We start from the raw sequence: 65,199 nt of genomic DNA on the forward strand, positions 1-65,199 counted from the left end.
GCCAGCGGGTCCATGACGGCAGGGATGGAGACGGTGGACATGTTCTTCAAGAGCACCTGGTGGGGTTGAAGAGACAGTTAATGATGGCTGGCGTCGTCCCAATGCACAGAATCAAAGTTATCGATGTCAACTCTCACTTCAGTGCAGCAAGTTGCATAGCGCAATAGGCCTTGGACGAAAACCATCTACATGAGACACTATCAGAGTTAAACTAAGTTCAGTCTGGCTATGCAACGCGCCAGCAAGCAGAACAAGACACACACCTGGTCATGAAAGTAGGGTGAGGATGCAGCTAGCACGCAGCGGTGGCCGTTGAACACCTTCCCCTGGACCTGGATGGAGAGGTCACAGAGCTGGCCCTCCTCACGCTGCCGGTTCAGGCTGTCCAGTACAGACGCCTGGGAGTTTGGGAAGCACACCTGAACCACCGAGCCAGAGGGAGCACCTAAGCTGCTGCTGCTACAGCCCTGCCCCATTGACAGAGAATGCATCTAGGCTTTTGAAGAGATGGAAAGTTAAGTTTGTGACAGAATAAATCAGAGGACACATTATATGAATGAAAAAAATAAAAAAATAAAAATATGAAGTGGTGGATGAATGGTGTATATCCTTTCATTTACCTACAAGTAGGCAACAGTTTTCCTGAGATGAACCCTTTATTAGTGCCTATTAATACCTACCACAAAAAATTGTACAACCACATTCCCGAAACAGTAATATTAAATTGCTCTAGGTGGCCACTCAACCAATCAAGACTCCTTTAATGTAAGCTAAGCTTTACAAATCATAACCGATTCTTTATTATAATTGACTCAAATTTCTCTGAATGACAGACACCACCTTTTTGTTGGGGAAATGTTACAGCCTACAGATTGGTTCTATAAATCAAAGAAACTGTCAGTAACCAATTAATAAACGTAGTCTCTATTCTGTCACAAGCATAGCAAAATAACAGATTGCAATGCAATTAGTTAGCTAGGTTAGCACAGGCTTGCATTCAATTTAGCGTTCAGGAATTGTGTACAGGGGCCGTGCATTATCATGCTGAAACATGAGGTGATAGCAGATGAATGGCAAGACAATGGGCCTCAGGATTTGATGCATTCAAATTGCCATCAATAAAATGCTATTATGTTTGTTGTCCATAGTTTATGCCTGCCCATACCATAACCCCACCACCACGCACTCTGTTCACAACATTGACATCAGCAAACCACTTGCCCACATTACCTGGCCGGTTGGATGTACTGCCAAATTCTCTAAAATGATGTTGGAGGTGACTTATGATAGAGAAATGAAAATTAAATTCCCTGGCAACAGCTCTGGTGGACATTCCTGCAGTCAACATGCCAATTGCATGCTGCCTCAAAACGAGATATCTGTGGCATTGAGTTGTGTGACAAAACTACATATTTTAGAGGGGCCTTTTATTGTACCCAGCACAAGGTGCACCTGTGTAATGATCATGCTGTTTAGTCAGCTTCTTGAGATGCCAAACCTGTCAGGTGGATGGATTATCTTGGCGAAGGAGAAATGCTCACTAACAGGGATGTAAACAAATTTGTACACAAACATTTGAGAGAAATAAGCTTTTTTGTGCATATGGAACATTTCTAGGATCTTTTATTTCAGCTCATGAAACATGGGACCTACACTTTACATGTTGCGTTTGTATTTTTGTTGTGTATATAATGGGATGCACATATCTCTGCGCTAGGCGGGAAGGCAGGCGACAAGCTTAGGTCTGCATATTAAACCCATAGAAACGCATTGGGCTTATTCTGAATGTATTTAGGGGCATCGCCTCTTCCTCTCTGATTAAATTGTATTTCAGCTTAACCTCTGCAACAGATCTGGAATACAACATTATCAGACCAAATAACCTCTCTCTTTAGCAGGGGCGATTTTAGCATGTACATCTTGGTGGGGCAAACAATCGTAAAAAATAAGATTAAAAATATGCATGACAGCAAACCCACAACACAACACTAAACAATACATTCATTACACTATAACAGTGACAAACTGTGCCCACATAAAGCTGTACCAACAGCAGAGCTTTCTTTTCAGCACCATGGAGTGAATCCTTACCACTGCTACACCTGGCTATCAGTGGAGCCTTGTCTGACAGCGAAACAGTTCTTCAGCCTCATTGAAAAACATAGCTGATATGGCTGACTTGCTTAAAATGTGGTTTTGACTGTCAATTGAGATGTACAAACTATGGCATAAGGGAACAACGAGCGGATAAGAGGCAATCCATAATTTAGCTTAAGACATTAATGAGCGAGCTAGGACTGATGTAGTCAATAACTAAATGTATTTCTTCAGCATTTTTGAAATGTAAAGCGACAGAATTCAGAACACGGGCCGTTCTTACAGTGTTCTCCCTGTACACAAAGTCAGAACCGTAGGATAAATAAAGGGGGCATATAAGCAGACAATGAAAGCTCTTACAATATTCGATGATTACATTTCTCTAAAACAGGCTATAGGCTACATGTACACCACCAAGTCAGAACAGTAGGCTAAGTTGAGGGAGGAAAGGGACCCAATTATTAGGGTGAGGCACATGGGATACTAACAGCTTACTACACAACATACACTTAGTATTACTTTCTTAGTTATAGTATACATATCTCCCTGGCATATTACATCATGTATGCAAAGGATACAATACACTTTTGGACTCACCTTGTTGTGCTGTGCTCACTTGAACAGGAAGGTGGCACGGCGGTCCTTCTTGTGGGCTCTAGAAAGAGGCCCGAAATCCCGACTTAGAATTCAGAGTCCGTATTTTCCCAGTCGAGTTTTATCTGAGTTTCCAGTTGTTTTGAACGTGGCAGAAGTCATGCTGGATTGGCAGCAACGTAGTGACCCCTACGCTCCGTATTTTCTGCTGGCTGCCCCACCACCACACAAAGCACTCAGCTAGGCTGAAACACCTGCATTTTGAAGCTGCCTTACTCAAGAAAGCAAAAAAGAGACCATGTTTACAGCTTTATTAACAAAAATACTTAAACAAAACATCAGTCAGTTGATTTACAACAACTGTAAATTGACTGTTGTCAACAATGACATTTCCCCCACAGGATGCAACCTCAACTAGCCGGTGCCCCCCGCACATTCCCCAGAGGCAGACAGCTTCCCGGAGACCCTGAACTGTCACTTTAGCCTCCCTACTGTCACTTTATTTTACTTCTGCTCTTTTTTTTCTCAACACATTTTTGTTGTTGTTTTATTTTTACTTTTTTTGTTTAAAATAAATGCACTGTTGGTTAAGGGCTGTAAGTAAGCATTTCACTGTAATGTCTGCACTCGGCGCATGTGACCAATACAATTTGATTTGATTTGATTTACTTCCGGTTAGCTGATGCTGTGCCAATAACACAATCCTTCACCTGCAACAGAATAAATAAACAGTTATAAAAATGCCATTGTTATTCAGATATTTAAACAAAATATGCACAGCATATGAACATGTTCCTGAGTGAATTGTATGTGGTGTTAAAAAAATTAAATAGTGTGAGGCCACTCTGACCTTTCTGGCAAACCACAGAGAGTTCAGGGTCTCCGGGAAGCTGTCTGCCTCTGGGGAAATGTTGACAAACATCAAGCTAGAAGAGCAGAGACAAAATGTTACATACTTTGATCCGCTAATCACAACCCCAAGCTTAAAATAACAGTCCATTAACAAGACTAATCTGCTCACAAATTCCATTTAAACTCATAACCCAACTTCAACTTACGTCTTGCTGTTTCCTCCGAGGCAGCTTTGGAGAAGGTAAGTCAGCTGTGAGTTTCTGTACGGGATAAAGCTCTCCTGGAATACAGACAAAGAGTGGGAGGGTAAGTGAACGCAATCAAGCTATAACTTACAAAGCACCCGTAACGCCATAAACAAGCCACCAGCCTAGAGGCATTGCTCTGTAAACATGTACCTTATTGGCCAGGGCGGCAATAACAATCCCAAGGTTGGTCAACGAGCCGTTGATGGCTGTCATCTCCTTGAAGCGGTCCCCTTGGGATTGGCTCTTCTGCACCCGCTCGCTGCCAGCCAGGTCCACCAAACACAGAGAGGCTGCAGACAGACACAGAAACAGTCAGGATTCTCATACCAGAATGCAGGTCAGACAACAGGATTATTATTTGTTCTCATTTAACATCTCAGCCTTTGTGTAGTTGCAGATGTACAAAACGCTGACATTTGCACTTGACATCTCTCCCAGAGTTCTCGCCCTCAATGTCAAGCTGGAACACCGAGTGCGAGCGGGAGGAGTGGTGGTTCATGTTGGTCCGGGCTGTGGATCGGTTCTGGTTGGCCAGTGCGATCAGTTTGCAGACCTGGATGGACATTTGGTAAAAATGGACACATTAGATTAGCCTATAGAATAGGGGATACTTTATTGCAGAGGGATTTGAACCACCACTACAGGTTTATCAGACAACTGCTCTACCTCCCTGTGTTTGACATGTAGGACAATTCAGGTCCTAATTGGGCAACAAAAATAAATAAAAGAGGCTACTTCGCATCATTCCTTTACCGTAGCACTATTGAGGTAATTATTATGCATTTACTGGTATGCATTTGTACATACCTATACTTTAATTCTACACAATTCGCTATGTCAATGGATAAGTGCCATCCAAATTACTTAAAGGTCGACTCAGCGAAACGATGTTGCCTCAAGCAGCACCGCAGATATTGCAATGAGCGAGATGCACAACTTTGCTTTCACACAGTATCTGTGTATGTGCACGGGTTCGCTTCACGCTTTTACGACGTGGTAGCCACGGGACCAAAACAGCGAATCGTCACTCTTAGTTGCGGAAATTTACCTACTAGGCAGTTTACTTTCTGCATCTACGTCATATCGCTGAGTCTACCTTTAAATCTAAAATGTACAAATAAAATGAAAGTCTAACAGTCAAATTTAGGATAAAATGAGTGTGGAGCCCACCTCATCCTCAGAGTTGACCTTCTGGTAGGTCAGATTGGTGACAGTGATCTCGTTTTTGGTGCTTTTGCAAATCTCATGCTCCGGTCTCTTGTTGGCCTTGCCAGTGTAGAGGAGATCACGCAGAGTTTCGTTGTAGATCTCAACGAAACTGGCAGTAAATGTAAACTGGGGGGGGAAAATTGCCGAAATCCAGTCATAAAAAGGTTGATGTTGCAAGTACCATGCATTTACGCCAGCTTTAACTCATTCCACTTAAATAACAAATGGGAAATATACAGTATAATCGGATCTGAAAACCAGAAATACATAGATACAGTAAATGTCAAATAAACTAGTTCAAATTCCCTGTTCACTCTAATAGAAATGTTCAGCTACCACTCATACTGATGAAAACCAATGGCGTCATCAGTACCTGCCATCCCTGCTCCCGCAGTTTCTTGGAGGCCTAGAAGATGTGCTGCACGGCCCGGGGTATGACCCCACGCATGTCCTCCATCTCACCACCCTCCATGGTGTAGGTTTTGCCACTGCCTGTCTGGCCGTAAGCAAAGCAGCAGACGTTGTAGCCGTCCAGGGCTGACTGCACCAGGAGGGAGATCTCCTCAAACACATCCTTCTGTGGGATGGAGGGCCCAAACACCCGGTCAAAGCTGAAGTTGTAGCTCTTTTGGGTGTCTCCGGAGCGCCCTGTGTGAGACTACGTGGGAATGGGGAAGTGATTATTTTTTTGCCGTCTTTGACACTTAAGATTAGAGGACCACACTGAAAAACATACAATTACCTAAACAATGACCCATTTCAAGATTGTGCTTCAGGTGTGTGATTGTTACCTCTTCAGTCTTGGCCAGTGTGAGAGCCTTGTTGTCGTGGGCCAGGAGCTGAATATGGTCACTCTGTCCGCCGGTCTGCAGGGGGCGCACTCTGCAGAAAACTCTGATGTTTCCCTATAGAAATAAGAGAGCGAGCGGTAAGTCTTGTTAGTTTGAGAAGAACATTGCAACTTTTTGTTCCTCTGTCATGAGCTGCAATGGACAGGGGCCTATCTAACGAGAACATACAGTATGTTTGAAGCAGAAATATAAGAAAGAAAAAACTAATTCAATAGGCTCTAGATAATTTAATTTTATGCAATACAATCATATCTTCAGGGAATTGAGCATTCCCCCTACTGAAAGGCCCCCCTTGCCTTGAGCTCTTGGATTGCGTTGTGGAGCCCCCTGCGTTCCATCTCTCTACAGTGAATCTCGTCTGTGTGGCGGGCCACAGTCTCCTCCAAGTTGCGGACCGCGTCCTGGGTCTCCATCAGGGTGGTCATGCAACAGGAGAAACAGGAGCCCTGCATAGAGAGCTGGGTCTGGTAGAAAGAGATATGTCAGACACTGATGCACTTAAAACCAAAATCTTGGCCTGCAATGGGGGCTGGTGACGAGCCGTAATGGCAGTGGGTTTGAATGAGGCTGGACCAAAGGGCTATGCCAGACTTCCTTAGATATTACTGACCAAGGAGCAGAGGCACGTTAGAAAACCAGCCTGCCTCATTCAATACAGCTATACACCATTCATCTCATGCCACAGCAGTCAAGGTGATCCATTGTCACAATGAGTAAGCCTGTCTGCCATTTCACTTGTGGGAGAACATGTTCTACCTTCACACTGTGAAGCTCAGCCTCCAAACTCTCCCTCAAGCCCAGAATAACTTTGTGCTCGTCGGGGAGGTTGCATAAGGTCTTCTCCGGGGAGGCCTTCTCACTGGACACAATGGCCAGCTGCTCTTTGACACCAGACAGGGCAGCCAGCTCCAGCTCATACTGGCTGCAACACAGTAAAACTGGGTAAGATTGGCAAACACCAGAAGGACCAAAAGTTATTATTTCAGTACTACTGGCTAAACGCATGCATAAAGTTATGACTAGTTTAGGACTCAAGAAAGGCAAGAAATCATGTAAGCTATTGTAGTGTACGTTATTCGCAGGTGTTACCGTCAATGAAGGAGTCTGCCTAGGCGGAATCGGGTTCAAAGGCCTTTATTCAAACCACGAGGTTCCAGCGTAAGTACAGACACATAATGTCTGGAGAACCAGACCCAATTAAATCCTGCTGAATTCTAACTCTTCGTCATTGCTCCCCCCTTTATATAGCCCAAGAGTTGACTGGCTCCCTCTACTGTTCAATTCCCCGTACTCACTTCCTGTCTGTCATATGTGACGTCACGCTAAAACCCTCCCTCTGGATAACAATAATCAACCTTCCATTTCTTCATGAAAAAACATTTAACAAAGACATAATTCTAATACACTACATATTCCCCCCTTCGAGACAAAACTAAAAAGTCTCGACAACAATAGAATTATGACTAGTAACAATTTATCTTATTGAGTATCTTTAACCTTAAACCAAAAACATTCTTCTCTAGAGTGTAAATACCTTTCTATGAAATAACTGTTTATGAAGTGTGAATACATTACTATGACATATGAAGAAATCTGTATGGAGTGTAAGAGCGAAAAACTGTCCGGCAGCCATCTTTTCAGATATCCATCCATCAATCAAGACAGTAAAATTCTCTCACGGTTCCTCTGCCCCAGGCAACCACCGTCGGTACTCCAGATAACCTCATAAACCATGTAAATACATTTGAAACTATAATACAATTAACTACACATGTAAGCCCCTGTAAACAAAATCCTATCCAGAAATATCCATTTGTACGGCTGGTCAACCCATCGAATCGTACAATGAATCTCTCCCTTCCTAACCCTTCTGTCCCTAAACCCCATCTAAATAAACAAAAGCATCTAAGATCCTCATCTGCATTCAATAACATCAAACATCATTCTACTAAAATCAATACCTAAGAATATGACACAATTATGTACTACACATGTCTATATTTCATTGCAAACACTGGAATGTAGTCCACTACACTTCATCTCCTTGTAGTGTCCTCTTCCAATGGAGTTGTTGATGATGGAATCAGCCACACCCTCCTTTTTCATCTCCTCCAGTCATATTGTCTTTGTTTGAGTATTTGAATCTCCACATGTCATCCAAATGCTTCTGGAAGAAAAAGAAAAAGACCAAACAGTATCTTTTCCAAAAACACTTTCAAATCAAACATCAATATCCACTAAGACTATAAAACTGATATATAAATGATGCATGAATCACCTAAACCCATTGCCCCCTTGATTCATAAATCATACTAAAAATCACACTAATATTGAAAAAAAATAATTGAAAAATGATCAAATAATTAAAAAGGATATTTATCCATCAGTAGTCCCTCTAGATCCCCTTGTCCATCTTCGTCCAGATCAGGAACAATCAACAACGGCATCTGAGTGTTGTCTCCAGGCATCACAACACCGACCCATCTTAATATCATAGCTTTTGCAAAAGTCAGTAACAAAGTACAAAAGCAAAACATGACACACAACGCTATCAGAGCTGCGACTAAAATCTGCACCATCACTGCCCCTATTGGACCTAACTGATCTTGCAACCAAGACTTCGCTGACCATCCAGCTTTCTCAGATCTTCCAAATGCATCCCTGATATTCTTCAAGGCATCGATAACACTCGTGATATTATCTGTACTATCTGGGATGAAAGTATAACAATCATCCCCCGTCAGATTCATAGCCAAACATAAGCCACCTTGTCTTGCCAAAATATAATCAAGAGCCATGTCATGCTTCAACAACGTCAGTCTGTGACTTCTTTGAGTATTTGACAGAAGGTGAAACCCTCTTATTGTTTCATTCGCAAAACCCTGCAAAGTATATGTAATATTATCAATATGATCTGCTAGAAATGTTACACCATACCATGGAAAAAGACCAAGTCCCCACTTTTCTCCCAGACTTATTCTCCAATGGTAGGCTTCAAGATTAGTAAATTTAGCCATGTCTCTTTTAACCCTATTTTCACCAGTAGTTTCTGATTGATTTGTGGTCGGTGCTACTCCTCTTTTAATTGAAAAAACCTCATATGGAAGCTTCAACGTTGACATGTAACAACATCCTTGCCATCCATAGGGTAAGAATATATATGCTTTATCACCACAAACCCACCAAATATCTCTAAAATTCCCAATAGTTACATTCATAGTGAAAAATTGATCTGTCACCAACAAAGTCCTTCCGTTCTTACTACCTGGTGCATAAAAAGTTACATTATATTGGTCTTTCATCTTGGGCATACTACTCAAAGTCATCATATTATCATCACAATCTGATAACCCCATGAACATACCATTTACCTCATCTGTATTATTAGAACAAACACAACTTTCAGCCCTCACTGCTCTCACCTCAAATGCTTCAGGAAGCGCTGTCACCTCACTTTCTTTATCCTTCAACATATTCACATAGGGAAATTCAATTAACCAAGAACACTTCTTTCTAGGCTGAAACAAATGTATTGACAACGACATGTTTTTATCTTTCAATGCCCGTTGATGATACAACATCCATATCAACGCATAGGCCTGACACCCACCCGACAACGGTTGCGCAATCGTCTGTAAAATTGAACCCCACGTCTCTGGTGCTGGAATTCTCAACAGACATGGACCCTCAAGATTCCTAACTGATCTTACAGCATGAGTTAACTGCTGGAACCAAAGATTTCTCCCTGCCCATTGATCTTTAATTTTCAAAACAGCCGAATCAAAACCATATGCTTTCCATTTAGCATCTCTTTTCCTTACCGAGCGGTATTGATCCGATGTATCTTCTGATGTTAAGTTGACCCCAAAGAACTTCTCCTGTATTTTCATTATATTATCCTGTACTATTTCAGATGAACCTAGATTGTTTTCTACCACTATTTGTTGAGTAATTTCTGTTACATCGTTTACTTTTTGAACAGTTGTTGTTGTTGTCGGTATCATACCTCCTACATTTGTTATTGCCGTCGTACCCTTAAATTTTTCCACAGTTACCATTAATGTCTTTTGTTCTAACATTGATGCTGACACTATTGGATCCCTTGTAATCGAATGCGATATATTTATGGCTTTACCCACTGTCAATGTTGAAAGAGTTAAATTGCTTCCCATTGTTGTTCTAACAGACTGACGTGTTGGTGTTATTGTTGTTACTTCATTCCTAGTTTTCGTAACGTTTTGGTCTGACTTTTCTCCTAACTGGTCTAGGCCTATTTTGTCCAACCGAATCACTAGCTTCTCCTTTAACAGAGTTGCCCTTGGTGATATTTGATGCTTCACATCTCGCTGGAATATTCCCTGTTGCTTCTGGGACGTATTGGAAATCAATTTCCCCAAATCCTCCTTCCTTTCCACCCCCTGCATAGTCATCTCTGGCATCATCAGAAATGTCACCATTATCAACGTTAACCCCAACATTGACAACCTCTCCCTCTTCCTGTTCTCCCCTATCTCCATCCTCTCTCTCTCCGCGTGGCCCCTCTTCTGGAGGTGCTTTAACACAATGTGACAAATGATACCACGTAGGAGATCCCTTAACCTGGACAGCTGTTCCAGTACTACGAACCACTTCAAATGGTCCTTCACGACGTTCGTGATACCACTTCCTTCTGAATACCTTTACGAATACTTTGTCTCCCGGTTGTACTGTATTCCTCCTATCCTCCTCAAGCTCCTTCTGCACCTCTTCTTGTCTTTGCCTGTCAGAAACATATGTGGACAACTTTTTATGAAAATTGGCCATATATGTAACGTACGCTCTCATTTCATCTTCCAACAGGGCCAAACTTGGACCCTTTCCACTTGTTCGTAAACAAGGCGTTGGCATCCTTCTTCCTGTTACCAACTCATGGGGTGTCATACGTAAATCACGTAACTCACTTGAGCGACACACCATGAGTGCTAAAGGAAGCGCCGCTATCCAGTTTAAACCTGTATGTTGACAAATCTTCACAATGCGATTTTTCAAGACACCGTTCATTCTTTCACACATCCCCTGACTTTGTGGGTGATAAACTGCTCCAAGACGTTGCTTAATTCCCAATTTTTGCAACATCAATTTTACTGATTTATCCACAAATTCTCTTCCATTGTCTGAGGATATTCGATCGGGTAATCCCCACCTGCTTATGACTTCTCTACATAAGAACTTGGCAACCGACTGAGCATCCTTACGCTTGGTTGGACAAGCTTCCGTCCATCGTGAAAATCTATCTACAACCACCAACATGTATCTTTTCCCCCCAACTGGTTGTATCATATCAACAAAGTCAATGACCAACTCACGCATAGGACCCCTTGGTGTAGGAATGTAACCTGGATGAACAGGTATCCCTCTTCGAACATTATTTTTAAGACAGATAGTGCACCGTCCTATCAAATAATCAATTTGTTCAAACAAATATGGAGCCCAAAAACCATATTCCTTTGTGATCTTTCTGTGAACCTCCCCTCTCGCAACATGAGCTAAGCCATGTGCTTCTTGAATCATCAGACCTAAGAGGTCTAGAGGCGCTACTATCAACCCCTCATGGTTTCTCCACAGACCAGTAGCATCTTTGACCGCTCCTCGGTCTAGCCATAGCTGTTTGTCGATCATAGAAGCGGCTTCTTGCATCAAAATTACATCTCGAAGCGTAATTTTGTCTTCCAAGTCCACTACATGAGTGACCAGCAAAACTTTCCCCAATTTATCCGCTCCTGCGACGGCTTTTGCAGCTTCATCAGCAGCTTTGTTCCCTTGTGTCACTCTTGACATATCTGTCTTGTGAGCTGCACACTTAGCTATCGCTATCTCTGTAGGCTTCATCATAGCATGCAACAATCTCATGATTTGTGCATGATGTTGTATCGGAGAACCATCCGATTTCTTGAACCCTCGACCCTTCCATACCGCCCCAAACAAATGACATACACTATGTGCATATGCTGAATCAGTGTATATGGTTACTCGCTTACCTTCCGCTAACAAACATGCTTCTGTTAGCCCCACAAGTTCAGCAAGTTGTGCAGACGCAGGCTGTGGTATTACTTCAGCCTTTTCAACCACAAATCCCGTCCCTCTGCCTCTAACTACTGCATAACCAGCACATAACTTATCTCCTACCCGATAGCAAGACCCATCCGTCCAATACTCCAGGTCTGCTTCACGTAATGGAAAGGCTTGTAAATCTGATCGAAGCCTCGAATATCTCTCTGCTTCTTGGACACAATCATGTGGCTCACCATCCTCGGAAGTTGGTAAACTCTCGGCTGGATTTACTGTATCACATCTCACAAGAGTGACATCCTCCTGCTCTAAGAGTCTATGATAGTCTCTGAGCCTAGGCATTGTCAATGTATACTTCCCATAGTTCAAAAGATTTCTGAGACTATGATGAGTAAGAATTGTTACGGGGTAGCCCATCGTGACCGATGATGCTTTGTCATACATGGAATATACCCCCACCATTGCTCTGTAGCACAGTGGTAACCCTAGTTCTACCTCTGAATAAGCAGTAGAGTAGTAAGAAATAGGCTGAGGATTCGTCCCCATGCCTGTCGGTTGACAAAGAACCGCGCATGCATATCTACCTCCAGTAGAAGTAGACACATATAGCAAAAAGTTCCTTGAATAATCTGGTAGTGCAAGTGCAGGTGCCTCCTGCAACCTCTGTTTGATAGTTTCAAATGCCACATGACCTTCCAGTGTCCAGGAAAGATTGCTATGAAGTTGACCACTCTCAGTACCCCTCACCATAGCCCTCAACGGTGCCATCAAACTAGTATAACCCTCTACCCAAGCTGAGGAATAACCAGCAATACCCAGAAATGTCATCATTTCTCTGACTGTTCTAGGTTTTGGAGCCTTACGAATAGTTTCCACCTGCTTGTCTGAAATGTTTCTGTGGCCATGAGTTATGTTCTGACCTAAATATACAACCTTCTCCTGACAATATTGCAGCTTTTTCTGTGACACCTTGTGCCCCTTTTCTGCCAATACCTGTAGTAATTTAATTGAATCCCTATGACATGTTTCCTTATTTTGTGAGCAAAGCATTATATCATCCACGTACTGAATGACAGTGCTCTGCAATATCTGATCTATCCCTACCAAATCTTCCTTCAGTACTTTATTGAAGATATGCGGCGAATGCCGGTACCCCTGTGGCATTCTATTGTACTCATAGAACTGTCCCTTATATGTGAACCCAAATAAATCCTGACTCTCTACACTAAGTGGAACACTGAAAAATGCTCCACATAAGTCCAGTACTGTAAAATGTGTCGCATCCGGAGGAACTTGAGCTAACAAGGTATGAGGATCTGGCACGTCTGCTGGAAAGTCAATCACTATTTCATTTACTGCTCTCAAATCATGAGCTACCCGATAACTTCCATCTGGTTTCTTTACAGGCCACAAAGGTGTGTTACTCCGAGGGTGTTTTGTTGTCTTTAAAACCCCTACTGTCGAAAGTCCATTAATTTGCGGTTCAATCCCTTTGATTGCTTCCTCTGTCAATGGATATTGATTTTTCCATGGAGGTTTGGCTCCTGGTCGAAGTTCAACCTTCACAGGTTGGGCTGATTTCACAAGTCCAATATCAGTACTATGTTGAGACCACAATCCTTCTGGAACTTGTTGCAACATCTCCTCTTTCATAGGGTCTGAATCAATCTTCATATTGCAAATAGATTCATGTGTCATTCCTACAGCCTGTGGCTCCCCTTGTCCTTGAGCCGAAATCATTATTTTGAGAAATCGTTGATCTTCACTTCTCCAGATCGCCAAATTTTCTTTCGTTGGTCTGAAAGTAAGTCTCTCTGCTTCTGTCATCATTTCTCCCATTTGCTTTTGCTCATAGCCTTCTGAAACCAACAAGGTAACATGTGGCACACTCTTCTCAATATCAAATTCTTTATTCAGATAATCATCTGTGTTTATCTTCATAGCTGCTCCTTGTGGTCCTAAAATAATGCAACTTGAGCTAAGTTGAACATTCTTCGGTTGATGACTCAACCATTCCTCTGATTGTGGTTGAGCCGCCTTCTTGAAATACTTAAGCGTACAATGGAATGGATATTCCGGAAGCTTTGCATCCGGCATATTTGCAACAATAAATCTTTCCCATATCTTAGCCTGTTTCATAAAATCTTCACTGAGATTTCCAATCCAGAATACTGAAGACGAATCCATCTCCGTCATCATCGACAATTGGTAAACCTTTTCCTTTGGCATTTCTATCAGACAGCCGTCTGATGTACATCTGATTGTACAGTTCAACTTACACAAGGCATCTCTTCCCAATAATGCCACAGGTGTATGTTCTGATACCAGTATGGGTATTGTAATTTTCTGATCTTTATAGCAGAGCTCAATTGGTTCCGTAAGCGGAATCAGCTGTTTTACTCCCTCAAATCCGATTGTCCTAACGAGTTGATTGGACATAGGGAGATGTGTAGCATCTTCAGGTCGAACACAGGTGAACGCAGCTCCGCTATCCGCCATTACTTCCAATGATCTGTTGTTTATTTTCACCTCAATTGTTGGATCTCTTTCCGATCCTGACGCTACCAGCTGACACCCCCCTTTCGGATCATCTAGGCACCTCTAGAATCCTTGCTCCGGACCCCTGTAGGGGTTCACCGGTCCTCCAAATGCTCTTGCCTGCCCCCGGTATCCTCCTCTAAAATTCCCTCTATCTCCTCCTGACGAATTGCACTCACGGGCCCAGTGACCAACATGTCCACAAGTAAAACATGCTTCTGAACGTAGCTGGAAGGATGGCTTAGATCTTCCTCTTCCTCCGAAGTCTTCTCGTCCTCTTCCTCTCCAATTCTGTGTCTGTCCAGACATTGGCTGTGGGTATGAGTTAACTGGTGCCGCCATTGGTGGCTGGTACAATTGCGGTTGGAACTGTTCTGGTGGAAGCTGTGGCAGTGCTTGTTGGTTCGGTGCACACGGACTCTGCATAACCAAAGCTTGTTTCTTATCTTTTTTATTCTCTCCCAGTTGTATTAGATTAAGTTTCCGGAGAGTTTCTTCGTCCTGCTCTTTCTGGTTGATTTCCTTCTTCCTGTACAGATCCACTTGATGAGCTATGTGATCGGTATAGACCCCTTTGGTCATGCTTCCAAGTCCAACCACTTCTGCTAGTTTGCTTCTTACTGGTGCGGGCAGTCCCATTTGCAGTTTAGCCCTCAAAATTGACTGCTCAATTTGACTCACATCTGGATCATTTCCAGTAATATTTCTCCACACTTGATGAACTCTTGACACATAGGCTCTCGGATTTTCTTGTTGTCCTAGTGGGTCAATCAGAATATTATCAGGATGCACATTCGTTGGAAATGTATCTTTCAATGCTCTCCACAGACGATTCCTACTTGCAGCCAGCAATTCAGGATCGTTCACTGCCGTCCCAACATATCTCATGAGTCCAGCCCTCTGGAAGACTTCTTCCATATCTGGAATCCCAATGAGATTAGCCAACAGTCTCTTAACATCTCCTATAGCAGACTGTGTTCCCACCGTAATTTCTTCCAATTTCGAAATCCAAGGATAGGCCCCATTCTGAAGAATAGGCAACTTCTCAAGTATGTTTTGACCTCGAATGATAACTGGTGCCATTTTGCTTGTGGTATCCTTCCTTGGCCTTAATGCATATTTGGTCTCATCTTTTTCAGATTCTCTTCTCAACTGTCTCTCCTTCCGTATGGTCAGCGTCTGGAGTTCTTCCTGTAGCTCTCTTACTTCTCCTGCAGTCCTTGCACTCTTCAGTTGTGATAAGCATTGATCTATATCTTCTTCCATATCTTCTGCAACAGTCTTTGCAGGATAAACTCCTTTCGAATACGCAGCACCTTCAGTCCTCTCTTTATCGCTGTCTTCATCTTTGCTTCCCTCAGCACTCGAATCTATTGTATCCTTCTTCTTCGAATCTTCCTCAGCACTGTAATATCTTGTATCCTTCTTCTTCAAACCTTCCTTAGCACCGTCATATCTTGTATCCTTCTTCTTCAAACCTTCCTTACCCCTTCTCTCCGTTCTGGCCAACCTCCGTTTGATGACCGGATCATACCCACCCATGATCCCCTCTAAATCACTCTGATCATCATCGTCCTCCTCCAGTTCCATCCTACTTAACCTCATACCACCCTTAGTTTTCGGACTTCTCGTTTTCTTCCCACCTTTAGTTCTTGGATGCGTCTTTATGGTCGTTTCTGCTTGTCCTCTCTCTATAATTTGTTCATCCTCATCTCTGATGTAATAATCCCCCTGATGGCGGATTACTGGAAGTTGAGGATAAGCATCCCTAAGCTCAACTTCCTTCTCATACGGTGGGGGTCTTCTCGCCGAATCCGTATGTGAGAAAGGTATTCCGACCTCTACCCTCAGTTTCTCTGTCGACGTCTCTTCCTTTAGCTTCTTCTCCATACCTTTGCTTCCCTTGTCTTTGGTATCTTTCCTCAGTTTTTGTCCTTCATCTTCAAACAATTTAAGAACACCCAGCTCCCTTTGTCTCTTCTCTTTCCGTCGTTCCTTTTGTTTTCCCTTCTTCTGATCTGCCTTGTAAATTGACAGAAGTACTTTCATGATGTTGATAACATCCGGATTAAAAGTCCCTTCCTCTGGCCAGGGTTGTTCAATGTCAGGCCAACGTTTGTTCCATTTGCCGGATAATTTTGCAATACCCTTAACTAAAGGATTACTATGTTCGACTATATTAACTGGTGTAATAACTTTCATAGCCTTGCTATCCTTTCTCCCCATTGTAAGTCCTCTTTTATCTTTCTTTATTTTGAACTACTTATTTTAGCCTATGGCTTCCCCCCCCTTTAATTATTAATATAATCCAAACAACCCAAGATTTTTATTTTTATTTTTTAATTTTTTTTGAAATATGAAAATCAAAAAAAATTAAAAGAATTGAATATTTAAAAAAATACGAATATTTGAAAAATATGAATATTTAAAAATATGAATATTCAAATTTTTTATGAATAATCAAAAAACTATGAATATTTAAATAAAAATTTTATGAATATTAAAAATTATGAATACTTAAAAAATTATGAATATTTAAATTTAATCAAACAAAAATGTATCTTAAAAAAATTCAAAGATCCCCAACAAAAATCATTTAATTAAAATTAAACTTAACAACCCTGAACAATTATGAATTAAGACCAATCTTTACCTTTACACCTATTTTACCAATTAATCTATTAATGACCCACTTACCTTAACCCCTCCGGAAAGTGAATACCAGTAGTCAACTCCACAGCAATCCAAATAACATGGAACTTCAATCTACAACATTATCATCCCAATAAATTCCATTGTTTAATATGCACCCAAGTATTTTAATATCACAGAATAAAACAACATGCACCCAAGTATTTTAATATCACAGAATAAAAGACTTCCAATCTACTAACATACCACACCAAAAAAAGTCCATTGTTTAATATGAAGCCAAATATTTTAATATCACAGAATAATGTCAGGACCTGCTTTCCAATCAAATCCCCCAGTCAGGCCCAATAATGCACAGAGACCCAAAACTGTAACTTTTATTCACTGATCGGTCCGTTGCCAAGCATCTAAGAGAGTATCATTGCATCCAACATCCTGTGGAAAGATTTTGTAGACAAAAAAGTACTAGCCTGATTTTGGATGATCCTCTGCCTGCGTCACACCTTGTCACGTCACGTCACGCCGCGCACGTTAGCCTCTCTCTCCTTTGCTCCGTTCTATAGCCTCACATAGCCAGGAAAGAAAACAATACAGCCAAGCATTTAAAGTTTACACTTAACCAAGATATTCCCCACTCATATTTGCTACCAAACGGAACCCAGGAAGAAATAAATTTCTCAAAACATTTTAAAACCTGACCCCAAGAATAAATAAATCGCTCCAAACCTTTTAATTTAATTTTAATCCGTCATTCAAATCAATGCATTATACTTCGTCAACATATATTCAATTTATAAATTTACTACATCTCTACAAAGAGTTTAACATTCACATAACAGTTACTTTAACGATTTTAAAAGAGTCATGTTCCCCCCTCCTTTTCCCCTGAAAAGAAACCCCAAACAATCATATGACCTTACGCCACCATTTTGTTCCGTCGCCTCAGCACGACCGCATGTCGTAGCTCTCGCCCGGTAAAATCACACGCATGCGCACATCAATCACAACCACATTTTCACCTCCACGAAACGGATACCAGTCCAGCTGTACCTTTCGTTCCCCTCCTAGTCAAACATTTAACAGCGCTCACAAAACATACAACCTGACTTACAGACAGTGACAAATTTAAGAGACTGTAATCCATCCAATGGAATCTCTAAGGATATTCGTTAGCATGTAGCACGCAACACAATTAGCCTTAACAGTTAGCATTAGCTTAGCCTAAGGTACCCCGTGGCACAAAACCCAGTCAGCCTTTAGCCTTAAGTATTAACATTAGCCTTTAGCCTTTAGCATTAGCCACAATGTACCACGTGACCCGAACCATACAATCAAACCTTAACCACGAGGCACCACGTGGCCTGAAACAATCCAGCATTAACACCAACCTCCAGCCAACTGCAGCCTACCAGCTATACAAATGAACACCCCGCATTGCACCTTTAATTGATTACTGTTTCCTTTGCTCTAAATTTATTCTGCCGTGGGTATGACTATTTCAGTGAGCGATCCCCCCCAATGCAACTATCCCGTCGAACAGAGGTTGAGTAAGCAATCCCCAAGAAGTTTTCAACCAACCCTCAGTCCCAGACTGAACCTGAACACTCATACTGCATGTCCAGGATTTTGGCCCACCCTGATGGTCGCCCCGTTCCCAACGAGGTCTTATCTAATCCTGCAATGCTCTAACATTATATACGTATTTCAACCTTATTCTCTACCAATCCATGGTCCTAAACATGCTATTATTCCCCGTTTACTCATCAACCCAATTTAGAATATTTGTTATCAAACTCCTAATCAACAGTAACACCATACAACAACGACCCAAGCACTTTTAACTGTACACCGTCAAAGCCCTCTCCCCAATCCACGAAATTCCTAGTGCCCAAAGTTTGTGAATAATCTCACCTTTAGCCGGCTTAGACAGTAGTCAAATCGCGAATCCAGGAAAGGGACCAACAACGATGCAATCAATATCCCAGACGAGCCCCCATTTGTAGTGTACGTTATTCGCAGGTGTTACCGTCAATGAAGGAGTCTGCCTAGGCGGAATCGGGTTCAAAGGCCTTTATTCAAACCACGAGGTTCCAGCGTAAGTACAGACACATAATGTCTGGAGAACCAGACCCAATTAAATCCTGCTGAATTCTAACTCTTCGTCATTGCTCCCCCCTTTATATAGCCCAAGAGTTGACTGGCTCCCTCTAGTGTTCAATCCCCGTACTCACTTCCTGTCTGTCATATGTGACGTCACGCTAAAACCCTCCCTCTGGATAACAATAATCAACCTTCCATTTCTTCATGAAAAAACATTTAACAAAGACATAATTCTAATACACTACACTATAGGCCCACTTGTTTTGCTAAATCAATGATTTCCTTTGACGTTCCTTATGCAAAATAAGTCACTCTTTCCTGTGGTTACAATGCCCTTTCCCATGACTCTACACCTATTTTCACATAATGGTCAACCCTATGCATGTTCCTTGGCACTCTGCCTGAGCTGTGTGTGGAGTTCTTGTAGGTCTGAAGTCATCTGTGCTTCCTTCTGTCTGCTTGTAGCTACAGACTCCTTCAGACTCTCGTTCTCCTGGGCCAACGTTTTGACTTTGCTCTGGTAGTTGGAAATCTTGCCCTCCATGTCGGTAACTTTTCCCTTCACGTCCCATGCAGGCCGTCGTGAACGCCCAACTGCTGCTGTTGGTGCTAGGGAAACACATTCAACACCCTCATGTCTTAAGATATGGAAGATAATCTTTATGGATACAATATACAGAAAATGTGATTAAGGAAGGACCATGTGAAAAAAAGGGTACCTACCTGCTTTAGTGAGAGAGGCAATGGGCGGCTTCTGAAAACCTATTCGGGGTAAAAAAAAAGTCAGACAACATTGTGAAGAAATATTATAAAACAAGACAGTAGACTTACAAGGCTAGCTATTAATATCACATATATATACACACATTTCTCATGACACAGCATCTCACCTCTAGAGGGACCAGCCGCTATAGTGTCTGCTCCTGTAGGCCGAATCAGTTTGGCTGCTAAGAGAGAGATATAAAAAATATTTAAACACATACTGGTAATACAGAAAGACAGTGCTAAAACTATTAAAAACAAGAGGTGATGACATTGCCCAACCAGTCGTTGAAGTGTTTGAGGACACTCACCAACAGCTCGCTTGGGTGGAAGCCTTCTCATCTTTTTCTAAAGGAGAAAAACACATTTACTACTGGCAATTAAGGACATATTGGAAACAGAAGAACACATCTAACTTGTGTTTGTGGTGCATTTCTAAAGGAATTGAACATGTTCATCAGTGTCTGTATTAGTTTTGCAAAAGGTTTTTACACACCCAAGCAGGTTGATGGTCTGAGCGGGAGATTATACTCTCACTGCTGCTGTTGCTAGTGGAGAGGACTTTACCAGACATGAGTGGTAGTCGGGAGGTGTTCTGCAGAGGTTAGTGAAGGAAAAATCATCTAACGTTACAAAGTGATAAGACAGTGTGCAAAGCTGTCATCAAGGCAAAGGGTGGCTATTTGAAGAATCTCAAATATAAAATATATTTTGATTGGTTTAACACTTTTTGGGTTACTACATGATTCCATGTGTTATTTCATAGTTTTGATGTATTACCTATTATTATACAATGTAAAAAAAAATAGTTGAAGAAAAACCCTTGAATGAGTAGGTGTGTCAACTTTTGACTGATAACGTTAGTGTAACTGCCTGTCGCCAGTTTATTTCATGTATTAGCACTTTTTATTATTTAATTTCTTCTGAATTGTACGTTTACAGCAAGACGGAACTAATTATTGGTTCCGCCCGAGTGTTGTCACCCGAGCGCCTTTTAGCGACGCACCAAGGAAACTTTACCGCAAAAAGCGAATTATTTCCACTGTTATCGTGTTTAAGTGCATACTTACAAAGAAAGTATACAGAAGAAGATAAAGGACATTTAAAAGGATGTTTAGCACCTCTGTGTGATAAGCAGCAATGAGGTTTGTTGACTATTCATTTTGCTATGAGGGTGTTTGTGTTTACGTGCGTCATTTTTTGGTGTAAAATATACATAAAGTGTCTAGCTGTATGAGCTTGATTATAACGCCAGATGTGTGAGACATGCATATGGCATTATTTTGTTAATGTATTTTTTCTTTCTTTAAACCAGTTCTCACGGGTTGACCAGCATTAAAGCCCTGTATTCAAATCAAGACCTCTTGCCTCATACCTGTCACTGGAGGAGCTACAGTTAGTGTATATCGAAGTCCCACTCACCTCCTTATTCATATTGCTTAAATGTGTACCTGAAACAGAGGGAGCACCATGTAACGTTAACCACAAATAAATCAATGGGATGACATAGGGCTAGCTATAAATAGTTTCCAATCGCGTTATAGGAAACACAATCCCGCCTTCTTTTTGCCTTACTACCCAATCAAATGGTCTCATTTCAACTGATGACGAAGATCGAGCAGGTGTTTTAAATTATGTTGCTTTGTGTGCCTGAGTGGCTTGCAAACCTGTCCTTGCTTATCAACAAGCAAAGCAGACTCACTTGTTTTTATTGTTATTTTATTTAATCCCATGGTTGATATGGGCTGACCCAGCAAGGGTGGCACCACCTTCTAGTCTTTTTTTATCACAAACTTCCATCCTTAACACTCACAGACATGCATTATACACACACAAACACACGGTAACACACACATTGCTGCTTGAGCTAACCCTGGCAACGCGCTGCCAGCAGCCAATCACTAACCCTTGACCGGATCCAACTCCCCCACCATCTGCGGTGAGAGAGCGAGGGAGCGAGCCAGGTAGTGAGCTCCGTATGTTGAGTGTGTTCTCCTCTTCTCTCGGTTTCTGTCAGAGAGCAGCCAGCACTCCTCTCTCTACTTCTACAGCCACAGTGAGTACCCACCTCCGTCTCCCCTCCACCCTGCCTCACCTAGTCCCCTACTTCCTCCCCATATGCCATGATCCATCCCTACTGCTTAGCAGCAACGCCCTGCAGCCGTAGCCAATGGCCAGTCCTGTGGTTGTGTTTACTTGCACTCTGAACTGTTTGATGCCTGGTTTGGATGTGCAGTTGAGTAGCTTTTTAAATGACTTGTCTGTGCAGAGATACTGTAAGGCAGAGGTTCCCAAACCTTTTTGATCTAAATTGTTTTATTTATCAACGGCCAATGTTTACTTGTTTAATTGGGGCTATGACAGTCTATTACTAATCAGTCTGACAGTACTTTTGACAGTATTTCAAGCTGAAGGAAGTATCGTTTGAAATGACTGAAATGCATCCGAAAGGTATTGGGAAGTTCAGAAGATCATCAAGCAATAATTTTGTATGATTTTCTGTGTAGAATTGATGATGTTTTTTTCCCTCAGTCTGATTTAGAGCCTGGTGCCGTCCTCTCTATTCTAATGAGTCCTGCGTGGCTTGTGGGCATTATAAAGGGAAACATAAGACACACATCCACACATGTGGAGTCTTATCTTTCAGTGATGGGGTCATAATATGTTGTAGCTTAAACCATTCAAAAGATAAAGCCACATTTGTAGGAAGAAAACAGAAACCACTCTGTTTAATACAACCGCATCTAGCGGCTACCAGAGGTTAGCACGACCCCATGTTCAAATCAGGCGACCCCACCGCAACCCCTAGTTTGGGAAACGCTGCTGTAAGCCCTGTTATAAGCTGCAAAGAAAATGTATAAAATGTCTTTAAATGTGCAGGATGCTTGGATGTAGTGTTTTACTGAAGACTTTATTTAGATTTAAGCTCAGACTATAAATTGCAGAACATTATGAAGATGATCAAATCTGTGACCTATTGATGGTTCAATAGAGTTATATTGACTGCAAATACCCAATCTGAAAGTCAAATAATATGATCTGATGCACCCCCACTAATGGTCCAAGGGAGTGATCTGGAGTACGCCGCTGTTCTCTGGTGGTGGAATTTCATCCATGAATGATGATCATCCAAAAGTTGATAAATCATTGTCTTGGGTTAACTTCCAAAACATACAAACTACAGTATCTGGCCCATTCAAAAAAGCGAAATCAAATTATTATTTTTTTAGTTATGTAGCTGTGCAACACTGTCCAATTAGGCAGTTGAGTGTAACCAATTATTTTTGCAGCGATGAAGTCTGTCAGGTGTTCCAGTATATGGGTGAAGAGATTAAAATGCCTTTGTGTTATGGGGTGATGTAGCACTCACACGTTGTTCCTTTCACCATTGCATACCAGGAGACACCGCTTTGGATGATACTCACCAAGCAGAGAGGCCCATGGGATATGTTGTGGTTTTTGGTCTGTTTTATTCAGAGCCTTATTCTTCTCCTCTGTTCTCTCCCCTTCCCTCCATCCCTTGTTTATGTCCCTGTTTCAGACAAGAAAGAGGATTTGGTCATCCCTGATGTTGTCATGCCAACGCCTGGGAAGCGGGCAGGAAGAAGAAGTCGATGATACCGAGGGCTGGCGCCAACCTCCCCCCAGGAAGTGATGCGTTGATTCTGGCACACCTGGCTGCTGGGGGGCAGGTGATTGAGATATTAAGTGATGTCACATAAGAGCTAACATGCTGACTACCCGGGCATGCGCGTCCGCGTGCCGCATCGCGCACATGTTGATTTTGTCCATCCACACCAGACGCGGTCACGACACGCAGGTTGAAGTATCAAAACTAATTTGAGGACAGGTCGAAACACAAATGAAACATTCATGGACAATTAGCTAGCTAGCTTGCTGTTGCTGCTATTTTGTCCTGGGATATAAACATTGGGTTGTTATTTTACCTGAAATGTACAAGGTCCTTTTTGTTGCGAATTGGAGTGGGTCTAGGGTTTCCGGGATGATGGTGTTGATGTCAGCCATGACCAGCCTTTCAAAGCACTTCATGGCTACCAACGTGAGTGATACAGGGCGGTAGTCATTTAGGCAGGTTACCTTCTCTTTCTTGGGCACAGGGTCTGTGGTGGTCTGCTTGCAACATTTAGGTATTACAGACTCGGTCAGGGAGAGCTTGAAAATGGCAGTGAAGACACTTGCCAGTTGGTCCACGCATGCTCTGAGTACACGTCCTGGTAATCCGTCTGGCCCCGCGGCCTTGTGAATGTTGACCTGTTTTAAAGGTCTTGCTCACATCGGCTAAGGAGAGCGTGATCACACAGTCATCCGGAACAGCTGGTGCTCTCATGCATGCTTCAGTGTTGCTTGCCTCGAAGCGAGCATAAAAGGCATTTAGCCTGTCTAGTAGGCTTGCGTCACTGGGCAGTTCGCGGCTGGGTGTCCCTTTGTAGTCTATAATAGTTTGCAAGCCCTGTCACATCCAACGAGCGTCAGAGCCGGTGTAGTAGGATTCAATCTTAGTCCTGTATTGACACGTTACCTGTTTGATGGTTCGTCTAAGGGCATAGCAGGATTCTTATGAGCGTCCAGAGTATTGTCCTGCTCCTTGAAAGAGGCAGCTCTAGGCTCTAGAGTGCGGTCTTAGTGCCAGCATCGATTTGTGGTGGTAAATAGAAAAATATAGATGAAAACTCTCTTGGTAGATAGTGTGGTCTACAGCTTATCATGAGGTACTCTACCTCAGGCGAGCAATACCTCAAGACTTCCTTAATATTAGACATTGCGTTCCAGCTGTAATTGACAAATAGACACACACCACCACCCCTCGTCTTACCGGACGTAGCTGTTCTGTCCTGCCGATGCACGGAAAACCCAGCCAACTGTATATTATCCGTGCCGCCATTCAGCCACGACTCGGTGAAACATAAGATATTACAGTTTTTAGTATCCCGTTGGTAGGACAGTCTCGAACGGAGGTCATCTTGTTTTTTCTACACTGATTGCACGTTGGACAATAGAATGGATGGTAGAGGCGGGTTACCCACTCGCCAACAAATTCTCACAAGGTACCCGGATCTGCGCCCCCTGTATCTCAGTCTTTTCTTCATGCGAATGACGGGGATTTGGGCCTGGTCCGGGAGAAACAGTATATCCTTTGCGTCAGACTCATTAAAGAAAAGATTAGGCCCTAATCTATGGATTTCACTGGGAATAAATATATGCATAAATTGGTCACAGATACCTTAACAAAAGAGGTAGGGGCGTGGATCAGAAAACCAGTCAGTATCTGGTGTGATCACCATTTGCCTCATGCAGCGTGACACATCTCCTTCGCAAAGAATTGATCAGGCTGTTGATGGTGGCCTGTGGAATATTGTCCCACTCCTCTTCAATGGCTGTGCGAAGTTGCTGGATATTGGCGGGAAATGGAAAACGCTGTCGTACTCGTCGATCCAGGTCATCCCAAACATGCTCAATGGGTGATATGGCTGGTGAGTATGCAGGCCATGGAAGAACTATGACATTTTCAGCTTCCAGGAATTGTGTACAGATCTTAGCGACATGGGGCCATGCATTATCATGCTGAAACATAAGGTGATGTCGGCGGATGAATGGCATGACAATTGGCCTCAGGACCTTGTCACGGTATCTCTGTGCATTTAAATTGCCATCGATAAAATTGACATTGGAGGCGGCTTATGGTAGAGAAATTAACATTAAATTCTCTGGCAACAGCTCTGGTGGACAGTCCTGCAGTCAGCATGCCAATTGCAAGCTCCATCAAAACTTGAGACATCTGTGGGATTGTGTTGTGTGACAAAACTGCACATTTTAGAGTAGCCTTTTATTGTCCCCAACACAAGGTGCCCAACATTTTTGAGAAATAAGCTTGACTGAGATCTTATATTTCAGCTCATGAAACACTTTACATGTTGTGTTTATATTTTTGTTTAGTATAGATGACATTGCAGTGTGACATATTTACAACGAACTTGGAAACAGTGTCCAAGCCCTCCATACATTACATAGGACACATACAGGACAAATGTGCAGGTGCGACTTGGCCTTACTGTTGTTCCTTATCTACTATCCAGGCCTATTTTTATCATCCTTGTTTTAGCAGTTAAAACATGACTGCCACATTATTATTATTTTTATTCTGAAAGGTGGTATGAGAGGTTTTATAATAAACACCATTACAGCGATTAAATTAATGAATAATTGATTAAAAGGGAAAGGGCTCTTAAGAAAAAAAGTGTTTCTGGCAGTGATAAAACATGATGCAGTGTCTTGTAGAATGCTTTCCTGTCATGTGAGCAACCTGGTCTCAGAGTAGGGCTGTGGCAGTCACGAAATTTCATCAGCCGGTGATTGTCAAGCAAATAACTGTCAGTCTCACGGTAATTGACCGGTAATTAACATAAACACATTTAGCCACTGAAGCAGACCTTTGGAACATCTACATTTTAAAAAGTGTAATAAATTCATGTAATATAGCCTACACCTTCACAATAAATCCATAATTTATTTTAGACAGGTATAAAGAAGCATGATATGAAGAAAATGTAGTCTATTTAAGAAGAACAGAATAGCATACTCTGAGTTGTCCTTATGTTAGGCCCTGATCTGGCTGTGCCATATGGCTGTGGGCTACACCAGTTCATTTAGCAGACAAGATTTGCTTAGAATTCCGTGGCATTATTTTATAGTATGAAGAATACAATTGAACAAAGCTGAATAAAATAGAAATCATATTTTCTCCAAATGATTTGAGGGAGTGCACATGCGGCTATTCTGTGTTGAGCGGTTAACAAAGAGTTATTAATGTAACTTTAGTTGTTCTACAGACGTTGGGCTATATGTTTAGATATTTAATACATTGTAAGGCTGAATGATGCGACTGTAATGATGATTTGGAAAAAGTCACTTGAAAGGCATGAGCTCTGCTTTGTTTTTTGTGCAGGCTGTACACACTACGTCAGTCACCATAATTTGCAAATAAATTCATTAAAAATCCTACAATGTGATTTTCTGGAAAAAAAATTCTCAATTTGACTGTCATAGTTGACGTGTACCTATGATGAAAATTACAGGCCTCTCTCATCTTTTTAAGTGGGAGAACTTGCACAATTGGTGGCTGACTAAATACTTTTTTCCCCACTGTAACTGTTTTGTGACGTCTTCCTCTTTCATGACTCAATAATATCACCTTCATACAGTTCTTTTTGATTGGCAGCCCAGCATTGTGTGATTGGATTGCAGATAGAACCTTATAGCACCAAGTTAAAAGGTGTTTGCGCAGATAGAACTTGCAGATCATTGTAAAAGAAATCTGACATGTCTCACATGTTAAGGACCACCTAAAGAGCAACTCTATGTGAATAACTCATTTTTGACCAAGATATCAGATAGAACCTCAAGGTCACGATTGGTTGTGTCCCAAATGGCAACCTGTTCCCTATACAGTGCACTACTTTCGACCAGAACCCTATGGGTCCTGGTCAAAAGTAGTGCACTACAAAGGAATAGGGTGCCATTTGGGACACATTATTCCAAATTTCAGTCCATAATGGGTAACTGCTCTATGTACTGTGGTCCTGAGTACTGTCCTCTACACTGGCAGTAAAAGTCCTGGTTGTCCAGGACACAGGTTCCTCCATACAGACAGGGGTTGGAGGAACAGGGGCTAGCAGCCACCTCACAGTGAGACCCCATGAACAAGTCACTGCATTTACAGAAGTAACCTGCAATAGAAACAAGTGTATAATGTACAAAATAATATATATAGGACAACAAGATGTTTGAGATCAATGTGTTCTGTGTAGACTGTGAATAGGACTGTATGGTGATTCATCTCTGTCAGTAAATGGTGTCTGTCTCCTACCTCCATGAGGCAGAGTGGAGCAGGTTCCTCCATTCCCACAGGGCTGAGAGGAGCAGTCTGGGACAGGGAGGGTCCCACAGCCTGGTGCCACCCCCACCACCTCCTCTACTAGAACATGGGCCTGGGCCTCGGTGTCCAGGTTCAGATCATAGCCATTAAACCTGACAAAATTAAATCAACATTTATTTATGCATTTCACAAGCAAGTTTGTCACAAATCACTTTACGAAAAGAAGGACAACATTTGAAAAAAAGTGGACAAAAGGAAGGGAAACATCAAATACCTGACTGCCTCCATACAACCCTGTAGATCACGACTGTGAGAGACTGGCAAACGCTGCTGGTCAGATTCAGAAACACCACCCAGGAATAGGCTTCCGTCCAGGTTGAGGGAGTGGAGGGTGCCTGGTGCCGTGCCCGAGGCTGTGTAGAGCTGATCCAGAACCAGCATGGCGTGATTGCCGTCTACCTCAAGGGATACGGTGTGCCACTGGCCATCACTGACCTGGGCACTGTGGACTGTGGACCTGGGCACTGCACATCGTGCCTCCCAAGTGGCGCAGTGGTCTAAGGCACTGCATCGCAGTGCTAGCTGTGCCACTAGAGATCCTGGTTCGAATCCAGGCTCTGTCGTAGCCGGCCGCAACCGGGAGACCCATGGGGCGGCGCACAATTGGCCCAGCGTCGTCCAGGGTAGGGGAGGGATTGGCCGGCAGGGGATGTAGCTCAGTTGGTAGAGCATGGCGTTTGCAACGCCAGGGTTGTGGGTTCGATAAAATAATGTATGTGCTAACTGTAAGTCGCTCTGGATAAGAGCGTCTGCTAAATGACTAAAATGTAAATGTATAGAGACGATGGCTGGGCCACTGCCGCAGTCAAACTCGTACTGCAGTTTACCGTCCACTATCTGGGGGCAGTAGTGGGTTCATTAAGATAGACAATGGTTGTTAGGCATGGGAATTGCCAGGGACCTCACGATACAATATTATTACAATACTTTGGTACCGATTCGATATGTATTGCGATTCTCACAATCCTATATACACTATATATATAAAAGTATGTGGACACCCTTCAAATTAGTGGATTCGGCTATTTCAGCCACACCCTTTGCTGACAGGTGTATAAAATTGAGCACACAGCCATGCAATCTCCACAGACAAACATTGGCAGTAGAATGGCCTTACTGAAGAGCTCAATGACTTTCAATGTGGCACCATCATAGGATGCCACCTTTCCAACAAGTCAGTGCGTCAAATTTCTGCCCTGTAAGAGCTGTCCCGGTCAACTGTAAGTGCTGTTATTGAGAAGTGGAAACGTCTCGGAGCAACAACGGCTCAGCCTCGAAGTGGTAGGCCACACAAGCTCACAGAACGGGACCACCGAGTGCTGAAGTGCATAGCACGTAAAAATCTTCTGTCCTCGGTTGCATCACTCACTTCCGAGTTCCAAACTGTCTCTGGAAGCAACGTCAGCACTAGAACTGTTCCCCGGGAGCTTCATGAAATGGGTTTCCATGACTGAGCAGCCGCACACAAGCCTAAGATCACCATGCACAATACCAAGCGTTGGCTAGAGTGGTGTAAAGCTTGCCGCCATTGGACTCTTGAGCAGTGGAAACGCGTTCTCTGTAGTGATGAATCACGCTTCATCATCTGGCAGTCCGACGGACAAATCTGGGTTTAGCGGATGCCAGGAGAACGCTACCTCCCCGAATGCATAGTGCCAACTGTAAAGTTTGGTGGAGGAGGAATAATGGTCTGGGGCTGTTTTTCATTGTTCGGGCTAGGCCCCTTAGTTCCAGTGAAGGGAAATCTTAACGCTACAGCATACAATGACATTCTAGACGATTCTGTGCTTCAAACTTTGTGGCAACAGTTTGGAGAAGGCTCTTTCCTGTTTCAGCATTACAATGCCCCCGTGCACAAAGCGAGGTCCATACAGAAATGGTTTGTCAAGATCGGTGTGGAAGAACTTGACTGGCCTGCACAGAGCCCTGACCTCAACCCCATCGAACACCTTTGGGATGAATTGGAACGCCTACTGCGAGCCAGGCCTAATCACCCAATATCTGTGCCCGACCTGACTAATGCTCTTGTGGCTGAATGGAATGAGATGTTCGACGAGCAGGTGTCCACATACTTTTGGTCATGTAGTGTTTATTGCATTTCAATACTGTGATATTTTTGCTATTTGATGTTCCACACATATTGCCCACCATATGTCTGTTGCAGAGGGACAAGAGAGCCATGAGAAAACAAGTTTTGATCAGTCACAGAAATAAAAGTGTTGTAAATAAATTGGCTCCCTATTTAAAAAGAAGATGGAGAACAAGCTATAAAGGAATATACTGGAGCCTTGGTGCAGGTACAGCCAACTAGCGCAACAAAAAATATTTTATGATATTGTCAAAATGATATGATACATCGTATTGAGTTTTTACCCATCACTAATGGTTGTGTCTGAAATGGCACCATATTCCCTATAAAGTGCACTCAGGGGCCAGTTTATTAGGTACACCACCCCATTCACGAAAATGGTTTGCTCCTACAGACAGTGAGTCAGGTGGCCGTGGCTTGCTATATAAAACAGGTAGACAGGAATTCAGTTCCTGTTAGACTAAACGATAGAATGGGCAAAACGTGTGACCTAAGCGGCTTTGAGTGTGGTATGATTGTTGCTGCCAGGCGCGCCGGATCCAGTATCTCAGAAACGGTGGCCCTCCTGGGCTTTTCACGCACAACAGTGTCTAGGGTTTACCGAGAATGGTGCTACAAACAAAAAACATCCAGTCAGCGGCAGTCCTGTGGGCGAAAACAGCTACAATCAATCAATTAAATGTATTTATAAAGCCATTTTTACATCAGCAGGTATATATACAGAATACCCAGCCTAAAACCCCAAACAGCAAGCAATGCAGAAGCATGGTGGCTAGGAAAAACTCCCTAGAAAGGCAGAAACCTAGGAAGAAACCAGGCTCTGAAGGGTGGCCAGTCCCCTTCTGGCTGTGCCGGGTGGAGATTATAACAGTACATGGCCATTAAGGCCAGATTTTTCTCCAAGATGTTCAAACGTTCATAGATGACCAGCAGGGTCAAATAATAATCACAGTGGTTGTAGAGGTTGCAACAGGTCAGTACATCAGGAGTAAATGTCACTTGGCTTTTCATAGAGGTTCAAAAAGCAGGTGCGGTAGAGAGAAAGAGTTGAAAACGGCAAAGTACAACAGTGGTGTGCAGAACGGCATCTCGGAACGCACAACTCGTCGGTCCTTGTCACAGATGGGCTATTGCAGCAGACGACCACACCGGGTTCCACTCCTATCAGCTAAAAACAAGAAGAAGCGGCTACAGTGGGCACGCATTCACCAACACTGGACAATTGAGGAGTGGAAGAACATTGCCTGGTCCGACGAATCCCGGTTCCAGTTGCGTCATGCTGAATACAGTGTCAGGATTTGGCGTAAACAGCATGAGTCCATGGCCCCATCCTGCCTTGTGTCAACGATACAGGCTGGTGGCGGTGGTGTAATGATGTGGGGAATGTTTCCTGGAACACGTTAGGTCCCGTGATACCAATTGAGCAACGTTTGAGCTACAGAGTGTAACTGAATATTGTTGCTGAGCAGGTGCATCCCTTCATGGCTACAGGGGGGTCCGACCCGGTACTAGATGGGTTTACCTAATAAACTGGCCACTGAGTGTAGATGGAGTAGGGTGCCATTTGGAACGCAGACAATGTGATGTCAGAGAATACTGACTAAACGCATACTATTTTCCAATTCAGTATGTGAGTGTCTCTAGAGGTGTACTGTATAGTGTTGTATTGATGGATGTGTTACACCTGAGTTTATGGCCTGTTTTATTCCCTTAAAATTAAATTACTGATTTTCCTAACTGAACAACCAACAGCAACTTGTGGCCTATTCTGTATATAGTGCACTAGTTTATAGTGCACTACTATTGACCAGAGCCCTATATAGGGAATAGGTGCCATCTGGGACTCATCTATAGACCTACCTCTAGAATGCTGTAGTCTGTTCCTCTGGCGAACAGGAGAGTGGCATGGTGGGACAGCGTTCTCAGTCTGAGAGACACTTTCATCTCCTCTCTATTACGGTTCTCCATCAGACGGTACCTGATGTAACCCTTCCCACTGAACCACAGAGACTGACCTCCTGTGGTTTAAAAAGAACAGATAGACGGATCAGTTTGTTATGTGACATATTACATCTCTGTTACTAATATCTGTTTTGGTGGTGACTGAAGTAATGGTTATATAGGATCCGAAGAAACAGGAGCCATTCTAGGGCGGCAGGTAGCTTAGTGGTTAAGAGCGTTAGGCCAGTAATCGAAAGGTCGTTGGTTCAAATCCCTGAGCCGACTAGGTGAAAAATCTGTCGATGTGCCCTTGAGCAAGGCACTTCACCCTAATTGCTCCTGTAAGTCGCTCTGGATAAGAGCGTCTGCTAAATGACTCAAATGTAATTCTGTTCGTCATCCTCTATTCATCTGGAATGTGAGAATAATGTCTAGCAACATTAGACTAAAGAAACAGTCATTCAAACACTATCTTGATTGATGATCTGTTAGGTTGTTTAAGTGACAGAGAGTACCTGAGCATCCTCCCTGTTGGTCAGGTGGACAGACACAGCTGTATGGTCCCTCTCTCTGGTTGGACACACATCCCTCAGGACAGGGCTTCCCCTCACAGAGCTGCTTCAACACAGGACACTCACCACCTAGTACCGAGCATATCAAATCAATACAATGAGGGAGAGGACACATCCTAAATGGCACCCTATTCCCTATATAGTGCACTACTTCTGACCAGGGCTCATACAGCTCATACAGCTATGGGAAAAAGTAATGCACTATGTAGGGAATAGGGTGCCATTTGGGACACGGCCAAAATGTAGTGTATTGGACGACCTCTATTGTTTTATCAATAGCCTGATGATATGTGATGTGTTGATTGATGTGTGAGGTGTGATGTGTGTTGTGTGTTGTGTGGTGTCTGATGTGTAATGTGTGGTGTGATGTGTGAGGTGTGAGGTGTGAGGTGTGTTGTGTGAGGTGTGTTGTGTGTTGTGTGGTGTGTGGTGTGTGGTGTGATGTGTGTTGTGTTTTGTGTGGTGTGTGGTGTGTGGTGTCTGTTGTGTAATGTGTAATGTGTGGTGTGTGGGGTGATGTGTGAGGTGTGAGGTGTGTGGTGTGATGTGTGTTGTGTGTTGTGTAATGTGTAATGTGTGGTGTGTGGGGTGATGTGTGAGGTGTGAGGTGTGTTGTGTGTTGTGTGTTGTGTGATGTGTATTGTGTGATGTGTGTTGTGTGTTGTGTGATGTGTATTGTGTGATGTGTGATGTGTGATGTGTGATGTGTGTTGTGTGTTGTGTGTTGTGTGATGTGTGTTGTGTGATGTGTATTGTGTGATGTGTGATGTGTGTTGTGTGATGTGTGAGGTGTGTTGTGTGATGTGTGTTGTGTGATGTGTATTGTGTAATGTGTGATGTGTGTTGTGTGTTGTGTAATGTGTGGTGTGTGGGGTGATGTGTGAGGTGTGAGGTGTGTTGTGTGATGTGTATTGTGTATTGTGTGATGTGTGTTGTGTGTTGTGTGATGTGTATTGTGTGATGTGTGGTGTGTGGTGTGTGGTGATGTGTGATGTGTGATGTGTGTTGTGTGTTGTGTGAGGTGTGTTGTGTGATGTGTATTGTGTGATGTGTGTTGTGTGTTGTGTGATGTGTGATGTGTGATGTGTGTTGTGTGATGTGTGATGTGTGATGTGTGTTGTGTGTTGTACCTTTGCAGAGGCACACAGCAGATCTGTGATGAGGCGGGGTGATGAGGCTGAGTCTATCCGTGCTGTAGGTGGTCAGGAAGTTCTGGTCCAGGGTGACCACCTCACTACAGAGCATGGCAAGACAGTCCAAGCCTGCACATAGCTTCCTGAACACCATGACCACGCGGAGGCCTGTAACCTCCTGAATAGCCCCCACAGAGGCATTGAGCTTACTGAGGAGGATCCTGTCCTTGGTAGTGGTCAGCAGGACATCCAGGTTACCAGGGGGCTCACAGGGCTGCAGACTGACCAGCTGGACATCACTCCTCCTGATCCCTGCCACCATGCGCAGCGCCCTCAGGAAGCCCCTCCAGTGCTCCCCTATGAACTCCTCGGGGCCCACCCCAGCCAGGCGGACAGCCACGGAGCTCTCCAGCATGCGCTTGGTCACCTGGTGGACGTGCACGCCGACACCGGTTGGCGTGGTGAAGCGTCCATCGGTGACGGTGACGTTGAGCAGGTAGTGGCCCAGTTTGAGGACCTGACCCGGCCGGGTCACCAGCCGGCCATCTGAGGGGGACAGGGAGAACAGTAGTGTGTTGGCTATGTCGGGCTGGAGGTGGTAGGTCAGGGAGTCATAAAGGTCCTGGTCAGTGGCTCGGATCTGACCCAGCACCCCGCCCGGGTAGGCCTCTCCTGGGGTGGAGATGAGTACCTCCAGGGGGAGGATAGCAGGGGGGTGGAGGCTCTCCTGGATCACCCTGATATTGATCACTTTGGAGGCCAGGATCGGTGGTCTGCCACTGTCTAACACCTGAGGAAACACAACAGAACCACAACCATTACATCATTATTACAACCTATCATTATAATCACTACCCAGTGCTTGAATTCCTCACTTCAGGTTAAGAGGATAAAATAACAGGCTTGCAAGCGCCATTGCTGACCAGAGGGGGGAATTGGTGGACTTTTATTCACTGCTGCTTCTGGGATTAAAGAAGATAATCAATACTGGAATGAGGGCAATCTGTACCAACTCTGCTATGATCACAGAAGCTTGCAACCATTCCTGTGTTTCCGGTGAACCTACTGGTGCTCCCTGATACAGGAGGTAGCTTAGTGGTTAAAAGCGTTGTGCCAGTAACCGAAAGGTCGCTGGTTCTAATCCCCGAGCCGACTAGGTGAAAAATCTGTCGATGTGTCCTTGAGCAAGGCACTTAACCCTAATTGCTCCTGTAAGTCGCAATGGATAAGAGCGTCTGCTAAATGACAACAAAAAAAATGTTTAGATAAAAAAAAATACAGATAGCAGATATACGACCCTTCAGTCACCTCTATGGTTAATCGATTACTATTCATTTACTGTATCAAGAACAAAACACATTTCAGAAAAATGTACATTTATGAATGTAGTCCAACCTGAGCATGTAGTATGTAGTGGTCCTTTACTGTGCGGTCCAGCAGTGTGGTGGTCCTGAGGGTTCCCTGGGGGTCTATTAGGAAGGAGCCTCCCTCGTCTCCCCCCAGGATGGTGAAGGAGAACGGGGGGCCGTTGTGGGAGGCATCCCTATCTGTTACAGTCAGCTGGAGAACACTGGTCCCTACTGGGACACTCTCCTGGGGTAAGGGGGGGGGGGGGGAGAAAGAGAGAGACAGGGACAGAGGGAGGGAGGGAGGGAGAGAGAGAGAGGGGGACAGAGGGAGGCAGGGAGGAAGGGAGAGACAGAGAGAGAGAGAGAGAGAGAGAGAGAGATTCCATATCCAAGAGAGAGAGAGAGAGAGAGAGATTCCATATCCATGTCTTTCGATGCTGATTCAGGAGCTATTGTTCAGAGGCTTACTGAAGCTCCCTCGTTTATCCTGTCTTTCTCTTCTCAGCTATACATCCTGTATCTATACCTCACACTATTCCTTACACTCACCTGCTTCAAGTGCAACTCTATGGCACCCAATAACGTTTCTGAGTCCTCTTGACTTCAGTTAACTTGCACCCTCCAGCTAAACCTCACTTCATTTCAGACGTGTTGTCAGATGGAATCTCTCTCTTATCTCTCCGTGGCATGTCTACCTCTGACATGCCTGTCTTACCTGGATGACAAGGCTGTAGTCGGCCTCAGAGAACACGGGCGCATTATCATTCACATCCGACACGTCAATGTTGATCAGGGCACTGCTGGATCTGGAGGGGCTCCCACTGTCTGATGCCAGTACCGTCAAAGTGTACGAAGCCACCTAGTTTTAACACAGAGTGAAGGGGTGGAAAAAAATCAACTCTAGACTTAGAGAGCAATTAGACACAATTGAGGCTTGTAACATTGCCAATCCTTGTCTGCTTCAAACTGTGACAGTTGGGGTGTTAATTGTGCTCTGTTGAATAAGAGGAACATGGGTAGAAAGATGGGAAGAATGTGGAAAGTTAGTTAGCTACCTTTTCTCGGTCTAACGGGCAGACAACCTTCACCTCACCGCTGACCGTGTCTATGGTGAAGGGCCCGGCCTGGTTGCCCTTGATGATGGAAAAGTGGATGTGGTTGTTGGAGGGACCATCAATGTCATCAGCCATCACCTTAACAACAAAGAACAGAGTGCATGAATGGACGTTAACAATATTGCATCAGACATTTTCTAGTAAAATGACACTGCAGGATTTCCCCCCTTTCTTTCTATAGAGCATTGAGTACAAATCAAAGGTTGAAAATGTTTCATTTATAGTGATTGCAGTTTTAGTACTACTAGACACTCACGGTCAACATGGTCAGGCCCGTGTCGGTATCTTCACTGATCACAGCAGAGTACACCTCCTGGCTGAAGACAGGAGAGTTGTCGTTGACATCTGTCAAGTAGATGGTTACTGTGGCAATGTCACCTTGGCTCGTCCTGCCTTTGTCCAAGGCCTGTACTGTCAAATAGTGCTCATGGGACGCTTCATAATCCAGAGCCTTGGTCACAAAAATGTCACCTGTAGACACACATACATACGCTCAGTAAAGGGACATTAAACACACATGACTAGGACAGCTAATGGCATAAACAATAAAGTTGACATTTATAGTATAGCTACCGGTGTGTGAGTCGATGCTGAACATCCCATGCTCGTTGCCGTTGACGATGGAGTAGGTGATGTCAGCGGTGGCCTTGGGGTCACCGCTAGCCGCAAACGCCCTGACCACCTGGGTCCCCAAGGTGACGTCCTCTGACACCGTGACGCCATAGTCCCTGTTTTGGAAGGCCGGGGGTCTGTCGTTGACGCTAAGCACAGAGACCAGTACAGAACAGACAGAGGACAGTCTTCTGGGTGAGCCCTGGTCTGTGGCCCGGACACGCAGCGTGTACCCAGCCTGGGTCCTCACCAGGGGTCGCTCCACACGGACCAGCCCTGAATCCTGCTGGATGGAGAATCGGCCATCGGCTGAGTCCTCAAAGGAATACAGGATCCTGCTGTTGTTTGCTAGAGAGAGGGAGAGAGAGAGTTTAACCCATAAATGCACAGCCATCTCCACTCTATCCTACATGAACAGTCCAGATGGAATGGGAGGTCAATGGCGTGTTTTAACCAGAGCTTGCCCAGCCCAGTCCAAGCATATCCAGCATACTGTATCTGACCACAGTCATTTGTTAAGATAACTGCACGGTAGCGGAGTGAATTGGGGCCAAATCTCTCCATGATCTCAACAACCTCCAGAGTCATCAGGTGACAAAACAATTCATTAACTGATCCTGTAAACTCTCATTCCTGTGTGGCGTCCTGAATGATGCACGTTGTTGAGGCCAGCGAGAATGAGTCTTTCTGTGATGACATGAACATCCTATGGGCACGTCTGTGTTTAGGTCTGTGATTAGTGTTGTTTATGATAGAGGCCTGGCTGCTTCACAACAACAGACCCTGATGAATACAGCCAGGCAGGCATCACAAACTACACCCTACTCCATATATAGGGCACAGGGCCTATGGGCCCTGGTCAAAGTAGTGTACTATAAAGGGAATAGGGTGCCATTTCTGATGCAACCAGAGAGGAGTGTGCTGCATAACTCAACTCTTATCACAGATTAAAGTCTGTCTGGCTCTCTATCACAGCAGGTACCAACGGAGATACGGAAAGTCCTAGGTAGGAGTCCATGGAGAAATAACCAGGCGAAAAAGAAATGGCTCCAAGGAGAGCACTATTGTCTCAATATGAAGTGCTGAAAAGCACCAGTAAGAGGTCAATTAGAGGTATATTGGAACAAACAGCTACAATTTGTTGTAAATCCACACAACAACACTGTGGAAGAATGACAGACATGCATAACTACATCATCATACAGTAAGTCTTTCTGCTGGGAACAGAACCAAAGGCTCCAATGTCCCCAATGGCATCCTCCATATTCCCTTCTACATAGTTCACTACTTTTGACCAGAGCCTTATGGGTCCTAAATAGGGAATAGGGTGTCATATCCAGAGGGACTTACAGTTAGTGCATTCATCTTAAGATAGCTAGGTTAGACAACCACATTTCACAGTCATAGTAAGTACATTTTTCCTCAATAAAGTAGTAATCAGCAAAGTAGATGCTAGTAGGAAATTACAAGTGTGAGTGTTTTAAAATATATACTGTATATATATTATTGGCCATGTGTAAGTGTGTTTTCACCTTGGTTAGGGCTGTTGACTGAAGCAAACTACCTAATGTATAGTGGATACCATCTCTTTATACTTGTATTGCCGAGGACAAATGGACAAAAGCACTATCATGAACTTTCTGTATCAATCACTCACTCACTGCATGAAGTCCATATAGAGGAAGTCTTTAATTATGTTGTTGTTGTTTTCCTGTGGGTTGGTTGGTTGGAGAGGAAATATTATTTACACAGCTTGCTGTTGTTTAAGTGGATTTGAGGAATATTTAGGCTTGACCGTTAAGAGGAAAGGACCACTGTCAATAACAGACTATCACACCCTGGCTCTAGGGACTCTTTTATGTTGAGCCAGGGTGTGTAGAGTCTATGTTTCGTGTTCATTGTTTCAGTTTCTAGTTCATGTGTTTCTATGTTGGCCAGGGTGGTTCTCAATCAGAGGCAACGTGAATCAGCTGTTGCTTGTTGTCTCTGATTGGGAACCATACTTAGGCAGCCGTTTGGCACTTGTGTTTTGTGGGATCTTGTTCCGTGTTGGTTTGTGTATGTACCCAAGGACTTCACGTATCGTTTTGTTGTTTTTGTTCGTGTGGTGAATAATAATATAATATGTTCGCATTCCACGCTGCGCATTGGTCCACTCCTTTTGACGATCGTGACACAGACTAAATAACATTATGTCAGTTCATCATCAAAGCAATCTTTTTTCAGTTGAATAATTCCATCAGTCTGCGCTGTGTGTTAATGTGTGTGTGTGTGTGTGTGTGTGTGTGTGTGTGTGTGTGTGTGTGTCTTGCGTTAATGCCGGGATAAAGCACAGACCTCATTCTCTGTCTTACTTCATAATTGATTGCTTGGCAACAAAGAGCAACCAGTGCTTACAAGTTCATTATGACTTTGGAAACTTCTGCGAGACTAATTTCAAAAGGTATACCACACCAACCATTTCTTTTGAATGTGAATTAGGACTTTTCTCAAGGCTCTTTATTCATTACATCAGCCATCTATTATAATTGATCCGTAAATCGTAATTATTTGGTGCACATTTATTACATTAGTTATGTCTAATAACAGGATATATCTTATCATAACATGAATACTTTTTGGCACGTTAATGCATTAGATCCTAAAAGGCCTTAATATAAAGCCTCTTACCTGCATCCAGATCAGTGGCCTATAGCCGTGCCACATACGTGTTTATCTCAGTGTTCTCAAAGACAGTGACAGGGTAGGGGTCAGCAGTGAACTCAGGAGCGTTATCATTGACATCTCCCACTGTTATCACCACATTAGCCTGGCAGTAACGCTGTCCTCCATCCTCCGCTTGCACCACCAGACTGTACACATCCCTCTCCTCGCGGTCCAACGGCAACAGGGTTTTCAGCTGGCCTTCAGAGAACACACAGCACAGACAACTACGTCTCTTAGAAGGCTCCACTCTTAGAACATTTACTAGTAACATTTGGTGAACAATTTTCAACAAGCATGATGATTATGTGTCTAACTCATATACAGTACCTGTGTCTGATTCAATGCTAAAGTAATCAGCTCCATCTCCAGAGAGAGTGTATGAGATCTGAGCGTTGGATTGGATGTCTGCATCAGTGGCAGAGACTCGCAGGACCAGCCTCCCTTCAGGAGTGTTCTCAGGGACTGTCTGGGCATAGAGAGCCTGTAGAGGAAGTCATGGACGTTACATGAAGTAAACAACTCTGTAAGAAACTCAACAAAATACATTGAAACTTTTGGACTTCGTATTACAAAGAACCTTCACAGGACTTCATATTACAAATAAACTTCACAGGACTTCATATTACAAAGAACCTTCACAGGACTTCATATTACAAATAAACTTCACAGGACTTCATATTACAAAGAACCTTCACAGGACTTCATATTACAAATAAACTTCATAGGACTTCATATTACATAGAAACTTCACAGGACTTCATATTACATAGAAACTTCACAGGACTTCATATTACAAAGAAACTTCACAGGACTTCATATTACATAGAAACTTCACAGGACTTCATATTACAAAGAAACTTAATAGGACTTCATATTACAAAGAAACTTCATATTACAAAGAACCTTCACAGGACTTCATATTACAAAGAACCTTCACAGGACTTCATATTACAAAGAAACTTCACAGGACTTCATATTACAAAGAAACTTCACAGGACTTCATATTACATAGAAACTTCACAGGACTTCATATTACATAGAAACTTCACAGGACTTCATATTACATAGAAACTTCATATTACAAAGAAACTTCATAGGACGTCATATTACTGTAGGCCATTTAGTTTAACAGTACTTTCACTCTGTTACAGTATGTTCTCTAAGTGTCTTTGTACTGCCCAACCCTTACCCTCTCACAGACAGGACTGTTGTCGTTTGCATCGAGGACACTGATCTCCACAGTGGCTGTGGTCACAGACGTTCCGTCGGTAGCAGTGACGTTCAGGAGGTAGCTGTCCCTCTCCTCCCTGTCCAGAGCTCTCCTCACCACCACCCTCCACTCCCCCTGAGAGTGCTCCAGGCCAAACTGAGCCCGTGGATCACCTCCTGGGAGAGGCAAAGGAAATATGACATTCAGGGTAACAAACAATCTTGCAAAAGTATCCAAAACTGATGTAAGCAACTGAAACATCCCTGTAAAATTCTGTAATTCAAAGACAATCTGTCCACTCAAGCCAGCCAGAGTACCTGTGATGAAACAGCAGATTGGCTTGTTGAGGTCTTCAGAGTCTCTGTCGGTGGTCCTCAGGACTGCTATGGCCCTGCTAGGAACGGGGATGTCCTCACTGACGCTGGCCCTGAACACCTCCTCCGTGAAGCGTATGGGATTGTCATTCACGTCCACCACTGTCACCTCCACTGTGGCAGTGGCATTCAGCCTCCCGTCATGCCCTCTGTACTGCTACTGAGTACCGGTCCTGCTGCTCCCGGTCCAGCTCCTTCAGTGTTGTGACCCACCCTGACTCTCCATCCACAGCAAATATCCCCAGGACCTCTACAGAGTTTTGGTACTGGTCCAGACTGTATGTAACCTGGCCGTTCACTCCTGAGTCTAGATCAGTAGCCCTCACCTGAATCACTGAGGTTCCTCTAGGTAGGTTCTCAACAACAAATGATCTGTAAGAGTCCGATTCAAACTGTGGACTGTTATCGTTGACGTCCTGTACCTGAATATGGAGGTGGGCAGTAGTAATCACGTCAATGCCCTCTAGGTCGCCCTGTGCCTGCAGAGTCAGCCGGTACCATTTAGTGTATTCAAAGTCAAGACGTTTGGCTAGTTTGAGCTTCCCTGTGTCTGTGTTGACAACGAAGACTTGGTCTTGGTTGCTCTCAGGGGTGCTGCCTTTAACAAGGTTGTATATCAAAGGCTGCTCACTCTCTTGGATGACATCAATCTCAGAACCTATAGGAAGGCCCTCACTGACTGACCATCTCTTCTGTAACTCAACTAGTTTTGGCACTGTCACCTCCTTGGGCAGTAGTCTGATGTATACTGGCACCACAGTTTGTTTAGGTGGATCTCCAGCGTCTTTAGCACTCACATAAAAGGAAAATAGGTCATTTTTATAAGTCGTAAAATTGTCTTTGGCGATTACATCACCATTGAGAGGATGTATGTCAAAACCTCCCACCTCAGATTCTACAGTGTAAGTGATGTCAGCATTGCTGCCTTCGTCTGCGTCCACAGCAGTAACTCTGACTATGATAGTTCCTTCAGCGACATCCCTGGGAATATTGGCTTTGTATTCTGCTGCCCTGAACTGAGGAGCGTTATCGTTAACATCCGTCAGGATCACGTTGACAGTGGTGAAGCCTAGCTTTCCCCCTCCATCTGTAGCCATCAGACTAATAGAGATTAGGCTACTGATTACATTCTCTCTGTCTAAGATTTCCACAGTAAAAATCTCCCCATTTTCATTGATAGTGAATTTATCCTTTGCGACGTCATTGACTATGTAATATGTCACCTTGCCATACACTCCTGTATCTTTATCGGTAGCTGTGACTTGAGTGACCAACGTGCCAACAGGGGAGTTCTCCAACAGCTCTATAACAGAGTCAGTGTGGGAGAAAGAGGGGCTGTGGAGGTTAGAAGTGATCACTCTGACCTGGACATTACATCCACTACTATAAAGCCCATCAGACACAGACACACTGAGGTTATACAGTGGCTCCATGTTCAGCTTGCGGTGGTTCGATATGACAATCTCTCCACTCCTTCCGTCTATGATGAAGCTGGAGTCCTCATTGCCAGAGAGTAGGGAGTACTCCAGGCGGTCAGTGTCTGACAGGTCAGCATCAGAGGTCCTCACACAGGCTACAAAATGACCCCTTTCGGCCAGCTGGCTGACCATAGCCTTATACAGATGCTGAGTGAAGACTGGTGGGTTGTCATTGATGTCTGTCACTGAGATGATGACTGGGACCTCACTGGACTGGGCAGGGACACCCCCATCCACAGCTCTGACCACCAACCTATGTTGTGGTCCCACCTCATAGTCTAACAGGCCAGATGTCATGATCACCCCACTGTCTTGGTCAATGGTGAAGTAATCTGAGGAGCCACCCCCCTCCTCCACTAACTGGTAAAACAGCACTTTGTTGTTGCCTGAGTCTGAGTCTATGGCAGACACCTGTAACACTGACGAGTCAATGTCAGCCGACTCAGACACACTAGCCTCATATAACCTCTCTTTGAAAGTCGGTGCATTATCATTGACGTCCTCCAAGATAATGTCAAGGAAAACTTCAGAGTGAGCCCCTGTAAGTGAGTCTGAGGCTCGGATGCTAAGTCTGTATGCTGGGTGGGTCTCGAAGTCCAACGGCTGTACAACATGGAAGACACCAGTGATGAAACTAATGGAGAACTGACCTAAAGGGTCTCCCTCAGAGATGCTATAGACAGTCCTTAGTCCCTCTGAGGCTTTGGCCTGGATCTTCACAATAGAGGTGTCTACTGGAACATCCTCTGGTATAACTATGTCATAGGAGGATTTCTCAAACACAGGCACGGCTTTGCTCACCACCGTCACCGCCACCTCCACTGTCGCTGAGAGAGATAGGTTCCCTCTGTCTTTAGCGATGACGCTGATCACAAACTTTTTGTCAACGTCTTTTGGGTGAATGGTCCTTTTGAGAGAGATTTCCCCTGAGGGGCTGATCTGAAAATATCCCCAGTCTTCTTTTAGCTGGTATTTGATCTCAGCATTCCTACCAGTGTCTTTATCCACTGTGGTTATCTGCCTGACAACTTGACCCACTGCTGAATCTATCTGCATCATTCTCATCTCTGAGGTGAATACGGACTGTAACATAGTTCACCATCTCCGCCATGTTGGTGGCCTGCACGGTCAGTCTGTATGAAGACACACTCTCATAGTCCAACAGCCTCTGAGTGACAACAACACCAGACGTTGGATTGATATCGAAGGCGTTGTTGACATTTCCCTCTCTGATCTGGTAGAGGACAGAAGAGTGACCGCAGGCAGAGACTAGAGTCACTAAGCTCCCTACAGGGGCTGTCTCACTGATAACAGCTGAGATCTCCTCCTCAGGGAACCTGGGCCTGGCGTTATCTGGCACAGTGACAGCTATACGTACTGTTGTCACCGCACTCAGTGGAGGCTCTCCTCTGTCTGACGCCTTTACAGCCAGCTCAAACTGACTCTTGTCATCACGATCAAGCTCCTTCGCCACTGTAATGGTCCCCAGGACTAGATCGATAGCAAACGAGTTGTCCTCGTTCCCTGTGAAGGGAAAACAGCAAAAGAGAAATTAGTAGCAGCATGGATTGTTATTCTACAGTCTGGTGTACTGTAGTTACTAATTAATAGTCAAAGACTAAAAAGTAATGGTACACAGAGTCATATTTTCAACAGTGTGGTAGGAACAGTACTGTACCTGACTCTATGATGTAGCTGATCTCTGCATTGCTTCCTCTGTCTCGGTCCTGAGCAGTAACTTGAAGTACAGCCGATCCCACAGCGGCTGACTCAAACACCTGGCCTGAGTACTGGGAGCTGGTGAACCAGGGGGTGTTATCATTGGTGTCCTCCACGTTAACTATCACTCTGACCAGGTTACGCTTTACAGGCACATCATCATCACGCACCTGGAAAACACATGGATCACAGGACTCATATAAAATACCATATATCTCACCTGGGTAGGTGCTACACTGTACAAGTTATTCCTACAGGCCTGTTTCTCAACCAAAACATCAACCAAGACATCCACACAGTGACACAGAAAGGCTTGTTTATCAGCTTGATTTGATCTGATTTGAAAGGCTTGTTTATCAGCTTGATCTGATTTGAAAGGCTTGTTTATCAGCTTGATTTGATCTGATTTGAAAGGCTTGTTTATCAGCTTGATTTGATCTGATTTGAAAGGCTTGTTTATCAGCTTGATCTGATTTGATAGGCTTGTTTATCAGCTTGATCTGATTTGAAAGGCTTGTTTATCAGTTTGATTTGCGTGTTATGAGTGATACATGACTCATTGTGCGTTCCAAATAATAGCACCCTCCTCCCTATATAGTGCACTATTTTTTGTGGGCCATGGTCAAAAGTAGTGCACTATAAAGGGAATAGCGTGCCATCTGGGACACAGATACGTTAGATACCTAGTGTTGTCTTACCATGACAGTGAGGGTGTGGCGGTAGATACCTAGTGTTGTCTTACCATGACAGTGAGGGTGTGGCGGTAGATACCTAGTGTTGTCTTACCATGACAGTGAGGGTGTGGCGGTAGATACCTAGTGTTGTCTTACCATGACAGTGAGGGTGTGGCGGTAGATACCTAGTGTTGTCTTACCATGACAGTGAGGGTGTGGCGGTAGATACCTAGTGTTGTCTTACCATGACAGTGAGGGTGTGTTTGTGCATGACCTCATGGTCCAGCGGTTCTGTGGTGTAGAGCTGTCCCGTTCCAGGGTCCAGCCTGAACCTCCTCTGGCTGAAGAGATCAGTGCTGCTCAGCAGAGTGAAGGATAGCTTGTTCCTCTGGTCTCTGTCTGTGGCACTGAGCTGCAGGATGCCTGTCTCTGGTGCTGTGTCCTCTGGGATGCTGACCTCATACTGGGGCTGAGAGAACTGGGGCCGGTGGTTGTTGGTGTCAATCACTGTGATGAACACCTAGAAAAATGAAGACAGAGGCTGTGTATTTGTTGCACCAATTTTCAACATACTTCAAATTGAAAAGAGGCTGTTTGTTTCAAAATGCATTTAGTTACAACAATATGCAAATCATGCATTGCTGTGTAAGTATTTGTTGCACCGATTTCCAACATCTTGCAAATTAACTTAACAGTAAGAGAGGGGGTTTCAAAGAGGGGGCTTATCATTGTGGCCCAGGTGGCACAAAATAATCAAAGGTCTGACTGCACGGAGATGCTTGGGAAAAATGGTTACAACGGGGGACCAGAGTGTTTGTGTCTCAGGTGAAGAGGGTGGATCTGATCTCCATCACCTAGGATTTAGTAGATTAATCAAATCTCACATTGTTGTCAATTTCTGCTCAAACTTGCATGCTTTCTCAATCAGCTGTAACTGTATGTGCACTCGTAAATCAGGTCCTTTCTTGAGTTGGGCTCTGGGATATAACAACCGTTGAGTATCTGATTTTATGGTGGATTGTGGAGGAGGGGGGTTGAGTGTGTTGGAGTATGTGAGTATGTGCGTGTGTGTTTGTCCGGCATCTGTTGTGGGGGGGTGGAGATGTTGGGGGGGGGTATGGGATGGACCACGGTAATTATTTGCTAGGATAATAATTGCTTGTCAATAAATTAAATGTAATACAATGGCAATCCGGGTTATATGTTAAAATCCCACGCATGAACTGCCGACATTATTACGCATATTAATTGATAATTATGGAAAATAAGATATGCAAGATATTTGAATAGATATATATTTTTAAATAGTTATATATAGAGGTGACAGCATTGGTGTCACGAACGTCAAGGTAAGGAGTAGACCAAAGCGCAGCGTTGAAGGTGAACATAATTATATTTATTACTGATCACACGATCAAAACGAAAAACGTGACGTCTATGGTTTCAACACAAACCAACACGAACAAGAAACCACAACACAAAGTGAAAAGCCAGACAGTTAAATATGGCTCCCAATCAGAGACAACCAGCTGACACTCGTTGCCTCTGATTGGGAGTCACTCAGGCCAACATAGATATACAAACATAGAATCACACACCCTGGCTCAACATAACATAGTCCCCAGAGCCAGGGCGTGACAGTACCCCCCCCCAAAGGCGCGGACTCCGACCGCGCCAAACAACCACAACAGGGGAGGGACCGGGTGGGCACTCCGCCTCGGCGGCGGATCCGGCTCCGGACATGACCCAGGCACGGGTTGTGCTGGACTGACGACGCGCACCCCTGGCTTGGTGCGTGGAGGAGGAACAGGCCTTACCAGGCTGACGACGCACACCGTAGGCTTGGTGCGTGGAGCAGGGACAGGCCGGACTGGGCTGACGAAGCACACCACTGACTTGGTGCGGGGAGCAGGAACGGGCCGAGCCGGGCTGACGAAGCGCACCACTGTCTTGGTGCGGGGTAAAGGAATGGGCCGGACCGGGCTGACGAAGCGCACCCCTGACTTGGTGCGGGGAGCAGGAATGAGCCGGACCGGGCTGACGACGCGCACCACAGACTTGGTGCGGAGAGCAGGAACGGGCCGGACAGGGCTGACGAACCGCACCACAAACTTGGTGCGGGGAGCAGGAATGGGCCGGACTGGGCTGGCGACGCGCACCACAGACTTGGTGCGGAGAGCAGGAACGGGCCGGACAGGGCTGACGAAACGCACCACAGACTTGGTGCGGGGAGCAGGAATGGGCCGGACTGGGCTGGCGACGCGCACCACAGACTTGGTGCGGAGAGCAGGAACGGGCCGGACTGGGCTGGCGACGCGCACCACAGACTTGGTGGGAGTGGCAGGAACAGGCCGGACCGTACTGGGAACACACACCACTGGCCCTACGTGGGGATCAGGAACAGGCCGGACCGGACTGGCAACACACGCCAGTACCTCTCGCCGTGCCTCTACAACCTCCTTCCCCCTGGTGACCAGTGACTCCCATAACCTGGCGTCCTCTTCTGCCAACCCGCTGGACCGCTCTATCGCGGCCTCCTGCTGCCCCGACGTCGTGAGCCCCCCCCTAAAATTTTTCTGGGGGTCTCTCCTCCCCGTGGGCCAGGCCTCCATCGTTCTCGCCAGACTCTCACCCCACTGCTCCAAAGTCCAACCTCTCTCCTCTTCTCTTGGCTTGGCCCAGTCGAGACTCCTACTCCACTGCTCCCAAGTCCATCCTCTCTCTTCTTCACGCTGCTTGGTCCTGTTATGGTGGTTTCTTCTGTCACGAACGTCAAGGTAAGGAGTAGACCAAGGCGCAGCGTTGAAGGTGAACATAATTATATTTATTACTGATCACACGATCAAAACGAAAAACGTGACGTCTATGGTTTCAACACAAACCAACACGAACAAGAAACCACAACACAAAGTGAAAAGCCAGACAATATGGCTCCCAATCAGAGACAACCAGCTGACACTCGTTGCCTCTGATTGGGAGTCACTCAGGCCAACATAGATATACAAACATAGAATCACACACCCTGGCTCAACATAACATAGTCCCCAGAGCCAGGGTGTGACAATTGGAAATGCTTTTGCCGGTTAATCTGCTTCTGTTTTGTGCGTGGCACTGTGTGCTGTTTTCGATGGATGGGTCCTGGCCTCTCGGGGCCCTAGGGATCCGGAGGGATGTGGGTGGGATGCCGATCACTGGGATGACGGCTCAACTTGGGATGGGGAGGGGCTTTAGCGGGGGAATTAGTGGAGAACAATTAGTAGCAATTGTCACTGGGATGACAATACTTAGTAGCAATGCAAATATCACGGTACAGCTATATGGACACTCAATCATTACGGTATTTTTTATTGGTAAATTTACAAACATATATAATGATAAATAGACTTCAAACTTGTATCTCATTATGGTGTATCGTGAAATAAGTATAGCCAGTTATAATTGTAATGGTTTAGCTGATAATAACAAAAGAAGAACAATATTTACATGGCTCAAAGAGAAGGAATATAATATCTATTGTTTACAGGAAACTCATTCAACAATTCTAGATGAAGTTGCGGGAAAAAAGGAATGGGGGGGCTAAATATACTTCTCCCATGGGCAAAGAAATTCAAAAGGGGTGATGATATTAATTAATAGTATTTTCAATCCCAATGTGCAAATTGTCCAAATAGATACGCAAGGAGGATGGATTATTTTAAATATGTTATTGGACAATAAACAGATATGGCTCATTAACATTTACGGACCAAATAATGATGATCCACACTTCTTTGACAATATATATAATAAATTATCAACCCTGCAAGCAATTCAAGACAATATTATTATGGTGGGGGATTATAATACTGTTTTAAATAGCTCAATGGACCGTAAAGGAAATCACACCACAAACAATCACCCACATGCTCTTAAGGAAATCGTGAATGTCATGGATACATTAGAACTAGTAGATATATGGAGGCTTAAATGTCCTGATCTAGTGAGATATACAGTGGGGAGAACAATTATTTGATACTCTGCCGATTTTTGCAGGTTTTCCTACTTACAAAGCATGTAGAGGTCTGTAATTGTTATCATAGGTACACTTCAACTGTGAGAGACGGAATCTAAAACAAAAATCCAGAAAATCACATTGTATGATTTTTAAGTAATTAATTTGCATTTTATTGCATGACATAAGTATTTGATCACCTACCAACCAGTAAGAATTCCAGCTCTCACAGACCTGTTAGTTTTTCTTTAAGAAGCCCTCCTGTTCTCCACTCATTACCTGTATTAACTGCACCTGTTTGAACTCGTTACCTGTATAAAAGACACCTGTCCACACACTCAATCAAACAGACTCCAACCTCTCCACAATGGCCAAGACCAGAGAGCTGTGTAAGGACATCAGGGATAAAATTGTTGACCTGCACAAGGCTGGGATGGGCTACAGGACAATAGGCAAGCAGCTTGGTGAGAAGGCAACAACTGTTGGCGCAATTATTAGAAAATGGAAGAAGTTCAAGATGACGGTCAATCACCCTCGGTCTGGGGCTCCATGCAAGATCTCACCTCGTGGGGCATCAATGATCATGAGGAAGGTGAGGGATCAGCCCAGAACTACACGGCAGGACCTGGTCAATGACCTGAAGAGAGCTGGGACCACAGTCTCAAAGAAAACCATTAGTAACACACTACGCCGTCATGGATTAAAATCCTGCAGCGCACGCAAGGTCCCCCTGCTCAAGCCAGCGCATGTCCAGGCCCGTCTGAAGTTTGCCAATGACCATCTGGATGATCCAGAGGAGGAATGGGAGAAGGTCATGTGGTCTGATGAGACAAAAATAGAGCTTTTTGGTCTAAACTCCACTTGCCGTGTTTGGAGGAAGAAGAAGGATGAGTACAACCCCAAGAACACCATCCCAACCGTGAAGCATGGAGGTGGAAACATCATTCTTTGGGGATGCTTTTCTGCAAAGGGGACAGGACGACTGCACCGTATTGAGGGGAGGATGGATGGGGCCATGTATCGCGAGATCTTGGCCAACAACCTCCTTCCCTCAGTAAGAGCATTGAAGATGGGTCGTGGCTGGGTCTTTCAGCATGACAACGACCCGAAACACACAGCCAGGGCAACTAAGGAGTGGCTCCGTAAGAATCATCTCAAGGTCCTGGAGTGGCCTAGCCAGTCTCCAGACCTGAACCCAATAGAAAATCTTTGGAGGGAGCTAAAAGTCTGTATTGCCCAGCGACAGCCCCAAAACCTGAAGGATCTGGAGAAGGTCTGTATGGAGGAGTGGGCCAAAATCCCTGCTGCAGTGTGTGCAAACCTGGTCAAGACCTACAGGAAACGTATGATCTCTGTAATTGCAGATTCCGTCTCTCACAGTTGAAGTGTACCTATGATAAAAATTACAGACCTCTACATGCTTTGTAAGTAGGAAAACCTGCAAAATCGGCAGTGTATCAAATACTTGTTGACATCAGTAACATGTTGAGCAGACTTAATACACATGTTATACATCAGTAACATGTTGAGCAGACTTAATACACATGTTATACATCAGTAACATGTTGAGCAGACTTAATACACATGTTATACATCAGTAGCATGTTGAGCAGACTTAATACACGTTATACATCAGTAACATGTTGAGCAGACTTAATACACATGTTATACATCAGTAACATGTTGAGCAGACTTAATACACATGTTATACATCAGTAACATGTTGAGCAGACTTAATACACGTTATACATCAGTAACATGTTGAGCAGACTTAATACACATGTTATACATCAGTAACATGTTGAGCAGACTTAATACACATGTTATACATCAGTAACATGTTGAGCAGACTTAATACACATGTTATACATCAGTAACATGTTGAGCAGACTTAATAAACATGTTATACATCAGTAACATGTTGAGCAGACTTACTACACATGTTATACATCAGTAACATGTTGAGCAGACTTAATACACATGTTATACATCAGTAACATGTTGAGCAGACTTAATACACATGTTATACATCAGTAACATGTTGAGCAGACTTAATACACATGTTATACATCAGTAGCATGTTGAGCAGACTTAATACACACGTTATACATCAGTAACATGTTGAGCAGACTTAATACACATGTTATACATCAGTAACATGTTGAGCAGACTTAATACACATGTTATACATCAGTAGCATGTTGAGCAGACTTAATACACACGTTATACATCAGTAACATGTTGAGCAGACTTAATACACATGTTATACATCAGTAACATGTTGAGCAGACTTAATACACATGTTATACATCAGTAACATGTTGAGCAGACTTAATACACATGTTATACATCAGTAGCATGTTGAGCAGACTTAATACACGTTATACATCAGTAACATGTTGAGCAGACTTAATACATGTTATACATCAGTAACATGTTGAGCAGACTTAATACACATGTTATACATCAGTAGCATGTTGAGCAGACTTAATACACACGTTATACATCAGTAACATGTTGAGCAGACTTAATACACATGTTATACATCAGTAACATGTTGAGCAGACTTAATACACATGTTATACATCAGTAGCATGTTGAGCAGACTAAATACACACGTTATACATCAGTAACATTTTGAGCAGACTTAATACACATGTTATACATCAGTAACATGTTGAGCAGACTTAATACACATGTTATACATCAGTAACATGTTGAGCAGACTTAATACACATGTTATACATCAGTAGCATGTTGAGCAGACTTAATACACGTTATACATCAGTAACATGTTGAGCAGACTTAATACATGTTATACATCAGTAACATGTTGAGCAGACTTAATACACATGTTATACATCAGTAGCATGTTGAGCAGACTTAATACACGTTATACATCAGTAACATGTTGAGCAGACTTAATACACATGTTATACATCAGTAACATGTTGAGCAGACTTAATACACGTATACATCAGTAACATGTTGAGCAGACTTAATACACATGTTATACATCAGTAACATGTTGAGCAGACTTAATACACATGTTATACATCAGTAACATGTTGAGCAGACTTAATACACGTTATACATCAGTAACATGTTGAGCAGACTTAATACACATGTTATACATCAGTAACATGTTGAGCAGACTTAATACACATGTTATACATCAGTAACATGTTGAGCAGACTTAATACACATGTTATACATCAGTAACATGTTGAGCAGACTTAATACACATGTTATACATCAGTAACATGTTGAGCAGACTTAATACACATGTTATACATCAGTAACATGTTGAGCAGACTTAATACACATGTTATACATCAGTAACATGTTGAGCAGACTTAATACACATGTTATACATCAGTAGCATGTTGAGCAGACTTAATACACACGTTATACATCAGTAACATGTTGAGCAGACTTAATACACATGTTATACATCAGTAACATGTTGAGCAGACTTAATACACATGTTATACATCAGTAACATGTTGAGCAGACTTAATACACATGTTATACATCAGTAGCATGTTGAGCAGACTTAATACACGTTATACATCAGTAACATGTTGAGCAGACTTAATACATGTTATAAATCAGTAACATGTTGAGCAGACTTAATACACATGTTATACATCAGTAGCATGTTGAGCAGACTTAATACACACGTTATACATCAGTAACATGTTGAGCAGACTTAATACACATGTTATACATCAGTAACATGTTGAGCAGACTTAATACACATGTTATACATCAGTAACATGTTGAGCAGACTTAATACACATGTTATACATCAGTAGCATGTTGAGCAGACTTAATACACGTTATACATCAGTAACATGTTGAGCAGACTTAATACATGTTATACATCAGTAACATGTTGAGCAGACTTAATACACATGTTATACATCAGTAGCATGTTGAGCAGACTTAATACACACGTTATACATCAGTAACATGTTGAGCAGACTTAATACACATGTTATACATCAGTAACATGTTGAGCAGACTTAATACACATGTTATACATCAGTAGCATGTTGAGCAGACTTAATACACACGTTATACATCAGTAACATGTTGAGCAGACTTAATACACATGTTATACATCAGTAACATGTTGAGCAGACTTAATACACATGTTATACATCAGTAACATGTTGAGCAGACTTAATACACATGTTATACATCAGTAGCATGTTGAGCAGACTTAATACACGTTATACATCAGTAACATGTTGAGCAGACTTAATACATGTTATACATCAGTAACATGTTGAGCAGACTTAATACACATGTTATACATCAGTAGCATGTTGAGCAGACTTAATACACGTTATACATCAGTAACATGTTGAGCAGACTTAATACACATGTTATACATCAGTAACATGTTGAGCAGACTTAATACACGTTATACATCAGTAACATGTTGAGCAGACTTAATACACATGTTATACATCAGTAACATGTTGAGCAGACTTAATACACATGTTATACATCAGTAACATGTTGAGCAGACTTAATACACGTTATACATCAGTAACATGTTGAGCAGACTTAATACACATGTTATACATCAGTAACATGTTGAGCAGACTTAATACACATGTTATACATCAGTAACATGTTGAGCAGACTTAATACACATGTTATACATCAGTAACATGTTGAGCAGACTTAATACACATGTTATACATCAGTAGCATGTTGAGCAGACTTACTGCATGTCTTTAACTAGTTCATATTTAAGCACAATGTTTGAAGCAGCAGGCTGGTGTTGAATGGATATATAGATATGATAGATGTTTTAATACATCTCATTGTTAAACAGATGTAATACCACAGTAGCTACTACAACAAGCTGTACAGACTTACTGTAAGGATGTCATTCTGTCCTGCCGAGACGACCTCTCTGGAGAACACATGGCCAGTTTTGGGTTCGATGAAGTACCTCCCCTGCTCGTCTCCCCCCTCGATGCTGTAAGAGACCTCAGCGTTGGGGCCCGTGTCTCTGTCAGAGGCGATCACTCTGTAGATGGGCTCTATCTTAGCAACCCCCCTCCTCTCTGTTGGTCTTTCCCTCTCTGACCTGTCCCTGTCCCTCTCTGGGAGCTGGACCTTATAGATCTTCTCCAGGAACTGTGGGGTGTTGTCATTCTCATCCTGCACCCTCACCACCACCCGGACAGCGGTGGACCTGGCTGGGACGCCTTTGTCTGTTACTGTGATCTGGGTGTGGGGGAGGAGGGGAGGGGTCATGCAAGCATTAGGTGTCACTTTTACAGTATGTTAGATATTCATATTTTGATTAATTGGACATTGATTTCCAATAGGATTACACTACATATAAAAGATGTTCACCTCCAGCGTATCTCCCTCTTGCTGCTCTCTGTCCAGTTTTCTGGAAGTGGTTGTCACCAAACCTGTCAGGACAGACATCAAACACAGACTGTATTAATACAGTCATGATCTACATGTAAGATACTCCTGTGTTCTTGCAAAACTCCCATTTGCATCACTGACAATGTGAGTTAACGTTATTCAAAGCAAATAAACATGGGTATGTTTCAGAGGCATACTGTAGAATGTTTCTGTTTTGTACTCAGTACATGTAGCTCCACCCAGCCCTGAGGAGCTGGAATAGACCATCAGGCATGTTCTACTTTATATATGGTCCTTAAACACTAGGCCATAAACACAGGTTTTTTTTTACACAAATTCATGCACATAAACCCAAAGAAATTAACCACTTCCATTACAACCAGTTTGTGCCATCTTCTGAGGAAAGGAAAACGGTTCTGTTTCCCAAGACTTAACGGGATGCTTGTTAGGTTGAATGTGGAGGCTCCTTGCCCATTGAAACCACATAAAAGATGGCTGTTTTGTGTGCTATGTATGATTAGCAGGGGGAAAAAATACATTTTGTAACCCAAGCCTGTTGATAGCATAGCATTATGTTAGTTATTACATTTTAGCAGACGCTCTTATCCAGAGCGACTTATAGTTTGTGAGTGCATACATTTTCATACTGGCCCCCCGTGGGAATCGAACCCACAACCCTGGTGTTGCAAACGCCATGCTCTACCAACTGAGCTACACAGGTTATGGAGGGGGAAAGTCCACAACAACATAGGGCTGGGAAGGTTCTTGATTACTACTTGACTTAACAATGAAGTAATTAAATAATGACATAATGGAAGTAACTCATTCTTCTCAACAGTTATAGTATAAAATAAATAAGCCAAGAGGGAAAATATATTCTAATACTGTAGCTAAGGATAGGCCCCGTGTAGCTCAGTTGGTAGAGCATGGCGTTTGCAACGCCAGGGTTGTGGGTTCGATTCCCACGGGGGGCCAGTATGAAAAATGTATGTACTCACTAACTGTAAGTCGCTAAATGACTAAAATGTAAATGTAACAAATGTAACCTATGATAGGTCTACAGACTACAGTAGGACTGTCTGGAAGTTGTTAGAGGAGGTATCCATTTCCTGCTTGGCTGGATCTGTTCTCCACAGGGTCTTTCTTTGTAAAAATGCTGACATTGTTCTCTTCAGAACAAAAACTTTGGTAGCTAAAACCTGATACAGTTTGCGTCCCAAATAGCACCCTATTACCTACATAGTGCACTCCTTTTGATCAGAGCCCTGGTCCAAAGTAAGTGCACTATATAGGGAATAGGGTGCCATTGGGGACGCTCCCACTGGCTGTGTGTGCAGTGGTATGAAATTGATTGATTTACAGTGAAACCCTGTTGGCTGGGGGCACAAGGGCTTTCTCATGGGCAGTAAACCCTGTTGGCTGGGTGCACAAGGGCTTTCGCATGGGCAGTAAACCCTGTTGTCTGGGTGCACAAGGGCTTTCTCATGGGCAGTAAACCCTGTTGGCTGGGTGCACAAGGGCTTTCTCATGGGCAGTAAACCCTGTTGTCTGGGTGCACAAGGGCTTTCTCATGGGCAGTAAACCCTGTTGGCTGGGTGCACAAGGGCTTTCTCATGGGCAGTAAACCTTGTTGTCTGGGTGCACAAGGGCTTTCTCATGGGAACAACAGAAAGTAGTGTAGTGTTAGAAATAAACTAAATGACATGTTGTGGCCATCAAGCTCTAGCCTTGTCCCAGATCTGTATTTGCATTAGCCAAGTCCTCTGACTGTTTCATGACATAACAAGGAGTTGGCTAAACAAGCACATACAGATCTGGGACCAGGCTCACCCAGCTGACACTGACATGAAACACAGAGATATATGCTAGACAGACAGCAACACTGTCTCTACAATGGACTAACAATGTTAGATTTACTTTACAGGGAGTGCTTGCCATAAAACTTTGCATAACAGGAGCGCTTCCATGAGAAAAGTTCGTACTGAGTGTGATGTCTATGCAAACTGAAAATGTTCATGTTTAAATTAGCCTACTGTGAATAAATATTCAGGGATGTTGCGCTTGTTATGACATCAAATGGTTTACAGTATAATGAAAAGTACAACACTTTGGCTAAAATCAGTTAAACATGATGACGCAATAATATAGGACAGTCCCACACAAAGCTCAGTCTGTAACAATACAAAGCATAAATATTAACAAATAGTGTTTAGGATCTCACCAGTCTGGTGGTCGATGCTGAAGAATCCCTGTGGGTTCCCGCTGGTTATCTTATAGTAGACCTGGTCACTGTTTCCAGAGTCAGGGTCCACAGCCTCCACCTGGATAACAGAAGAGAAGAGAACATTCAGCAACTCTTGGAGGACAGTGGAAGTTTATAAAAGTGCTTCTTTAAAAGTATGTCTAGAAGTATGGACCTGGATAACAGATACATCATTGGGGGAATTCTCCATGACATCAGGGTAATAGACAGGCTCGGAGGTCTGTGGCGCGTTGTCGTTGACATCTTCAACCTGAATAATAAATAATCATACATTTGATTTGTAACACGGATGTCATTGAAAAACAATTGCAAAGTGCTACAGTGTGTGCATTAAGATAAATACACAAGAGGGACATAGACAAAAAAGAACACAATTCAACAATAAATTAACCTCAATGTAGACCTCCATAAATGACGACTGAGGCACCACAGCTAGGTCGGTGCCATAGATAGTCAGCCAGTAACGATTGGTGGTCTCATGGTCTAAAAGCTCCTGTGTCTGTATGACACCTGTGAGGAGAAAGAGAAGATGCATTTTTCATGTCAGTCACAGTTTGGGCTGAGCTTCCACTGAGCAAGGCATCACTGGGAACTCTGGTCTCTCACATGGCTCGAGATCCCAGCTCTCTGCTCTCTACTTTACATAGCAAACGTTACAAGCTGAAAGTCCAGACATAAGTCAAAAACATCATTGAAAATGCAAAGTAAGTTCACGAATAACCAGGTTTTAAATACCTCAGTGATAAAGGGTTGTGTTGGCCTAAAGGGACAAATGTTTTGGCCAAACAAGAAAATATATGAAGACCATTATTGCATCCACCTGGTTACAACATGCAATATATAGTACATTTCAATGCTATAGCAGGGTTAGGGTTAAAGGTGATAATTTTTTTATGGGAAAATCATTTTAAAAAGAAGGAATCTCTTACCACTCTCTTCATCTATGTTGAATACTCCGAGGCCTGATCCGTCCCTTATAGAATACTGTATTTTTCCATCTCTACCTTGGTCATTGTCCTGTGCTGTAACTGTCATTATAGTTGTGCCAATAGGAGCATCTTCTCTCACACTTCCCTTATCCACAAAAGAGGCAAACTGAGGCTGGTGCAGATTCTCATCCACATCTACTATGGAGATTTCAATAAAACAGGTGCAGGACAACGACTCAGGTTTCCCTTTATCCTTGGCTCTGGCAGTCAGGTTATACACCGGTCTCCTCTCAAAGTCCAGGGTCCTTAAAATACGAACAGCACCGTTTGTTTTATCAACATCAAAGTCTCCATCTCCATCGTCCAGCAGGCTGAAATGGACCTGTCCAGACTGACCTTGGTCAGGGTCATGGGCCTGTAGCCAGACCACCACCGCCCCTACCGGGAGATCCTCCCGCACCTTCACGCGCTGGTGGAGGGGGAAAAAACCTAGGAGGGTTGTCATTGACATCCTCTAACACTACCTTCAGAGATACTGTAGAAATCATCTGAGGTTCATCAACTGCCTGATCACAGGCCACAACTTTTAGGATAATTGTTGGGTGGAGCTCCCGGTCCAATGGACTTTTAACCTTCACCACTCCCGTCTGGTCATCTATGACAAAGTGATCGGACTCAGCCATCAATGAATACCTGATGATTCCGTTGGCCCCTGAATCTTTATCTGTGGCATCAACCTGAATGACCGCTGTTCCTACGTCTGTATCCTCCCTTATCGATACAGAGTAGCTATTCTGGAGGAAGTTTGGGCTGTTGTCATTTCAATCCAAGACATTGATCTGTAAGACATGTGATGCTGACCGCTGTGGTATTCCCAGATCATACACAGTGATGTTGAGAGTATATTGATCCGTTATTTCTCTGTCTAACGGCTCCATAATCTTTAGCCAACCAGTGTCCATTTCAAACATGAAACAACTTTCAACATCTCCTCCAGATATAACAAACATCAATGTTCCACTGAAGCCACTGTCTGAGTCTATGGCACTTAGATGAGCTATCCTCATTCCAACTGGTAGGTCCTCTTTAACCTCAATGACATTAGGAGTAGAGTCCACAAAGCGGGGAGAATAATTATTGATTGAATGAATGTCCTCAAAATGATCTTCACTCTCCCTTTGAGATTGGAGCTTGGTGCCAAGAAGCAGCTTCTCAGCCAGACGCCCAACCAGTCCTGTATCGACTCAATGTTCGAAGACGGCTCCTGAACCAGACAGGACTGTGATGTTCACAAACATTGGCTTACTTGATGTCTCACCATCGTTGGCACTAATTTGTAAGGAGTGAAAGGTCAACCTTGCAGCCTCACCATCATGTAAAGGCTATTTTAGTGATAACACCCCAGTGTCTGGTGTCAACTCAAAAAGACCAAGGTGGTTACCATCTATGATTACATACTGAACCACTTCCATGTCGTCTGCATCGATAGCAGACACTGCGGCTATCTGCTCACCAACCCTGTAGTATCTTGGTAAGCTCACTTCACAGTCAACCTTCTCAAACAAGGGCTCATTGTCATTGAGGTTGTTGAGTGTAATAGAAACTGGAGTCTCCACTTCACGGCAGAAAGGAGAGCCCCAATCTGAAGCTCTGACTCTGAGGTTGTAAACCCTTGGCATCCTCTCATAGTCCAATTCCCTGGCAGTGCTGATGACACCTGTGAAGTAATCTATGGTGAAAGGCTGTGGTTGGTTTACATTGGCGATGGTGTAAGTAACGTAACCATTCTCTCCTTCATCCATGTCGCTAGCACTGACCGTGAGGATGCTGGTCCCCACTGGCACATTTTCATTGACATTGCCTTTGTAGGACTGTTGCTGAAAAACTGGTGCGTTATTATTCACATCAATCACATTGATGACCACCCTGGTTGATGCTTGTTCTTGGTTAATAATCACCTCAAAGTCATACTTGCTGGCACGGTCGGCTTGGATAGCTGCAGTTGTTGTGATCAAGCCTGTGTTTGAATTAATAGTGAAAGGATTGGTGTTCTGTTGGATCCTGGGGTATTTTAAGGAGTATTTTAACATGGGGTGATTTGGCATAGCTCTCACCATTACAACAGAAGTGTTGGGCGGGGCAAATTCTGTCAGGTTGACTCTGTAAATGCTTTTTTCAAATGTAGGAGCCCTTACATCAACACGTGGGGATCTCACTCTAATGACTTCAGCTGAGGAGAACGGTGGTGGGCTACCTTTATCCTTGGCCTGTAGTGTAAGATTGAATCCAAAGTGACAACTATCCCAGTCCACATCCTTAATGGCTTTGACCCTGTATTCTTTTCCACCAGGGCTGGTTCTCACTGCCCTAAACTGCTGGAGTGGGTCCCCAGCTACTATACTCAGTGATGCTATCTCACCATTAGGCCCTTGATCATTGTCTTCCACGGTTACTAGAGCGTACGTAGGGTCCGTGTCTGTGTCTGATGGAGCTAAGGGAACAGCTGTGAGGATGGGAGCGTGCTCATTGGCCTGCAGTACCCTGACCATCAGCATGGCTGTGCTGCTGAAGCCACTGCTCCCATAGAGTTTCATTCCCCGATCTACCGCCAAGACATCCATCTCAAACAGCCTCCGGTCAGCATGATCCAGTTTGGCCATCAGAGTAATCACCCCACTGGTGGGATGAATGGCAAACATATCGGTGTGTTCTCCTTCCAAGCTGAAATAGTACTCTCCATTTGTGCCGATGTCGGCATCGGTGGCGGTAACTCTCACGATGCTGGTTCTGATGGCAGCGTTTTCAGGCACGGAGACTGAGTAGGAGGTTGGTGAGAAAAGAGGCCGGAGATCGTTGGTGTCCAGAACTCGCACTTGAACTCTTGTTTGAGCGACAGCGTTGGTGCTCCATTTCAGTGCTTTGACTCTCAGTGAGTAGTGCTCCTTCACTTCCCTGTTGAGTATAGCAGAGCTGCCTCCTTTGGTCCTAATTCGCAGGAAACTGAAGTCTCCCAGTACATACTCTTCAGCCTTGAATAAAGCCTCTCCATCTCCAGATTCTATTTTGTATTGAATGTCCCAGGATGGGTCTGTGATGTATATTCCCATTTTAATGGGGCATTCTACATAGCTTTTGGCAGCTGAGTTTTCATATATAGTGGTATTGTATAGTGTTTGTGTAAATTGAAATGGTGATGTCTGCTGTCCAGGTATTCCTGAGCAACTCCATAAGATCTGCATAATAACAATTGCTGTGAAGAGCTTTCCCATGTTGGCACCATACATCAGCATAGCTCCTAAAAAAATGTAATAATCAAAGACTGAAGTGTGAATAAATTGCAGTTGGATGTATGTTTTGAGAACTACTATGCTTAGGTATGCAGCCAATTTAAACAAAATCCCAAAATCCAATTAAACATTTCAAGAGTATCTTAAATAAATCCCACGGCCCACTGTAAGTCGCTCTGGATAAGATCCGTCTGCTAAATGACAAAAATGTCCAAATGTAGGATGAAAGAGCACACACACACACACACACACGCAGGCACTCTAACAGGCATAAAACAAGTCAACTATATAAAACAAGTCAACTATATAAAACAAGTCAACTATAATTGTCCTGTTACAAGCTACACTTGAGAGGGATAATACAAGTAGCCTACTGTAAATGATTGTCAATAGACTTATTCAATTAATTCACTTCTCAAGTAAGATTTTTAAGCAAATGCATGTTGGGTAGCCTAAAGCCTTAATTTATAACAGAACAGAATATGCAAATTAACATAAATACTTTGAAAACGATTGCAGGGTAATTAGCCTACAGACAGCCCTACATGGAAACTCACCTTCTCACAACTTTCTGCTACTCAATTAGTTGCGATCATTCCTTGATCTCTGTCAGTCCACTCCCAAAACAAGACGAATTTGAACAGGGATACTGCAAAGGGAATTCATCTGAAGTCATGTTTTATCCTTTAATATCCAAAGGACGATTGTATTTCGAAGTCGTTTGTGAGTCAGAGATTACAGCCCAACTGTTTGCTCCTCACTCCGAATGAGGCGCTCGAGAGCAGCAGCACAGTGTGGATACAGTACGCGCGCACTGCAAGAAGTGATGTAATCAAGCTCGAGCGCTCGTTCCTGGCTGAAAAAATTCTGACACCAGTGAGGGTAATAAGAATGCCAGACAATGGATGGAGTTGGCAATACAAGCACTTTTGAAAATGAAATATTGCCTGCCACCCACCTATGAGCTTGCACTGGTCATTGTTATCGAGCAAACTCAAGCTATTTGGTATTTACAGACGGCAGTCAGGTTCGACTTTCCTTTCCTTTGTATTTTATCGGTGTCAAGGCGACCAACAGACACCCATATTGTGTTTTTGCATAAAAAATACCCACAAAAATAAGATATTTACCACAATTAACTGTTTTTCATTTTAAGATTTTCAGAAAAAGTAAAATCTTGTTTCAGGTATAATGAATAGAATAGAATAGAATAATTGCATTTAGATGTTTCTGTTCAGTATCAGGTAAAGTCTCTATCTGGGCTCAGAGTTACAATACTTAAGCTGCCTGAACTGAATGGTCTGCACCCAGTAATTTCCTGAGCAATTCAACTAAACCCAAGTATTATTCACTTCTGTTCTCAGTCATAAAACCAAGAGAAAGAAAGAAACTGCATTTCATCCTATAAATAATGTCCCTGTGGTGGGGGTTTACTGTATGAGAGAGGTAGGCTGTGTTCCAAATGGCACCCTATTCCCTATATAGTGCACTACTTTTCACCAGAGCCTACGTTCCAAATGGCACCCTATTCCCTATATAGTGCACTACTTTTCACCAGAGTTCCTATTCCCCTACACTATACAGTATAGGGAATAAGGTGCCATTTGGGACTCAGAAGTACATTATTATAGGTGTTTTCAGGTAAAATATTGTAGGAAAAGGTTAGAAGCATCCTCTTTATGGTTCACAGCTCTTCATATTTCGTACACCTAAATCTTTATGGGACTAAAGGGATTGATTTTGAGCACAGATCAATAGGGGTTAAAGCTGAGAGAATGAAAGATTTTCCATCAAAGATTGAAGAAGAGGAAGAACAATTGATTGTCCATGAATTGGGTCAACTGAATCCAGCAAATTGGGCAAGATAATTATAATTCCATGGACAAGATTTCTACAGATTATCTAGTAGAGACACTAGAGCCTGTGAAAGTTTGACAGATATTTGTGTAAATTACACTTTTATCTAAAAAACATAATTTATATGATCTGTCAATACAGCAATTGTTCGACCAAGAAATGTAATTAACCTAAGCCGCAAATCATCTTCTGAGCTGGCTAAAGGGTCTTAGTCTAACTAGCTTTGGGCCGGTAAAGGCCAGCTGGACATCTCTCCTAGCTGTTTACAGGGCTCTATCCCAGGGCTCTATCCCAGGGCTCTATCCCAGGGCTCTATCCCTGGATTAAAGAGAGGCCAGTAGATCAGAATATAGATCAGAACATGTTCCAGTGTTCTTCAGTGTTAACTCTGTGAGTCGCCTGGGAGAATACATTTGTTTGACATTTTATCTCATTGGCCGTGGATTTGTATGGTTACTCTCATCAAATGTTGAGAAGTGTTCAGCAATATGCTCCAATGAGAACAGAAAGAAAACATGTTATTTCTGTTAAGGATAACTGATTCGACATGATACAGTATGAGAAAAGCTTAGGTTGTTATCTTGAGATAGGACTTTAGAAACTGAAATACTGGATTCATTTATAGAATACATTCTTATATACGCTAATCGTTCTGTGGTTATTATATTTTCTTTGCATGACATCTTATCCTTACTTTACCCATTCAATGTATGCACTAGGGTTAATTGTTTCAGATAAAAATTCTGAGGGCTAAATGATATCTAAATCATTACCATAGAAATGATTTATTATGTACTTTGATACAATTACCACTATTCCATAGTTCTTGACAGCATTTTCTCTTGGCAATTTTAGCTTGCTTCAAGAGAAGATGAGAGGCCTGTAGAGATGGACAGAGACTGGCAACATGATTACATGATTGATAGATTTTTTAAAGGTTAAACTACTTTATCCAATTATTTGAAGTGCATTAAAACCCCTTGACTCCCAAGTGCTGTTGACTGACTGTTGACTGTGATTTAGATTAGTACCAGCGAGCGTTACTTTTTTTATCTCGTAAAACGTGTGCTTGGTGCACATGTTGATGATGCAGACTCATCAGTGACCCACCAAACACTGTTAAGTTTTAGCTCAAGGTATTACAGTATGGTAAGGAAATTATTAACTGATCTTCTGATGACAAAATACCTTTGTGTCAAAACATACAGGAAACAGTGTCAGTAGACAAATTAGTCTCAGGTGGGGCTTGGACAGACAATTAGCATTCTCTCTCTTCATCACTGGAGATTCACAGAGATAAAGGTGATGAGAGAGAGAGAGAGAGAGAGAGAGAGAGAGAGAGAGAGAGAGAGAGAGAGAGAGAGAGAGAGAGAGAGAGAGAGAGAGAGAGAGAGAGAGAGAGAGAGAGAGAGAGAGAGAGAGAGAGAGAGAGAGAGAGAGAGAGAGAGAGAGAGAGAGAGAGAGAGAGAGAGAGAGAGAGAGAGAGAGAGAGAGAGAGAGAGAGAGAGAGAGAGAGAGAGAGAGAGAGAGAGAAGAGAGAGAGAGAGAGAGAGAGAGAGAGAGAGAGAGAGAGAAGAGAGAGAGAGAGAGGAGAGAGAGAGAGAGAGAGAGAGAGGAGAGAGACCTGTCACTGTCAGCATGTCAGGACTGTGAGGACGTGGGAGAACTAACCACAGGGAAATTTTTTAGGGATAGTACATCATCATTTATCTGAGTGTACACAATGACAAATGTCCTGCAGTGAGGTCCCTAAGACTGTGTGTGCATGACAGATCTACAGTAACTTCCTCCTCCTCATGTAGTCTTCATCTGATGGAATGAACAATGAGGAGCAGATGGTTGTACAGTCGTGTTCAAAAGTTTTGAGAATGACACAAGTATTGGTCTTCACAAAGTTCGCTGCTTCAGTGTTATGAGATATTTTTGTCAGATGTTACTATGGTATACTGAAGTATAATTACAAGCATTCCATAAGTGTCAAAAGCTTTTATTGACAATTACATTAAATTTATGCAAAGAGTCAATATTTGCAGTGTTGACCCTTCTTTTTCAAGACCTCTGCAATCCGCCTGGCATGCTGTCAATTAACTTCTGGGCCACATCCTGACTGATGGCAGCCCATTCTTGCATAATCAATGCTTGGAGTTTTTGTGTGGTTTTGTTTGTCCACCCGCCTCTTGAGGATCGACCACAAGTTCCAAATGGGATTAAGGTCTGGGGAGTTTCCTGGCCATGGACCCAAAATGTCGATGTTTTGTTCCCCGAGCCACTTAGTTATCACTTTTGCCTTATGGCAAGGTGCTCCATCATGCTGGAAAAGGCATTGGTCGTCACCAAACTGTTCATGGATGGTTGGGAGAAGTTGCTCTCGGAGGTTGTGTTGGTACCATTCTTTATTCATGGCTGTGTTCTTAGGCAAAATTGTGAGTGAGCCCACTCCCTTGGCTGAGAAGCACATGAATGGTCTCAGGATGCTTTACTGTTGGCATGACACAGGACTGATGGTAGCGCTCACCTTGTCTTCTCCGGACAAGGTGTTTTCCCCGGATGCCCCAAACAATCGGAAAGGGGATTCATCAGAGAAATGACTTT

At 43.5% G+C, this 65,199-nt stretch overlaps 3 protein-coding genes across 3 annotated transcripts in view; all 3 read right to left on the reverse strand.

Moving 5' to 3' along the window:
* The window catches only part of LOC311121628 (zinc finger and BTB domain-containing protein 22-like), a gene marked incomplete at both ends in the record, with an annotated part of 2,370 nt that extends 1,879 nt beyond the window's left edge, over positions 1 to 491 (reverse strand). Inside the window, 2 exons of the mRNA XM_084196090.1 lie at positions 1 to 56; positions 264 to 491. The exon at positions 1 to 56 is cut by the window's left edge and continues 832 nt beyond it. Coding sequence (XP_084052216.1) covers positions 1 to 56; positions 264 to 491 — 284 coding nt within the window. The remainder of the gene's footprint in view (positions 57 to 263) is intronic.
* Positions 492 to 3,356: 2,865 nt separating this feature from the next.
* LOC311121629 (carboxy-terminal kinesin 2-like) lies at positions 3,357 to 20,404 on the reverse strand (the record flags this gene model as incomplete). Its single annotated transcript, XM_084196091.1, is given in 15 exon segments — positions 3,357 to 3,401; positions 3,542 to 3,617; positions 3,750 to 3,823; positions 3,942 to 4,081; positions 4,206 to 4,344; positions 4,962 to 5,126; positions 5,374 to 5,406; positions 5,410 to 5,658; positions 5,792 to 5,905; positions 6,148 to 6,315; positions 6,608 to 6,773; positions 19,591 to 19,798; positions 19,913 to 19,951; positions 20,080 to 20,136; positions 20,263 to 20,404. Coding segments are annotated over 15 exon segments (1,704 nt in total). The 5' UTR covers positions 20,294 to 20,404.
* Positions 20,405 to 27,511: 7,107 nt separating this feature from the next.
* LOC311121630 (protocadherin Fat 1-like) lies at positions 27,512 to 60,732 on the reverse strand (the record flags this gene model as incomplete). The annotated part of the gene is given in 30 exon segments (XM_084196092.1): positions 27,512 to 27,696; positions 27,837 to 27,997; positions 28,120 to 28,304; positions 31,855 to 32,012; positions 33,638 to 34,430; positions 35,066 to 35,233; positions 35,705 to 35,848; positions 36,045 to 36,182; positions 36,361 to 36,575; positions 36,678 to 36,865; positions 36,950 to 37,064; positions 37,699 to 37,718; positions 39,425 to 39,620; positions 39,750 to 39,903; positions 40,612 to 40,808; positions 40,950 to 41,158; positions 41,160 to 43,534; positions 43,584 to 44,008; positions 44,163 to 44,373; positions 45,122 to 45,397; positions 53,765 to 54,118; positions 54,251 to 54,312; positions 56,493 to 56,592; positions 56,689 to 56,784; positions 56,926 to 57,044; positions 57,464 to 57,938; positions 57,940 to 58,284; positions 58,288 to 58,707; positions 58,711 to 58,845; positions 58,849 to 60,732. Coding segments are annotated over 30 exon segments (10,503 nt in total).
* Positions 60,733 to 65,199: the final 4,467 nt, after the last annotated feature.

This window comes from Coregonus lavaretus (genome assembly GCF_964263955.1).
Source record: "Coregonus lavaretus genome assembly, contig: HAP1_SCAFFOLD_1788, whole genome shotgun sequence".
Taxonomy (NCBI): domain Eukaryota; kingdom Metazoa; phylum Chordata; class Actinopteri; order Salmoniformes; family Salmonidae; genus Coregonus; species Coregonus lavaretus.